Source organism: Cololabis saira, chromosome 16 (genome assembly GCF_033807715.1).
Source record: "Cololabis saira isolate AMF1-May2022 chromosome 16, fColSai1.1, whole genome shotgun sequence".
Lineage (NCBI taxonomy): Eukaryota > Metazoa > Chordata > Actinopteri > Beloniformes > Belonidae > Cololabis > Cololabis saira.
The window spans coordinates 16,888,835-16,954,371 of record NC_084602.1 but is presented as its reverse complement, the minus strand read 5'-3'; the positions used below and the strand labels follow the sequence as shown (position 1 = coordinate 16,954,371).

The window sequence follows — 65,537 nt, the reverse complement described above, 5'->3', positions numbered from 1 at the left end:
AAAAAAAAAGACCTTAAACAAAGCACTGTGCCATTAGTAACTGATTTATTAAACATAAAAATATTGCTGCTATGCTTCAACCATGACTCCATCGTTGGTCCAAGTGATTGACAGGTGAAGCCAGGTGGCATTTGACAGGTTAGGTGGAACCATCCTGGTGTGGGGGATACTCTGCGGTTTTAGGATAATAAGTTGAATAGCCTACTCCTGAAGATAAAATTCATTTTATGAATTTAGACTTATATTTTCCTCAATTATTTATGAAATATTTATTTTTAAAGGATTTTTGCATGGATGCTACTTTTTAAATATATGTATATTTTAAAATATCACGTACCCCCTGTAGCGCCTTCACGTACCTCAGGGGTACGCGTACCCCCATTTGAGAACCGTCTGCCCTAGCCCACGTCCTTTTCCCCCCAAGTGGTTCTTGTCGCTTGCCAGGCCGTCATTGTAAATAAGAATGTGTTCTTAATGACCTGCATGGTTAAATAAAGGCGAATGACTGAATGAATATCAAATAAAGTGATAGAATTTGATTTTTTTTTCTCTTTATCGCATAATGTTCACAAAGTGTAATGCAATTCATGCCATGGGTAGTGTATTTTGAAGGATCAAATACTCAACATCCCATATTATCAATTTTTCATCGTGCAAGAAATGATTGGCGTGGTAATCAAACTTTGAAAATCGACTGTGCGCATGCGCAGAACCACAAAGTAGCATTTCTCGGCAGGTAGCAAGGATCGGCAGAACACCGGGCTTTTGTTTGATGTGCATATTTTATGTCTTACTATTTGGGATCAGTAGGACTTAATTTTAGTTTAAATTAAATTTTAGCTTTTATGTGCTGTTGAACTATGTCAAATCCAATGTCCTCACATGAGGACAATGGGTTTATCTTTGCATATACATTGTTCCCTTGCTATTTGGGATCAGGATATAAATAGCCTAAAATAATATAAATAGCCAAATAGCCTAAACATGAAATTTTAGCTTTCTACAATAAGTAGTTATCTCAAAAACCAATGTCCTCATATGAGGTCTCTCAAATTCAAATTCAAACAGCTTCATTGGCATGACTGTAAAAGTAACATGGTTGCCAAAGCATGTAAACAAATTATATACTACAGTAATAATAAACATTAGATACTATATACACATATAGTTCATATTAAATATAAATATAAATATCATTAAATATGATATTATAGTAATAATGGTTCTGATCAGCATTCGTGGGCTTCTCTCTCTCTATTTCTCTCTCACTCACTTGCTTACTCACTCACTCACACACACACCTCTATCTGAAGATAAATAGTCTTTATTTTGAACAGGGCATAGTATCTTAGATAGATAACTTACATTGTTAATTTCACCCAATAAAGTGAACTGTTGTTTCAACTATAGTCATGTCTCTTTTGTTTGTTTCATTAATAGTTTTCATTTAAGTCAGTTTCCTGTTTTATCCCATTGTGTCAGTTCCTTTCAGGTAAGTCTGTAGTAAGCATTAGGCCTATATATTCTAAGATCTTAATACATTTTTTAAACCAATAGCGTATATCATATGATGTTATGAGAGTAGATTTTTTCTCTGTTCATGCTCTTACGGAGAGACTTGCAGGACGGCAACGAATCAAGGCAAATTGTGTGATTGTTATATTTTTGCCGATGTTTTGTGTCTCAATCACGTGACTCTCAAGGTTCCTGTCGGGAGAACAAAAACAGGGGACATTAAGTGGAAAATTAAACATTTCTTGTCTTGAAGATATTTGTGTTTTATAACGTAGCACTACAGTAGATTTTGATAATCGCGCTGTTATGAAAAATAAATCAGTGCGTCCGAAATGCCATACTAAAAAGTATATACTAAAAAGTATACTTAAGTCCGGCACACTTTTGAGTAAATATCAGTAGTGTGCATTAATTCGGACGTACTATTAAGAGCACACTTCCTGCCGTTGGGAGGAAGTGACGTGTCACAGCAGCAGTACCAGCAGTAGCAGCAGTAGCAGCAGCAGCAGTAGCAGCAGCAGTAGCAGCGCTCCACTCTTTCCAGTTTATTCTGGCCAAAAAAAGATGACATTATATAATATTATTATATACGAATATTATAATATTAATGTTATGTAATAATATTTATATCCTTAATGTTATACTTATGACATATACGTATCACTTAGCAACCAAACGCCGCTGCATTGCATTGTGGGAAGTTTCTGCTCGGCTAGTGTCCATCAATCCACACTAAAAAATTTCTACGGAATGAGTATGGATAGCGCATACTATTGAGTACGTTCTAATGTTTCGGACGCACTAAAAAATCTCGGATACTCATTTTGCATACTCATTAGGGTGGAAGTATGCGATTTCGGACGCAGCCAATGTGTGGTTTTTGTTTTACATTTTTGTTAGCGGAAGTAGCAACATTGGCCGCCCGTTACTATGGAGATGAGGACATTCTGCGAGCAGAGCAGCGTGCTGGTCTGCTGTTTTACCGTATTTCCGCGACCATTAGGCGCGCCGTGTGGAAAGGCGCACCCTCAGTTTTTTGTGTCATTTTTGGATTTAAAACACACACACGGCGCACCGACCAAAAAGGCGCCGTCTCCACATACACTGAGCGCTGCCTTACAACACACACATGCGCGCGCGTACAACAACACACAAATAGAGCGAAAAAAAAATAAATTAAAAATAAAGCGGGAGCAAAACTTAGTTTGATTGTATTTTATTTAAGTTATTACATTAATAAAACCCATCGAAATCTTCATCCTCCGTTTCTGCATTCGTCCGAGCCTGATCTCGCTGAGACAGGGAGAACTGATCAGCTGCGACGGGCAGAGGCCGCAGCTCTGGCCGTGCTGCAGCCAAGTCACTTTCCGTGCCGTGCGGCTCCTTGGAATTGATGCTTTTGCAAAAGCCTGAACAACAGTCCAGCCCAGCAGACACGTCAGCCCACGCATCTACAATCCTTCAACAGTAAACGACGGAGCCCGCCGACTGAGCAAACGGCAGCCGGCGTGTCGGCCTCTGCGGCGCAGCTCCACCGGGAGCTGCGCCTCCTTCTAGGTAGCGAGGCCCAGTCTCCCCGTCCGCCCCAGGAGTCCCGCCACGGAGCCGCCGCCGGGCAATCACGGCCAATTCACGTGCCCCCCTTCCCCCGTTAACGTTCTCATGGTGGCCTCAATTACGTCCGCCCTACGCCGTAGGCTCTTTGTCGGTGTAACGCGGTTGGGGGGGGGGGGGGGGGGGGGTCTGAGGCGCGCCCGCATCGGGACTGGCCCGGGGGATCCGCACGCTGAAGCTGCGGATCCGGAGCGCTGCTCCGCTGCAGCTCTCACCTCCCACTAAACTTTCTCCTCTTTAAGTTTCTCAGACCCGAGTCCATGACGCCCACGCGCTCCTCAGCCATCAGATGGGAGCCCGCTGCGACTGAAAGCTCCGACTGAAGCCCCCTTTCCCCGCTCCGAGTTTTCTGTTTATATCAGGAATCGGGACGTCTCGAGGACGGACGGCCGACGTCTCGCCCCAGCTGTGAGCTGCATTTCCTGGATCCGGACGCCCGCGCTTCGGCGACTTACGAGCAGGGCGTCTACAAGTGACCGCCCCCCCCGCCACGCCTCGAAGAGCGCGAGAGGCTCCGGTCGATCCGGAAGCACGGCCCGGCTCAAGGCGGCGCTCCACCGCTGTCCCGTTTCGTTTCTGGGGAAGGAGACAGGAACCGAGAGACTCTGACTGGGAAACCCCGGCAGAAACGTGACCCGCAGTTGACAGAGCCCGCAGCTTCCCGATCCGGATCCCGAGGACAACTAACCCACAACCCCCCCACAACTAACTCCGCAGGCCGGAGCTTCCGCCATTTTTTCGTAGCGGTGTATCGCGTCATTCAGGCAGCCAATCAGCACAGAGTTCATTATCATAGCCTCCCCGCCCACTCAGAATCCCGCATAGATAATGCGGTTAGAGAATGGGAAGATAAAGACAGGGCTCAGAGGCTGAATTTCAAATTTTTTTTTAGCAAAAACAATCAAAAGCTTGTTTTTAAGACATTCAAGGCCTGTTTAAAATAGGTATTAGATGCCATAATAGGTCCCCTTTAAGTCACTGGCTCTGATAGTGCTCCCCCAAAAGATTACGGCCTTATTGCACTCTCCAGGGAAGGCAACCCTGGTCCTCGAGAGCCACTGTCCTGTTTTAGATGTTTCCCGGCTTCAACACACCTGATTCTAATTAACGGTCCTCATTAGCTTGTCATCTCTATTAATATAGCTATATTGATTTATAGTTATATGTAGATATGTTGATATATAGATTTATAGTTATGTTTATATACGGTAATTGGGGGTAAATATATGAACCAGTATATATAGCATATCTACTCTTATATAGTTAATCAAGTTGTTATATCATTTCTGTTTGAAACGTCCTGTTTTTCTTAAAGTTTTAGTTATCTTAGATCTTTGCTGAGTTAACATCTCAAGTAAGAAACAATCAACAGAAATATATGGCTGAAAGTGGGACATGTTAAGGTGTCTTTCCCCGCAGCTGGCTCCACAGATAAGGTTCAACATCTGCACCTATAACATACAAAACACCTCCTTTTTTAGTATAAATACGACTGAATCGATGACCACCGTGTGCATTTCTGTCTTACCTCTGGTTTGAGAAAAGTGTACCTCCGGCTGGAAAATATTGTGCATGATACAATAAAGTTTGTATTAACATTTGATTCTGTTCACTGGTTTTCTTATGGTGCACCAGACAAATGAACTCGCAGATATTTCAGGATCACGGTCACAATAAGATTGTATTTTTTGCAGATGTATAACACTTAAAGGAGCTTGAGGCTCCTTTTAAGAAATGAGACTCTATAGCGCCACCCTTCACCACGACGGCCGTTGGGGGTACTGCAGCCAACAGTGAAGCCGGCACGGGAGAACGGGGAGAACGCACATGCAGCGTCATGTGACGTCACATCCGCAGCCCAGCGCGGGAAATTCGGGACCGAATTGCAGCACATTTTGCAGCACACAGCCTGTTCAAGGAAAAGGAGAGATACACTAGAGGGCTCATTCTTTTGGGTTTGGAACGCTTCATCTGACATTATTACTAGAAAACTTAAAATGTATACGGATTTTTTTCATAAATCCTGCCACAATCCGGCCTCAAGCTCCTTTAAGAAGGATTATAAACTTTAAAGGATTGCACTTGGTGTTCAGTATGATTATTTAAGTGCATTATGTTATCCCCACATATGGTTTAACTCTCGCTGGTAGCTGATAATTAAAAGGTATCTTTTCATATCACATGACATCATCCACAAAAAGACCTTTGTGTTGTTTGTTTTTTCTTCTTCTTCACAGAACTCAGTTTTCTGTAAATGTTGTCATATTTGGTTGTTTGTGCGGAAAAAGTAACACGTTTAACCGTTAACAAAAGAGCTAGTAATCACACACTGTAGGCTACGTCTTCTCATTTCAAGGTCCTTGTGGCCATATATAGGCACTCGAAGACCAACTATTGCACACCAGAACACACTGAAGAACACACACGCGTTCAAAGGTGAGTGACTTTTTGGTACTCATAATTTGAAAAACTTTAATAAAAGAGAGAGAGAGAATGAGACAGAGACAGAGAAAGAGAGGGAAAGAAAATAATATAATATAAACATCTTGCTTGTTTTTACAGTTTCAGATGGACCTGAAGTGGTGGCTCTCATTTCTGCTATTGTGTAGTGAGTATGAGCCTAAAGTAACAGTTTCAAGTCTGTGACTTTATACACTGCAAAAACTCAAAATCTTACCAGGAATATTTGTCTTATTTTTAGTTAAAATGTCTCATTTTTAGTCAAAAAATCTCATTACATTTAAAATAAGAGTCATTACCAGAAAAATAACTTATTTGACAATTTTCACCTGTTTCAAGTACATTTTCACTTGAAATAAGTAGAAAGATCTGCCAGTGGGACAAGATTTATCTTCTCATTACACCAAAAAATATTGTTCCACTGGCAGATTTTTCTACTTATTTTAAGTGAAAATCTACTTGAAACAGGTGAAAATTGTTGTTTTTTCCAGTGATGAGTCTTGTTTTAAGTGTAATGAGATTTTTTTTTACTAAAAAGGAGACATTTTAACTAGAAATAAGACAAATATTCTTGTTAAGATTTTGAGTTTTTGCAGTGTACTTGAAATTAGTCATTTTCATTTCTCTGTTGTAGTGATCACTGATGTCCAGTCTGATAAAGGCAGCTGGATAGCGGATGTACCATCTAGAGTTCCTGCCTTGGAGGGCTCTTGGAGGGTGTGGTTATTCCCTGCACAACTACAGCTACCCCAGGGGAATTCTTCAGCCTTGGCTAGGTTTCTGGATGAGAGGCAATTCTTTTCTCTCAACCAATATTCCGAATTGGAAAGACATCTCAAAGGAGTTCAAAAAGCGAGCACATCTCTTGGGAAGTGTTCCAGTAGGCAACTGCACCATGCGCCTGAGAGGGGTCAGACCCACTGACGTGGGGTCTTTTTACTTCGTGGTTCACATGGGACTAACCAGAAGCTACTCCTACATAGAAAACAATGTGTCCCTTGATGTCATACGTGAGTGTTTAAGATATTGTTTTGATAATTTTTAGGCTCCTACCTTTGACCAAATAAATCTAAAATTAAAGTTATTTGTTTTTATAAGTAATGCTGGTGAATTATTTCAAATCTGCAGGTTATCCAGAGGCTCCATCCCTCTCCGTGGAGGTGGCTGATAAAGTGGCGGCTTCCTGCTCTGTTTCCCACACTTGCCCATCTAATCCTCCCCGTTTCGTCTGGAGTCACTCTGGCAGAATCCAAAAACGGTTAAAGAGGTTGAACAAATGGACATGGGAAGCAAAGTCATTCCTGACCTTCGCCACTCCTCCCTCTGGCTTCAACGACACTTTAAAATGCTCAGTGTGGTACAGTGGGGGAAGAAGGGCAGAGGCCTCCACAATTCTCCTCATCTCCTCCTCATCTCCTCTCCCCAAAATCGTGAGTCATTCAACTACCGTATGGTTAATTTTAACAGCTTCTCCTTTTCTTTTTTTCCTTTTATATACTTCTCAAGACGGCAGATAAAATGATTTTAGTTATAATCCTTGAAAGTCTTCGGATTCTCACCTACCCTCAAAAAAATACATTTCCCATAATGCAATTTATCTTCTTTCCTTTTCAAATTAAAAGCCTTCTCATTGTATTCGTTAAATGTAGAAAATTTGAACCCCTTTCAATAAAATATTGATGTTGTAAGCTTGTATCTACTTCTTTTTTTTTTACTTTAATGCCACAGAAGAAATCTAGAAACAGTATTCACAGGTACAATTTGATGAAAATACCACTGCCATACAGACCAAAAGCAACGTTATGAGCCATATATGTGCTCATATGTTCATACCATCCGGTTTTAGAGAGGCGTAGTCAGCATCTCAGCTCTGCCCAACCTCCTCTTTGATGGAATGTGCTTCTTTTAAAACTCATACAACTTTGAGCTAAGCACATTTGGAAGGGGAAATGCAGCCAGATGTGACATTAGATGGAAATTGAGATGATTCTATTCTGACTGGATCTGTGATATCACAGCACCCTGCAAATCTGAAACATATCTTTTATGCAGCTCTAAACAAAATGAAATGGGTGTGCTACGTCAGTGTTTGGATTGGTAATCACCCAAATATATACAATCACACACTAAAAAGGTGTCCGCTTTAATGTATGTTTTTTTATTTTTATTTATTAAGTACTTAGCTGGTGCCTCTACCCAAGGCTGTGTGAGATGCCTCTTAAAATTCATTTTTAATTCCACATCTGCCTGAAAAACCACAAAATGTTTTCAAAGAAAACAAATAATAGTCTCTGAAAAACTTTAACTTCAAATGCACATTTCTCTGTGAAATAAATGGCAGAAAAGACAATCTTATTTTATGTATATTTATTAATAATAGTCTGTAACTTTAAGATAAAATACATTTTGTTTACAAGTGCAGATTACTATATTACATTCACCAGATTTTTAATAGAGATGGAGACATTAAACAAATGAAACTTGTGCCAAATGTGAGATTTCTAAAAAAGAAACAAGAAAAAAAAGACGTGGTGATTGCCCCCACCCCCCCAGCAGATTCTATATTTGCCGCTCTTCTAAACGGACCCTAACGGGTAACTTCAGTAATAGTGGGGACTGCTGCCTGACTCATGGTTCAGTCCTCATTAATAAAGATCTCAGCTGCCTACAGGGGTTGCGATTGAGAGCTCATTAATTCCTTCCAGTGCAAATCCATCCCCAACTCTACACGAGTAAATACAGCAATCTAAGATCACATTCAGCCAAACAGGAACTACACAATCACAAGGGGTATATTTAAAATTTTCTTAACAAAATTCAAACACTGGTAAATCAGTTTTAGTGCCATCATTGTACTGAATATGCCAAAACCCTTCTTTTCTACCCCCACGCTCTTTAAATCCAGTTTTTGACAATTTAATCAAAAGACACATTGGGTAACGGACTGATTTAAAAGTTCAAAAACACTTTCCTGTTTGCATCAGTGACAAGAATGCTCAAAGGACACACAAACACAAACAAAAATCAATAGATTGATTGAAATGTTTGGGCCACAACTTTAGAAAATCCAGTGGAAACTTCAAATACAAAGTTGCCATGTTTAAACAAAATTAAAGGGAAAAAAAAAGACAGCCAATATAATATTATAGTAAATACCCTGTTGATTTGTCTTGGGGAAAAAAATAGCAAATAACTCTTATATTAAAATATATTAATTAAAATATATTACTTCGATTAACAAGTAAGACATTGAAAAGCAACTTCTGATTACTTTTGTTTTCTTTAAAGGTTACTTTGGCATGTTATTGAAAATGTCTGTAGTAAAACAGGCGTAATTTCCACATCCAAGAGATTTTAAAACGTACTTGACGCAAAAAAAAAAAAGAAAGAAAAATATTGAGGTAATGCTTCACTGGCATATTTTACTGTACTTTCCACCACATAAATAATACTCTTAATTCCCTTGGAAGAAGCTTTACCCTCACCTATTTACGACACTGGACCTCCACATAATTTTATAAAACTGCCGTGCAGAATCATCAAACATTTAGCGTTTGAGCATAATAAGCTTTGTCCCCCTCCCCAATTTTTTTTTTTCCAATATTAGTTTTCAATTAAAAGCAGATATGGTGAAACAAAACATCCTGCACACGGAAAAACGACAGTAATTCCTACATCTCGCTATATACAAAAACGTGAGCCAGTATTTACAGTGGAAAATGTCAAAAATCCTTATTTTTCTCCCCTTTCCTTGAGTGTTTTATTTACAGTTTCCCACTGCTGGTCTATCTATACAGGCATAACAAGAATAAGAAATTCAGTTTCAAGGGAGACGTTATCTACAAAACTTCTTTTTGGAGAGAAAATGCTGGTTGAAACAGTAGAAGGTGACTCATAACCTTTACCAGATAAGAAATAAGGATATATAAAGATTTTTCCTTCTCCAAAGTCTGAATTTAGGTGCTGTACATAGTTACATCCTTATATCCAGGTGGTTTTCAAGTGCTATGCCCTGTAACTGTTGGGGTGAGATTGTGCAATCCTCACACGATGAGGTTTATACACACACACATATATATATATATATATATGTATATATATATACATATACACATACACATATATATTTCATTATTTAAAAACTTTTTATATTTTCTTACTAAACTATATGTCCTTTAAGTCTTTAAATCTGAGTGTGTTTTGTAATAAATGTACAATTTTATAGAAAATAGCTACTACTAGTTGCACTTCCCTGACACACGTGCATAAATGCCAAATATTAGGAACTCTACAAATATGATTATCATTAGCACATTTTGATTTTGCTTTTAAACCAAAACTCATTCGACCCACTAAAGAAAAAAAACGAGGTTCAGTTTAAAAGCACAACAGTCATCAAGTCCTAAAAAAATATCAACATTCATTATCCCTCTTTTTTTTTTTTTTAAACTACAGACATACATATAAAAAAAATATACCATGCTAATCTAGCTGAGTGCAAACACTGCCAGATGTTGATTTCTGGCGGACTAAAAAACTGACTGAAAACGGATTGGCTTTTCTACTGCACTTTACAAACTTTACGTAACTCTTGGTGGAATAATAAAACCTTCCAGTGTAAATCTTTGCCTTTCAAACAGCAACCAGACGCTGGTTGTTCCGTACGAAGCATGATTAATGTGCTTGCACCTCCTTCCGTATTGATTTTAAATAATCTGCTGCTGCTCTGTGCCTACAACAAAATTAAAAAATTAAACTTAACTTTTTTTATTTTCCACCTCCAAATATCAATAGTTTCATATCATCGTACCACTAAACAGGAGACACACAGTTTTGAGGGGCCGATACAGTCGTCGTGACAGAAGGCTCCACAACCTTTGCACATGATCATGGCCTTGAGTCGGCAGTAGCATTTGGACTGGACGTCGTCCATGCTGGAGCCCTCGATGAAGGACTGCTCGGGCGAGGGCTCGCCCGGGCTGCCGTGGTCCAGCGAGTGTCCGGCAGGGATGGTGGTGACGGTCACGGAGAAGGACATGACGCTGCCGTGAATGCCCCCGCCGTCGGCGTCCGTGGAGGACGTGGAGGGGCTGGCGCCTGCAGTGTTGTGGTTCAGAGTTTGAGGTACAGGCATGTTGATTGTGCCACCGTAGCACGAAGCTACCACGGGTTCCTGATTATCAAGCGTTCTCTGGGATTGAAAGGCAGGCGGATGCTGGTGACAGGGGTCCACGTGGGGGAGATATGGCTCGGATTTTCCTTGATTACTATTGCGCAGTTCGAGGTGCATTCGGTGAGACTGGGGAAGGGGGCTGGTGTCTTTGGCTTTAGCACCGGTGCCGTTGTTGCCACCAGCTGCGTGCTCCTCGGTTCCAGGCTCGGCCTTTATGCTGGAAAGATTTGTTGGGTCATCAGACTTGGTTATTGAATATCCTTGCTGCTCCGTTTTTACGCCAGAAACGGGCAAGAAAACATTCGTGGCTGCTGCTTCTTCCTTAGGCGCTTCCTCTCCATCTGTGCTTTCCCTTTTTAAGCTGGACACAGACTTGTTTGGGAGGACTGACAGGTGCAGTCTCTTGCTCTCTGGCCCTCTACCGTACGTGGACACATTTAGCAGATAGTGTCCTGTCATGGCAGGCCTGGGAGTCCTCTTTCGAGTCAAAAAGCCAACAGACGTCCTGCATTGGTCCTGAATTTGCTCCGCGTGTGCAACATGTTGTACTTTGTACTGTGGGGGTTGAGAGCCCACACCTCCATAAGGCTGGCTTTGCTGGATTTTCCTCTGCATGAGGGCCTGTAGGATCTGCTCCTGCGTCTCCTTGTCAGGAAGCTCCCGATGATGTTTAGTTTGCTCTGAGATGACGCCGACTCGTCCTGCTGCATTGAACTGCTGTGACACCTGCTTATCAGTCCGATGCTGGACAGTGTATGACGGCCTGAGCTGGCTACAAGTTGGCAAGCTCGACATCTTCACTTCCACCTTGGATAGCGGTTTTGGGAGAATTTGCTCCAATGGAACCTCTTTTCCCTGCAGAAGCTGCGTCACCAGTGGGTTGTTTGCGGGGATGCAGGAACTGGTTCTGCTTATTGGCTTAGCAGCACCTGTTGGGATGTCCAGTTCCTTCACAGCGTGCATGGAGGAAGACTGTGTTGATGCACTTGGACTCCTCTGGATGACGCTCGATCCTGTACTGACATTATTAGCAGCAGGGCCTTTGTGTTTGTCCACAGTTTTGCTCGAGCAAGATATCTGCGCGTGGTTTGGGCTGAACTGATCAAACGAGTCCAGCGGGCGAGGAGAAGGTGTGCTGGACTGACTGCTGTTACTGCTGGTGGCTGGTATCCTGGCTGATGCCTGCGGCGACGTTGGACTGAGGGTGAGGCTGGGAGACGGCTGCCTCTGCTCGTTACTGCCCCCGCCTGGTCCTGGGCCCGGGACCGCTCCCTTTGAGGCTAATATGGCCGCTGCTGCTGCTCGCTGTGCCCGCGCAAGCTGAGCTTTGGCCTTGATGTCAGCCAGAGTGCGAGCGCCAGTACGGCCCGGGCTACTTAGCGGGGAAGGGAGGGGAGTCCTTGGCGAGACTTGGTTCGGTGACACAGGAACAGGAAGAATTCGTGACACTGGGATCTGACAAAAAAAACAAACATTTTGTTTAACATTTCTTCTTAAAATGCTGCAAATCCAAAATATGTACAGCTACTACCCTCTGAAAAGAACCAAGCTACAAACCTTAACTCTTTCAGTGCCCAAATGTATTCCTACCTTGAGTGGTGGAACCCTTTGACTAGTTGGAGAAGGTGTAGCAGGGCTGGATATGGACGACGCTGAAGGAGATGCAGAGGAGACTGAAGACACTGAAGAAACTGAGGAGAGACGGGATCTTTTTTCAGGGGTCAACTCCCCCTCGGTCTCGCTAAGAGACTTCCTTTTCAGAGGCTCTGAGGGTCCGCTGGGCTCAGACGTGACCTCCTCGCTCTCCTCAGACTTAACCGTAGACACCAGCTGGTCGTCTTTCGATTCTGAACCACCCTGTAGTGGAGGGTTTGTCTTCACAGGGGACTCAGGGAGTTCAATTTTCCTCTCCTCCGTTTCTTCTTTATGCTCCTCTACAGGAGGTGTGCATGCTGAGCCCTGTTCAGTCTGTTTCTCAACCTCTGGTCTTATCACTGCAGGCGTGGGCTCAGAATGTGCACTTGTGTTCAACTTACGATCCTCCGCCTGCTGTGAGCGCCGTGTCCTCATGGGCTCCATGGTGGAGACAGAGTCTTTTGGACCAGCCTGAGCCCTCGGAGAGTCCTGTGATATCTGTGTCGATTTCATGTCCTTTGCGGCGTCATCAATCTGACGTCTGTCCTTGGTGCACTTGGTGTTTTCAGGTTTTTGAGCGACAGGCGTTGTCTGACGAGGGAGGGACTGGGGACCGTCAGACTTCTGATGCAGATCAGCCTTCGTCAGCTCTTTGGATTCCTCATAGTTGAGCCCCGAACTGCACGGAGGGAAAGGAGAAGGACACAAGCAGTCAGCTTTTATCTCTTGAAAATATATTCTGACTTATAGAAGTGTACATACAAAGGATATATGAAGGAACACTTGAGATACAAAAACTGCTCACAGATTAGAGGAAAACGTAATATCCGTGTTTGCCAAAGTCGATGTCACAATTAGTGCCGTCAAGCGATAAAAGAAATTGAGCGATTAATTAATTAAGATTTGTAATTAATTAATCTAATTGATCTCTTTTTTAATCTCACCTAAAAATTATGAGAAGCCCTCAACTTGAGGTGTTTTCCTTAAAAATTCATTACATTATTATACATTCGGCAAATCAAAAGATTGATATATAACAACAAAAAAGTGGCTTCATAAAGTAATGTATGTATTTTTTAACAGACTTGAACAGATGAAGTCCTAGCCATTTACATCCACTTGGCAAGAACAGTCACCAGCCTCTGTCGCACACTGCGCACGCGCAGGCTAATCTCCTCTAGTTTAGTTTGGGAAGAGCGTTGCTGTGGCAACATCATTGCCGCTAACGTTGCTGTGACCGGGTGCTTTGCGTTTATGTGGCTAAACTTGAGCTGCTTCGGTGGTCAGCAAAGTCCTTTCCACAAAGACGTATCAATCTACCTTTATCAATGGTGCCGTCGGGGCGTTTTAGAAATGTAAATTCCCCATTCACTGGACTGACAACTTTCACATGCTCCTCCATTTTCACCTCTCTTCTCCACTACTCTCCCCCACCTGTCCAGCTACAATGAGAGTCTACCAGCGGAGCTAAACCCGCCCAAACACAGGGACAGCCAACAATGTCCACCTCAGTGTGTGATTGACCATTGTTTTCCACCCCACAAGAAGCCCACCGCACAAACACAGATTTCATAATAAGGCAACTCGCAAACAGAAAAAGTAAAGTTAGAGATTACAAAAATAGATTAAGCGATTAAAAAAATATAACGTGCTAAATATGCATGTAACTAATTAATTGCAATTAACGCGCTAATTTGACACCCCTAGTGACAATACAGACTGTGACCTTTTCTTTGTTGTTTTTGTGCCACAATTGTGCGTTATGATTGTGCATTAATAATGCACCTATTGTGTGATTCTTTCAGGTGCTGTACCTGACCCATAGCAGTGTTATTTGTTTCTGTAGCAACATCAGCTGCTTGGGATGAACACTGCAAAGCGATGCATTTGGCGAAAGCAAAGCCGGGTGTTTAGTTTAGGGCTTCGATTGTGAACATGTTCTCAACACTGTATTCAGAATCTCAAAGAAACATAAGATCTGGAGTTTTATGTGGATCAGAGATTTTGCCAACAACATTATGCAACATATGCTTTTCAAATGATCGAGAACTGAATCGGTGAATCTCAAACTACAGCAACGTCAATGTATATAAGAGAACCTACTTTTCCCCGTAATAACTTTCAAAGAAGGCTTCCTTCCAGTGCTCAATTTTCTTCTCTTTCTCAATCTCCTGACGCATTCTGAGCTGCAACTCAGGTGTGAATTCCCCTATAAAGGAGAAAGTTACATAATTTTAAACAACTGGGTGAAGAAAGCTCACTCACCTTGGTGAAATGGTTTCTCTTTTTTCTTATAAGTGAACTGAATGCTGTTATCATCGACTGAAAGCAATGAAACTAACCTTCAGATAGTCTCTCCTTCCAAGACTGTGCTGCCGACGTGAAGAACTCGTTGTTTAAGGCAGAGCTCGTGATCTTCAGAAGGCCGTCCAAGCAAGCCTGGGGAGAAGAGGCCCAACGCTGTGACTCATGTCCTGACAATCATCATCGCTGAATCACTACGGCATATTCCCCATTCGATGATTCTATCATCGAGACTTAATAAACACCAGCAAATGCATTCAAACATTTCTGCATCCCTTTTAAAATCCCCAATTTCTAACAGGAATTTAGTGTGCGTGGCAGATATTGCATGTTATCATAGAAAAAAAAAAAAAAAAAAAAAAAAAAAAAAAAATATATATATATATATATATATATATATATATAGACATCAAATACAGAGATTACATGCATAAATGTAAAGCCACCTGACGGTCCACATCAGGCAGGAGTTTGAGCAGCTTCTGCTGGCAATCGGCAGGCAGGACAGTGAAGGTGTGCTTGTTGATGATCGCTCTCAGATTGGTGTTGACCAAAATAGAGTCTGGAGTCTCCACATCTATTTTACACTTAGTGCGTTTTATCTGCCCTGAAACACACACACAAAAAAGGGCATTAAAGTGAGGCAGCCATAATCGCTCAAGTAGCAGTGGACCAGAAAGTTTCATATGTGACACATTTCTCATCTCCCTCCGGCTGTGTTATTAGCATGTTAAATAAACGGGTTTCATGTCCTGAAGGTTTAAAAAAAAAAGCAAAACAAAACCTCCAACAAAGTGTACTGTTTGTCACACCTACCTGCACTGAGGCGACTGGACCTCTGGGGAACCTTTCTGGGTACGACTGGGTGGCAACAGTCAGCTGGGACAGAAGAAGAGCAGAAATAAAAGCTGATTGATTCAGTTTACACCAAGTTAAACTTGAATGCAATGCTTTCAGTATGAAAATGCATAATCACATGGAAATAATCCAAGAACAGCATCACTGTTGTCCTCTACTAAAGTGTAGAAGAAAAAAAAAAAGACCAGCTTCATATAAAATTGTGTAGTTTTAAATACCATCACTTAAAAAAAAGCTCATCTGGTCCTGCCCAGGTGTGAAAATAAAGTCAACCACAGCTGAAACACAATAGATATTATAAACAGTCGCCGCAACTAAACAAAACTGCCGGAGCACAGTAATGAACTAAGTACACTTCATGATCAATAGTTCTACTTTCAGCAGCACTTTCACGCTGTTGTCAAGCAATTTTAGTCCGTTCTTCCTCGCTTGAGGTCTACAAGGATTTGTTTATACGCCGCTCTTATGGTCCGATCACAGCATTTTAATCATCACCTTGGTTCTTTTTTTTTTATTTCCTGCTGTTTTTAGGGTCACAGTCCCGTCCCATGACCCATAATCCCATGACTCAGACAAACAGCTTCACTCTTGGCTCAAGAATAGTTTGCTACACAGGTGAGGAGCTTATGGTTGAGTCAATGACTACAAGGTGCACATCCCCTGCAGCTGCTAAACAAGCCCAAATCTTCACACCTCCACCACCGTGCTTGATAAGTGGTACAAGGCTTCTGTGCTGCGTTTCATTTTCGCCAAACATAATGCTTTGCATTACAAACAAACTTCTGCCATCCAGCATGGTCGGTTGAAAGGACATTGTTCAACAGATATTATTCGGACCTAAAAAGAATACTTAATTTAACCTTTAATCTGGAAATGAAATAACCACAACGTACCAGTCTTTGTTGAAATATCCGTCATGTCTTTGATGGTCTTCAGAAGCAGTCTTGGGCTGGAGACGGTTGGCATTCCTCCTTGTCTGCGCTGGTTTCTCTGCTGCTGCTGCTTCAAGGCCTAGAAGCAAGAAAACAGTGAAGAAACAAATAGCATAAGTATAAGACAAGCAGAATGTGCATGATTGTAATTCTTTCTCCTTGAGACGGCTCCCTCAGGGCCACTTGCCTGGTTAAATAACAGCTCAGCAATGAAACATGGGTTGTATAACAGAAGCATAAATCACCTCCAAGTAAAGCTATCAAGAAGTCTGACGATCTTAAAAACACAATTTCTACAGATTACAGAACCAATGCAAAAGACTACCTATCTATTACTTTGGTTTCAAATTATGGACATATATTGAAAACGAAGGAGAGAAAATAAATCTCTGCAGCAATAGTATTTAAGCCAATCACGATCTTTGTCTTTTATTACCTATGGCCATTAAATGAACAAAAACTGGTCTTAAAGTGGTGAAAATTCCACACCAGCACAGATGGACTGAATTAACGTCTGCACGATCAAGTGAAATCTAATTAAATGGAACACAAAAGGCACAAAGCATCCCATAGGAGCGCGCTGAACGGTTGGATTATGTGAACATTAATAAGCAGCCATAAGCATTTTTCCCTGACGTCTTTTTTTGTTATTAATAATCAGAACAAGATGTGGGGGGAATGAAAGAACCATATCTCGTCTTACCCAACCGCTAGAATGAGACACGCAGACATTGACGGAAAGTCTGTCGGTATGAAAGTTAAAATACATTTAACAAAGGAAGTTAGTGGAAGTAAATGTGGCATAAAACCTAAATTCGAGAAGAACTACACGAAAGCTTCAATAAACTAAACAAAGATCTATTTGTGTGTTGCAGACTGAGGTGGTAGGGATTCATAAAGGATTATGCGAGTATGAGGGCATGGCAGGAACTCATCTTACATCTGTGATGAATACAAACAGTGACACACATTTTAGACTTCAAGCTAAAAAAAAACAAAACAGGAAATGTGAAACTTTTTAACGGTACCTGTTTCAAAGCTTTCTTGCTGTGCTTCTGCGAGGGAGAGATGAGTTTACTGGGGGGGACAGGAGGCGACGAGCATCGCGGCTGAGGAGACGAGGGTTGCGACTGCAGCTTGGAAGGAACTGTGGAACACAAAACACCAGTTACAAAATACACTTCCTGAAGGCACTGTGCAAACCTTTTGTCACATTTTGCTATTCTTCGCACTAAACTGAAACCTGTACTTTGCACAAAGAAGCAGATAGCATTACTGAACAAACAACATCATATTACTAAATGGCCTGAACATCTCAATGGGGATTTTCAGAACAAGCATCTCTTTATGTCTGCTGTCTACTTCTGATCAAACAGCTTTTCTACATATCGCAGGAGTTCAACACATTTTCTTTGCAACACAACACCTAATTTGCATTTGACTTATTGATTAGCTGTAAAAAAAAACAACACCCTCCCACTCAGCTGCAAAACCAAGGTTATTTCCTTGGCAGCTTCTGACTTGTGCAAAATGAGGAAGTGGTCACGGGTCACACTGAGAAAATTCAGTTTCCTGTTTCAACAGTCATAAAATATTAATGTGGCTTAAAGGAAAGAAAATAATTGCCACTTGACAAAAAGCTTGCTCTATAGCTTTGCTCTGCAATCAGGCACAATTCGCTGTACAATGCACATTAAAACTGTTATTTAAGTCAACAGAAAAAGACAGTCAGAGCTGCTGCAAAGTGACTATTTCCATGCAAGCTGCTGAGGATGACCTGAAGGTTTTATGAGCATTTCATGTTTAATCGAACCCACCTTTAGCTATCATCTTGTTGGGTGCTCAGTTCATTCCAGAACATGAATTAGTGAAGTTTAAATCTGTGTTTCTGGTAGAGCTGGCCTCCCTGATCTTGCTCTGTCTCCTGTTACTATAGTTGGTTTCCTGTGTTTCTGCAACGGCACTTTGCAACAGCTGAGATGGGCGTCAACTCTCATCAACATAACAGAGCAAGGTATCCAATCAGCTAAATTCCGTACACAAAAGACCTGCGCACCATTGTTCGACCCCGTCTTGAGAATAATGTGGTTCTTTATCCTCTTTATAGTCTCCCTGAATGATTATTGAACAGCACTGGCATCACTGCACGAAGACAGAAGCTCTTATTTTTGAATAAACACAGCTTGCAATTAAAGGTGCTCCTGGAGGTAGTTAGGCATATTTCAATCTATAATTTGCAGTAATCACTTCCATTTAAAAAGAAATGGGCTGTTAGAAGGGAAAAAGAAACCAGTCCTGCTGTGTAACAAACATTTGAAGACACAAACCTTTCAACTCTCTTTGAGAATGTATTTAATGATATGTAGTGAAGTAGGGACTTTCAATAAAGAGTTTAACCAAATAGTAAGGAGTGCCAACTTTCATTAGGGGCCAAAACAACCTGAATTGAATACGTTTACAGCAAAAATTGTGCACTTCTGTTGAGAGTTCATTACCTCTGCTTCTAAACGTTGCCTATTTTGTCCTAAATATCTGATTACGGAACTATTTCTTTAGAGGAGGAATGTTAGTCAACTTTAAAGAGACTTATGGTGGCTGTCCAAATCACTTGCATCACACACATCCCTTTTATTTTCTATGGAAAGTGAGGGCATGTGTGTTTTTGGTGGTGCAAGGGATCTTGGGAAGGGAGGGTGTCCAGGTAGTGCATTATGCAAATGAGAGCATCCAATTAAAGTTGATATCACTCTCTGCGCCTTTGCGTTTGGGTAAGTTCAGGTCCGCTGCTCTAGTGGTTGCATCGGAGTGGGAATAGTCGTAAAACACTGTGGAAGAAAAGTAATTGTTGCTGTAGCATGTTTCCTCTCTGTTTTATCAATTAAATATTTGACTATCATGGGTCACGTATTTCAGTTATTTTACTTTAGCCAACTAGTTGAATATAATTTTTGTATTACATTAAAATAGCAAAGTACACATCTCCATGTACCAGAATAGGGCGACCAATGTGACTGCACCCAAAGTCGCTCGTGTACCACCAACATGCAGTCTTACGCTAAATTCACACAGCATCTTCCTCCGTCTCCATAGACTTTGAATAGAGAGGTGTCATTCTTTGCCGACATTAATTATGGGGTATGTATGAAGTTGGGGATTTTCAACTTTTCTCAATTCAATGCACCTGTCAGCAAATTAAGCTGCAGCCAGAGCCTAAAGGAGGACCTCGTACACGGAGGCCGGTCAAAAGCTAAAGCAGGGCGTTTTCAACACACGTCGAAGGAAAAACTCATCATCGCCGTCTTCAACTTTGAAATTCACCTCTGCCTGCACATCTGAGAAACAGATGACACCCAAGAACGAGGATTGGCAGATCACCTACGGAAAGCATAGATACCCAGGCCATGACGACGGCGACGACCGGAAGCATCAGACACACCCTCTGTCGTGCGTTGCCCCAACACTGCTTTATGAATCCTGGTTTAGAACCAGAGTGCAGTGACTGGAAGAAGATGCCTGTACAAACAACACTTGAGGCTGAAATTACTTTGCATTGTATTTAGGGATCCTCGCCACACTATTGCTTTTGAGTCTTGTCAGAGACTTAAAATGGCAGTTTATTTTGACATGGGTTAACCACTCCAAGTGCTAACATTAAATGCCATAATGCTGCAAACATTTTCTGTTCATGTTGTTTTGATCCCTAACATAAGTTTATATTCCTCACCACCTAATAATAGACGTAGGGTTGATTTAACTTCTGAATGTTACTTTAATGGCACTGGGATGGGCTCCAGAAAACCCCTGTGACCCTTTGTAGAATTAAATGGATATAATGGATAGATGGATGTTACTTTAATAACCCTGGAAGCAGCTTTTGTTACCTCTTCGCATCCACCGTCCTCTCCTGCCTTCTGGAGAAACGGCGCCACTGTTGTTTTCAGAGCTTCGGGAATCTGACAGATTATCGCTGCTATCATCAGAGCCCTCCTCCGACAGCTCCTTCCCCACGTCAGAGATGTCTTTCTATGTGGAATATTGAGCATGTATTACTCCGATGCGGTAAACAGAGAAGAGGAAAAGACAGAGAAAGAGGAAAAAAAAACCTCTAACATATATGATAACAGCACACTTATAAAATTGACTTTAGGTTGTCATATAAAAGTCAGTCCGTGCATTTTTTACATGTATAATTCTGAGTTTACTGCAAATTTTCTGCTAAAAATTGTCAAAAACATTAAGTTTAAGTGACTGCAGATGGCAGTATTTCTTACTTTTACTATACTGCTGCCTCACCCTTACGTGATTTCAAGTTATAGTCCCTAATATGGCGAGTAACAAAAATTCACATTTACCCTCATATGTGAGCGCAAAGGACAGAGCAAAGCAGTATCCCTCTGTTCTGCATGAGTTGACGGAAATTGTTTTGCACACCTCCCAATAAGGTACTTGATCACTGCAGGAAGTCTATAATTGACTACCATTTACAAGGAATCAAACATCAAAATGCCGAGCAACACTCTAAGAACGGACAACAGAAGCAAATGACACGCTTACTGATTTACAAGTAAGAATGACCATGGCAGGAGCTCAACGAAACCAAGTAAGACATATATTTAAACTTTATATTGGCTAATCATTACCTCTAACTGTATGTTGTTATGCTAAGATTTGTTTGTGTTATTTAAAAATCTATCATGCCTTTACACACCTGTGAAGATTGGTTCTGAATTTGCCCTGCACTCAACACCCCCCCCTCTCAAAAACTGACTGTCCTCTGGAGAGGCAGTTTCTGTGTGAAAAGCTCCTGAGTGGCGGCAGCTTGCCCAAATCTCACCAGCTTCCATAGAAATACCTCAGAGATCTTTACTTCAAGGAAAAACAACAGCTAAAGGAAAAAAGGGTTTCAGTCATTTCCCTGGCACTGTGTCCTAAAGAGTCAAGCTGTTAATGACATGGTGTCGGTGTCTCCTGATATTGAGCCTCTTTCAAGAATATAAATCCGTCTGCTTGTTATGTTTTTTTTTTCCATCTTTTTTTCTGTATGTAGATTTTGGAAGGGGTTTTTATGGAGAAAAAAAATATTGCAAATTCCTTACAAATCAGATCAAAGTAGCACCACAAAAATCAGGGATTTTGATTGCAAAGAATCACCAAATAAATTGCAGAAAATCCTGGTGGACTGAAATGTACATTATACTGTCTGCAAAGGAATTTTGAAGCTGGAACTTAAAATTTAGTTGAAACAAAAACATCGAGCATCAGCAAATCTGTAAAATGAGCACAACATCCCTCAGAACAAATGCAATGGAAAACGACTCTCTATGTGCAAAAGCCGACCCTGGACCTAGAATCTTGTTTGGGATCGACTTCATTCAACTTTCCACCATCAAAATCAATGGAAATTACACTTCAGGTCAAAAGTGAGTCTTTTTAGAGTCATGTGTTTGATGTACAGTACAAATACTGTATTTTTGATTGCATGGTTAAATCAGTAAGGATGCATCCAGAATTACCCAGTAATATATGTTTTAGCCTTCAAATGTGTTGGTTGCAGTGTTTTGGTTGGTTACAATAATCAACGCCCCCCGCCCATGACGTAGCGGTTCTTGCATCTGGCATTTTTTTGGTGCTTTTCTCGCCGCCAGTGGCCGAGAGGCAATAATCCGTTGCCAAATCTGGCACTAGCAGCAAACTAGGCTGAAGGCTGTCACAGAATAACTGTTATTCTCTGATGGGTATTTGAGTCCAACTAACCTTTAATGTGTAGACTCCCATCCTGCCTGGTACTTTGTAGAAGATCCCTTCCTCGCCACGTGAGTTTGTGTGCAGCATTGCATTCAGACATGCCAGCGGTGAGGTTCCACTAGTTGGTCGGAGAGAAACACAAGTTACAAATCTGCTCTCTGATACACAAGACAGATGGGGAGGGAAAGAAGAGACGGGAAGGGTAAAGCCTGCTCTGATAACTGAGGAGGAACTGCTGTCATGCATCTGGTCTAGCCAGAGTTCAGGTGCGATTCACGTCAGAATATCTAGATTGAAGTTTCCACTGTGTTTTATAAGAAAACAGACAAACTATAAATCTATAAAATCTAACACTGCGTTTCTATGCAAATAAACTTAGGACATGTTATTGTTAATAACATGCAAAAAAGGTAAATCAAAAATGGCAATGCGGTGAGGTTAAGATAAGGTGCTGCACTAGCTTTTTTCTTACCTTCTGGATGAGAAAAGTGACAATGAAACAAAAAGAAATGAAACAGTTATCAACTGAGTAAAATCACTGCAAATATAATCAATGAAAATAGTTGATGCAAGAAGTCAAGAAATGAGGGAGACTGCCTCGCTTGTGAAAGCGCCTAATATCTGAGGGGTATTTGAACTTGTGACGCCAGAGGCATGTTTACCTTATTTCCTTAAGCCTTTCTCTTTGGATCACCTGCAATATCTCTTTATGGCTCATAGGTGTATTTGGGTACTTTTCCAAAACCTGCAAAAATCATGCAAGGATTATTTGAAAAGTAATAAATAAAACCCTTAAACATATGATGATCAACTCATTACAAATCAAAGCAGAATGCTTTTACCTTTAGTGCAAGATGCAACACCTCTGTTCCAACATCCATGTCTTATAAACGGTCAGTGAATCCTGAATATTTAACCAGTGGCTTTTATTTTATCTTTCTGGTATATTAATAAATGCAGAAAATCCAGTTGTAAGACTTTTTATGGAATCCTTATATCATAAAAAAAGAAATCATGAGATTTCAAGGTTACTTCAGCCACACCATGAGAAAACTACTAGGATTTATACCTCATACCACGGGTACGTTTTCCACTTCATCTTAGTCTTTATCAAATTATATATACCATTATATAATAAACCTTCAGTCGATTGTGTGAAAGTAAAGAGTCAAACATTGTGTTAGGGACTAAAAAGACATTGAATCTGTGTTTGCAGCAAGAACAGTGTGGTTTGGCTCCCTACAGACTAAAAAGGGTCATTTATATCTACAAAAAGTGTATAAAAAGAATTCTGCAGGCACGACAATCTAGTTCCTGCCACCTTGACATATATCTACAAAGATATATGTAAAAAAAATATGACGTATTGACCGGAGGCGCCATGAACACCTTTTTTGACTATAGTTTGCATCAAAGCAACCAGCAACCTGTATGGACATAACAAGACAGCTGCGACAAGATGGAGATGCCTGTCCAATGCCTGTTTTTCTCTCCAATTTTTGTTAGCATACAAAGTGAAAATTACCCTAGTTTGTTTTCTGTACAATTACCTCAGAATGACATGTTTGAGTCTTGTCATAAACTTAAAATAGCATTTTATTTTGACATGGCTTGACTCCCCTCCTGATTAATTTCGTTCTGGTCCCTGACAGTAGTTCACCCTCCTTACTGCCTAGTCCTAAACTTAAGGCTGAACACCAGTCTGCAAGGTCTGCACAACTCAGTTGATGATGCATTAAAACAGTGATGCCCAGTTCCAGTCTTGAGGGGCTACTGCCGCATGTAATTTACACTTCCACTGCTTCAACACACCTGATTCAAATTAATGAGCCATTAAAGATTTCTGCAGAGATTCAGGAAAAAGCTGACACAATTGAATTGGGTGTGCTAAAACGTGAAAACATGTAAAACATGCAGGATAGTAAGTTCTGGGGACTAAAAGTGGGCACCAGTGGTCTAAAACATCAATCAGGCAGCTGCAGCTGATCCAGAACCTGCCGCCAGAGTCCTTACAAACACCAGGAAACTGGACCACATTACACCGGTCATGAAATCACTACACTGGCTTCCAGTGAGTCAAAGTACAGAGTTTAAAATCTTACTGCTGGTCTACAAAGCACTGAACGGTCTTGGACCAAAATACATGCTTGATCTGTTAGTTCCTATGAAGCTCCCAGACCCCTGAGGTTCATCTGGATCTGGTTTGTTGTTGTTCCCAAGAACCAGAACCAAGCAAGGTGAGGCAGCGTTCAGTTATTCTGCTCCTCACTGGTGGAACAAACTTCCTGTAGACCTGAGGTCTGCTCCAACTGTCAGCTCCTTTAAATCAGGGTTAAAAACATTACTGTTTACTGAAGCTAATCTTAAATTAAATACTTACCTGCTGGACTCTACTGCCCTTATTTTTAACCGCTTGTGCTTTTTATTATTTTACTTCTTTTCTTATCATCTTATTCATAATTGTATTCAATCTTATTTGTTATTTACTGTCTAATTATGTCTTGCCGCTTTTAATGTCAATGTAAAGCACTTTGAATTACCTTGTGTTGAATTGTGCTATATAAATAAACTTGCCTTGCCTAAAACATGCAGGATAGTAGGTTCTGGGAAACACTAGTTTAAATTATAAACACCTTGTAAGTGCTTATAGTGTACAGTGATATGTGTTTATAAATGTACAGTGTGCACAGTATCTAATTTATAAAAGAAAAAAAGTCAAATTAAAATATTTAGCTTTAAATAACTGCAATTTAACATAACTTTAAGGATGTTTACAGAATATTACTACAAAGTTGCTGTTAAGCAGCTCAATTGTGTTATTAAATTGACAGCTCGGGGGATGCATGCTTCAGTGACTTGCTCACGAGTGGATGTGATAAAAGTGTAACATTTATGTTCCCTGAGTTGACAGATATTTGACACTTCTCAGCCCGCTAGTGCAGCTAGCTGCCACAGGAACGCCCATCGAGCACAAACAGCTCAAGTTGGCTCGGTGGATCAAACCTGACACCCACAACGGAACTAAAATAAAAGAAGAGAAACTGCTTCATCGTTAAAAAAAATGAGTGTTTCACTGTTTCCCGCTAAAAACTGACGCCAAACAAACTTGTTGTCCGCCGTGGCCGCAGCTAGCCCGCTAATGCTAGCGCCACGCTGCGTGGGCTTAAAGGCTGATTTATGGTTCCGCGTTACACCGACGCGTAAGCTACGGCGTATGGCGCGCGTCGCCGCGTACCCTACGCCGTAGGCTACGCGTCGGTGTAACGCGGAACCATAAACCAGGCTTCACTGCTGAAATCTCACAGCGGCAGAACCGCGCACGGCATACCGTCTTGGCGGCTTCCGCCCAGGTCCTCCCCTTCTTTCTCTTCTGCCTCTCCCGCATGGTGCACCGTCCTGACGCGGGGCGGCTTTTTAATGAGTGTGTGTGGTTGGAAACGCTGCTTCAGTCACCGTGCAGGGTCCGCTCCGTCCGCCATGTTGGACCTTACTGTACGGAGTCACGTGACCCGCGGAGACGTCATTACTGTATGAAGCTGAGACGGCGGAGAAGGTGTTTCACACATGGATCTATAATATTAACACCACACGCAGTACTCGAGTTGAGGGGGGGTGAGGGGGGATGGCATCCCCCCCTGAAATAAAAACGGTAAAAATCATCCCCCCTGTAAAACTGCCATCCCCCCTTTCCATCCCTTATGTCATTTCATCAATGAATGTGGTTTTACTGCTATTTCAACATTTAGAGTTATCACCAGAAAAATAACTTATTTGACAATTTTCACCTGTTTCAAGTACATTTTCACTTGAAATAAGTAGGAAAATCTGCCAGTGGGACAAGATTTATCTTCTTATTACAAGCAAAAAAATCAGGTGAAAATTGTTATTTTTTCCAGTGATGAGTCTTGTTTTAAGTGTAATGAGATTTTTTTTTGTACTAAAATGAGACATTTTAACTAGAAATTGGACAAATATTCTTGTTAAGATTTTGGGTTTTTGCAGTGATCCATTTTACTTATCCTGTGAATGACAGAGGCATATTGATAAGTTCAGAAAACTGTTTTTTATTGTTGTGTTTTGATGTATTTGATGTAAGTCCAGTGGATATTTAAAGCTTACAGAAGGCTGCATTTAACTGCTGCTATGTCATTCCTGCAGTATTTCTGCAGGTGTTTTGGTCAGTGCTATTATTTGTAATATATTATATTATTTGTAATCAGCACAAATTATCTGTCCCCATGTGATAAAATCCACCATCCCCCTTGATGTTTTTTTTACAACTTGAGTACTGACCATACCTGTCAAGTTTGGGATTTAAAAACAAGGGGAATGTTTACTAGAAACATCGGTGCAGATCCCGGGGGGGGGGGGGGGACATTAATTGTCCCCCCCAATAAAAATACCCTAAATTATTCAAAATTGAACAAATGTATTTTCAGGTTGAATATGTAGAGTATTTATTAAAAATATATTTCTAAAAAAATAATGGATCCACGGTGCGTTTTGAAGTGTACAGAATGACAGAATCCATTGACATGGAAAGCTCATATATCATATGTCATATGTTAAAAAAAAGATTTCTAAGATTATTTTTGTTCTGAACAAAGCAAAATATGTATTAGATTATAAGGCTTTGCGAATTTTATATTGTTCACTTATTTTACCTTATTTCAATTACTGTGTGAAAGTCTGGGGCAACACATCAATGTACATCCATTGTTTATCCAGCAGAAAAGAGCGGTGAGGATCATTCATAAAGCAAATTACAGAGAACACACCAACAGATTATTTATTAATTCAGGACTTATTAAATTTAAAGAAATAGTTGAGTTACAGACGTTATTAGTTATGCATAGGGCAAAAAGAAAATTATTACCAAGTAATCTACAGCAGTTGTTTGTTTTTTCAAATCCAGAAGATATAGAACATAGAAAGAAATATGATTTCAAACATCAGCATGCAAGGACCACTCTTAAGCAGATGTGTATATCGGTTGTGGGAGTAAAACTGTGGAACTCTCTACAAAATGATTTAAAGGAATGCACAAATTCACTTAGGTTCAAAAAAATGTATAAAGATAAAATATTTAAGTTATATGATCATGAATAGACTGGGAATTAAGCAGTATTATTAATATCTGTGGTTGGTTCTATTTAAGTGTATATGTTTGTAAATATTGGTTACATTGACTGTTCTTTTTGTTTTGGTATTTAATAAGGGGCAGGTAACATAAGACTTGTCTTCATCCTGCTCCTTTTCGGTCATGGGTGTGTAGATTGACCACCATGCACGAAACAAAAAAAATAAATAAATAAAGTATAGCTACTCCATAAATTTTTTTTTTGTCTAAAAATTTGACGGGCTCGACAATTACTTTTTGTCAACGTTCTGTTTACATTCGTACCTGCCCGTACTTGTACTTCTTTAGGGCTCCATATTTCATCCATATATCAATTGATCGTGCATAAAGTAGTCCCATAGGATAAAGGGAAGATGGTGAGAAGAATTTGAGATGAGTAGACACTACATGCCCAAAACCCGATTAAACTAGTACAAATCACTAACTAGTCTGATAAAAACAACAAAAAACTTCAGTTGGACTTATTTATTTACTGTCTAATTATGTCTTGCTGCTTTTAATGTCAATGTAAAGCACTTTGAATTACCTTGTGTTGAATTGTGCTATATAAATAAACTTGCCTTGCCTAAAACATGCAGGATAGTAGGTTCTGGGAAACACTAGTTTAAATTATAAGCACTATAAGCACCTTGTAAGTGCTTATAATGTACAGTGATATGTGTTTATAAATGTGCAGTGTGCACAGTATCTAATTTATTAAAGGAAAAAAGTCAAATTAAAATATTTAGCTTTAAATAACTGCAATTTAACATAACTTTAAGGATGTTCACAGAATATTACTACAAAGTTGCTGTTAAGCAGCTCAATTGTGTTATTAAAGTTGACAGCTCGGGGGATGCATGCTTCAGTGACTTGCTCACGAGTGGATGTGATAAAAGTTTAACATTTATGAAGAATTTGAGATGAGTAGACACTACATGCCCCAAACCCGATTAAACTAGTAAAAATCACTAACTAGTCTGATAAAAACAACAAAAAACTTCAGTTGGACTTGTAGGCCTAAGCTGCTGAAATGTGCTAATTAAGCCTGCTTACATTCACATAGTGTGATACATTGAAGCAGCGTAGCACAGTTTTAGCAGCACAAGCTGAAGACCTTTTGATAACGTTGTTGTTTTGTAGTTTAATTCGAGCAAATCGAGCAAACTTCAATTGCGTCAATCAAGGTCCCCAAATCTGCGCATGCGCTCAACCTCCGTCACGTTTATTCCCGCAGTGGAATTAAGGACCTCGAGGCACTGGCGAAAGTGTGGATAAAAACGACAAAGTTGGTGAGTCTCTATACTTTACAAAACACTTATATTTTCCGTTTAATGACGAAGACTGGATTGTTAAACATTTATACAACTGCTGGGACGCTGAATTAGTTTCCGTGGTGTTATTATTGTCTTTTTTTAGAGACAGTCGAACGCTTGCAGTTAAAGGCCATCAAACATGCTTGATGCCATTTCTCCTTTATTCTTCGCTTTTTTCACATTAACTGAGTCCTACCTAGACTTTTTATTTTGGTCATGCTGATAGAAAAAGTTGCATGCTTAAATTACAATGACCATTTGAACGTTTTCTACACTATTGCCCCTCATGTAAAAAAAATTTGATTTTTTTTGTTTTAAATGTTTGTATGCTGACTAACATTAAATAAAAGTTTAAACATAAGTATTTAATTAGTACGGAGCCCCTCTGGTGACATTTGAAAAAAATAAAATAATGCGTTATTAATGCGTGGCCACGCATTATGTATTTCGTGCCCACGCATTATTTTACTCGTGGATGGCATTATAACCTACTGTCTGGACTTCGTGGATGCAACTTCATTGGTGGGATGGTTATTCATCATTAATAACGGTAATTATAGTCTATTTATATTAAAGAGCAAGAGTATTGTCATGGCGAGATAATCAATGCGTGGCCACGCATTAATAACTCGTGGCCACGCGTTAATAACTCGTGGCCACGAGTTAATCAATGCGTGGCCATGCATTATTTTATTTTTTTCAAATGTCACCAGAGGGGCTCCGTAAATTTGGTAAGCGTTGCATTATATTGCTGTTTTTCTTTATGTAATTAACCTTCCAAAGGTAATTTGCAGTTGAATTAGTGTGTAGTTCATCCTCCCTTCCGCTAGATGTCGCAAGAGGAGCTCTGTTTGTTTTGAGGGAGCGCCGAAGAAACAGTTTAAATCTCGGCTGCATAAGTTCACGTCATAATAAACATATATCATATTACAGCTCAAAGACAACATACGTGCACTATCAACTGTATTAAGTTAAAGACACAAGTGCGATTTATATTTAAGCGTAAATGTGAGGAAATGTGTTTTTCTAGCGCCCTCAGGCTTTAGCGTTTTTCTATTGGTCAGTATGAGTCACGTGGTCATGAAGAATTCTGGCTGCTTGTTTGTGGATTTAAATTCACTTAATTTACCGAAGGACGCTAAAAAGAAAATTAGTTTTGCAGGACTTACATTTGTAGTAATCACTGTTAGTAATCTAACCTGGAAAAAAAATATATATATTTTTTTTTTCCAAAACCGTGAGTTTAAAGGAGGGTGCCGGGAATGGGAAGGTTTCCTCCAACCCATTGTGGTTATCGCTTCTCGGCCTTTTGGCTAAGATCAAGTGTAGTATCTGTTCTTATCAGTTTAATATCTGATACGTCCCCTACCCGGGGACCATATATTAAATTGATTTTTGGAACAGGGAGATGGAATAGGGGCTTGCTCCGTCCACTCCACGCATCGACCTGGTATTGCAGTATCTCCAGGAACGGTGCACTCCTCCTGACATGTACAATATAAACTCTCTATAAGTATTATCAAACTATGATTCTTTGAAAAAAGTGGATTTTTGTGAGATGGTTTAAAAAAATGATGGAACTGAAAAAAGTTGAAAAGAACAATCGTGTTCCAATTGTGTCGTTAATTTCTTTGTCAAAACTTAAGTTGTGGGAGGCTAGATGTAAGCTTATCAAAGAAACTTTTATATGGACAGAATTAAGTTTGGTGCAAGTAATTAAACAAGAAATGGAATAAAGATACCGTTTTGAGGTCCTGAAATGGGGTGCATCAAAACAAGATGGAAAATTATTTTCACTGATTTATGAAACTGGGTAGCTGTTGTGATGCCTGCTAATCTTACTGGAATAGCCCTATTGTTTTGCTTTTTTGGTTTTATTTTTTTGTTCCTTTTGTGTCCTGTTTTCTGTGACCTTGTGTGTGTATTTTACCGTTTATTGGCTTGTGCCCAATCCCACAAGAGGGGTTTATCTTGTTTTCCATTCTGTCTAGATTTTATTTTGTGTACATTGTTTTCTTGACAGAATAAAAAGAAAAAAAAAATCTGTTCTTATCAGTTTAATATCTGATACGTCCCCTACCCGGGGACCATATATTAAATTGATTTTTGGACCAGGGAGATGGAATAGGGGCTTGCTCCGTCCACTCCACACATCGACCTGGTATTGCAGTATCTCCAGGAACGGTGCACTCCTCCATACATGTTCAATATAAAAATATATGGCAAGCTAAACGATTTTTAACTTCACTTGGTTTTAGTTTGGGTAGTAGCTGAAGTAGAAATTGTGACACTGGTGTAGAAAATGAGTGGATGAATGTTTATTCCATGTTGGTTGTGTTCTGCAGTTCACTCTTTTCTCCACTAGAGGGCGACAGAGCGCTAAGTGGTTTTAAAGCCTGGTGAACAGCAGAACGGGGTTTTCTTTACGTGTAAGAACATACATTCAGTAACCAGATTAATAGGAACATCTACTTGTGGTTTTGAACTGTATTAAAACATCTTAAAATCCCATCATAAATCAACCCTAGTTGTTCACTCTCCAGATCAATAAGTGGCAAAAGCAGGACATGCAGCTTCCTACCACTGGTGAACAAAGAAACAGGAAGTAGCTGCACTGTGAGCAGAAACAGACCTCGGATTTGTTTGTTTTGTACACTTCTTTTAAATAACACGTGAATCAAAGAATGTATATCTTCAGTTTAGTTCCGTTTTGTGTCACTTGAACCTCTTGTTGGGTTGTGGGTCATCTGTGGGGGGATAATCGGAGGAAATCTGCTATTTCTTTATCTGCTGCTTTGTAGATTCAGCAATGCATTATGGGAAATACCCGTTTTCTGTTTGTTTTTTATTTTTTATAATCAAAACATCATCAATTGTCACCTTTTTAGCACACATTCGTTGTTTGTATTAAATTAGTGAAGTGTTCTGGTCCTTGTATCCTGTGGTTTAGTTAGTTTATATTGTTAGCACCGTCAGTGAGTTTGGTCTGTGTGTGAAAGACTCCCCCAGCCGTGACGTGTACAACTCATACTTACCTGGCAGGGGAGACACCATGATCAAGAAGGTGGTTCACCCAAGGCGAGGCTAAGCCATTGCACTTCGGCTGTGCTGACCTTTGCGAATTCCCCAAATGTGGGAATCTCGACTGCATAATTTCTGGTAGTGGGGGACTGCGTTCGCGCTCTCCCCTGATAAAGCTGTTCAATGAAAACCTAACTGTCTATTTTAAGTAATAACATTGTTCCATAGCGGGCCAATACAATACCTCTTATAGTTAACTGTTACATAGTTTCTGCCGGGTGTTACACTTAAAACGTGTAAATAACTAATGTTTGAATTATAGATATTTATCTACGAATTATCTTTTGTGCTCCTTAAGTACATTGGCTGTAATGTGAAAGAGTATATATCAGAATCAGAAAAAGGTTTTTTGCCAAGTACAGAGGGAAAAATGTGTCAAACAATGAGGGAGAGAGTTATATCTCTTTTGTTCAAAAAAGGGGACCCAAAAGACTTGTCAAATTATAGACCGATAACAATGCTTTGTACAGATTACAAAATAATAAGTAAGTTTGTAACAAACAGGCTGGTAAATGTGATGCCTCATATAGTCGGAAATGATCAGACATGTGGAGTGAAGGGCAGAAGAATTTCTTGGAACATTAGCCTGTATAGAGACATAATGGCATATTTGCAGGATAGAAACCAGTCGGCCATTTCAGTGACTATTGATCAGCAAAAGGCTTTCGATAGGGTGAATCACCATTGTTTGTACAGCATTCTTGACATTTTTGGATTCAGTGAGAACTTCATCAAAATAATCAAAACCTTATATAATGATGTTGGAAGTAGAATAAACATGAATGGAAATCTAAGTCCATGGGTCAAACAATATAGAGGGGTTAGACAAGGAAGTGCATTATCAGTCCAATTGTATATTTTATATGCGGAGCCTTTAGCGTGCGCAATCAGAAATAATACAAGAATCAGGGGTATTCAATTTCCTGGGGGAGAGACTGTCAAATTATCTCAATATTGTGATGATTTGGTACTATTTTGTAATGATGATCGAAGTCTTGCTGAAGTCATGAGTGTCATGGATGAGTATTCAGAGGTCTCAGGTTCAAAAATAAATAAAACAAAATCACAGATCAAATATTTAGGGAAATGGGAAAATAGGACTGAAAATCTACATGGGATGTCAGTATGTACGGGTCCAGTTAATATACTGGGAGTTAAGTTCCATAAAACTGAAGATGATCCGCCGTTAAATTGGGACTCAAAAATTAACAAAGTAAATAAAAAATTAGCTTTATGGAAAAAAAGACATCTGACATTTACCGGAAAAGTGCTGGTGGTGAAGGCAGATATATTGCCTAGTTTACTGCACCTGGCCTACGTTTTCAGTTTACCAACAGGCTTGGGAAAAAAATTAATCTCAATGATCTTTAATTTTTTTGGACTGGGTATGAATATATAAAGAGAGGGAGAATTTACCAGCCAATAGAGGCAGGAGGGAAAGATTTACCATGTATCCCTTTGAAATTGGATGTTTTGTTTTTTTTCTTCTTTGGTTAATTTGCTGTCAAAGGAGTGTTCACATAAGTGTCAATGTTTGTTAAAATTTTGGTTGAGTTTTCCTTTACGTGCTTTGGTTAAATGGGATAACAGATTGCCAAAAGCAGAGACCTTTCCACAACATTTTGGAAAGATGGTTAAGTGGACCAAAAAGAATCCTGAATGTTTTGATGAAAAGTTAAGAGAAAATCATAAACTGCTATATCATGAATTAGTCATCAAGCAAGCACCATCTGAGATAATGAGTATCCCTGCAATAACCTGGACCAGATCACAACCAAAAGAGCTGGATAACAGATTAAAAGATTTCAACTGTTTAATTTTACACAGAAGGTTACCAGTCCGTGAGCCTTTGTATAATCATAGGTTAACAAAAAGCAAAATATGTCCCAGAGAAAAATGTAACATGGTAGAAACAATTGCACACGTATTATGGGAATGCTCCTTTGCACAGTCCACATGGCAAAAACTAAAAACTGGTTTCCCCTGTTTGAAAAATGTTGATTTTTGTGAGATGGTTTATTTGGAACTGAAAAAAGTTGAAAAGAACAATCGTGTTCCAATTGTGTCGTTAATTTCTTTGTCAAAACTTAAGTTGTGGGAGGCTAGATGTAAGCTAATCAAAGAAACTTTTATTTGGACAGAATATAGTCTGGTGCAAGTAATTAAACAAGAAATGGAAAAAAGATACCGTTTTGAGGTCCTGAAATGGGGTGCATCCGCCATCAAAACAAGATGGAAAATTATTTTCACTGATTTATGAAACTGGGTAGCTGTTGTGATGCTTACTAATCCTACTGGAATAGCCCTATTGTTTTGCTTTTTTGGTTTTATTTTTTTTGAAAAAAAAAAAGAAAATAAAAAAAAAATCTGTTCTTATCAGTTTAATATCTGATACGTCCCCTACCCGGGGACCATATATTAAATTGATTTTTGGACCAGGGAGATGGAATAGGGGCTTGCTCCGTCCACTCCACGCATCGACCTGGTATTGCAGTATCTCCAGGAACGGTGCACTCCTCCATACATGTACAATATAAAAATATATGGCAAGCTAAACGATTTTTAGTTTCACTTGGTTTTATTTCGGGTAGTAGCTGTAGTATAAATTGTGACACTGGTGTAGAAAATGAGTGGATGGATGTTTATTCCATGTTGGTTGTGTTCTGCAGTTCACTCTTTTCTCCACTAGAGGGCGACATAGCGCTAAGTGGTTTTAAAGCCTGGTGAACAGCAGAACGGGGTTTTCTTTACGTGTAAGAACATAGGTTCAGTAACCAGATTAATAGGAACATCTACTCGTGGTTTTGAACTGTATTAAAACATCTTAAAATCCCATCATAAATCAGCCCGAGTTGTTCACTCTCCAGATCAATAAGTGGCAAAAGCAGGACATGCAGCTTCCTACCACTGGTGAACAAAGAAACAGGAAGTAGCTGCACTGTGAGCAGAAACAGACCTCGGATTTGTATGTTTTGTACACTTCTTTTAGATAACACGTGAATCAAAGAATGTATATATTCAGTTTAGTTCAGTTTTGTTTTGTGTCACTTGAACCTCTTGTTGGGTTGTGGGTCATCTGTGGGGGGATAATCGGAGGAAATCTGGTATTTCTTTATCTGCTGCTTTGTAAATCCAGCAATGCATTATGGGAAATACCCGTTTTCTGTTTCTTTTTTAGTTTTTATAATCAAAACATCGTCAATTGTCACCTTTTTAGCACACATTCGTTGTTTGTACTAAATTAGTGAAGTGTTGCAGTCCTTGTATCCTGTGGTTTAGTTATTTTATATTGTTAGCACCGTCAGTGAGTTTGGTCTGTGTGTGAAAGACTCCCCCAGCCGTGACGTGTACAACTCATACTTACCTGGCAGGGGAGACACCATGATCAAGAAGGTGGTTCACCCAAGGCGAGGCTAAGCCATTGCACTTCGGCTGTGCTGACCTTTGCGAATTCCCCAAATGTGGGAATCTCGACTGCATAATTTCTGGTAGTGGGGGACTGCGTTCGCGCTCTCCCCTGATAAAGCTGTTCAATGAAAACCTAACTGTCTATTTTAAGTGATAACATTGTTCCATAGATGGCCAATGCAATACCTGTTGTGGTTAAACGTTACATAGTTTCTGCCGGGTGTTACACTTAAAACGTGTAAATAACTAATGTTTGAATTATAGATATTTATCTACAAATTATCTTTTGTGCTCATGAAGTACATTGGCTGTAATGTGAAAGAGTATATATCGGAATCAGAAAAAGGTTTTTTGCCAAGTACGTAACTGGATATACAAGGAATTTGTTTTGGCGTAGTTGGTGCAACAGATTTTTCTAAATATGGATGTATGGAACCATAGTTTTTTTAGGAGTATAAACAATATTAAAATAAGTAATGGTATTAGCAGTATACGAGTTACTATAAATATATATACTCGGTAAGTGATTCAGTAAGTGGATGAAAGAGCGGTCCAACAAAGTGCAAATGATCACAGTGCAAGTTTCCAAAGCATTAGTGTGAGAGAAAAGTTGCATGCTTAAATTAAAATGACAATTTAAATGTTTTCTACACTATTGCCCCCTCAGTAAATAAAAACATTTTTTTTGTTTGTTTTAAATAGTTCGTATGCTGACTAACCTTAAACAAAAGTTTAAACACAAGTCTTTAATTTTTTATGCGTTGCATTTTATTGCTGTTTTTTTATGTAATTATCCCTCCAAAGGTAATTTGCAGTTGAATTAAGGGCTGTATATACTTGCCGTTCAGAACGCGTACGCGCGACGCAGGATACGTGTGACGTCACGTCACGCGTATCCTGTGTAACCTGCGTACATTTGACGCGTCGACGTGCACGTTCTCAAAAAGACACTGAACGCGTACGCGACCTGCAGTTCTCGCTCTGGCCGCTAGTATCGCTGTTCCCGGTCTGATCCCAGCTGGCACTGCTGCTCTCCCCTGGAGAAAGTTCCCTATGCAGGTTAACTTCCCCTCAGGGTTTCCGTTGTCCGGTAAAATATGCCGGTATTTTATAATCTCTCCGGTCAAAATGTCCGGTGAAAATACTCACTGGTGCTGCGGGACTAGAGTCCCCGGGAGTACCGCGGATGGCGAGTCCCGGCCGAGCCCCGGCCGAGCACCGGCCGGGGGTCGGCCGAGTCCCGGCCGAGTCCCGGCGGAGGTACGCGCCGAGCCTCGGTGCCGGGAGCCGGGAGGAAGCGGAGCCAGGAGTCAATTGACGGGACTTATTTTATTTTAAATACTCTGTTTTTCAATAAAAATACTATTGAATGACTTGCAAATGAATGAATGAATGAATGACTTGGAATCATATTAGGAACAATAAACCAGATGGAATGTCTATTTGTAAGGAAAGATTGTAACTATTTCAGTTTCAAGACACCATTCATGATATTGAAATCGATCACATTCATAGTTTTTTACCTTGTTAATCTTTCTTATATATTGACATCTACTTCTCCATATGAACTTAAAATTAACTGGATTTATTGTTTCGTCATTCTTGTTGAGATGGATAAGGAGAATGCCGGATAAATTAGTCTGGAAAGACTATCCATTTTTGATAATAAGCAATAATAATAAGATAAGATAAAATAGTCCTTTATTACTCCCTCAACGGGGAAACTCACGTAGCAGCAGTACACACACATACAGGGGAGGGGGTAAAACAGTAATATAAATAAGTAATACAAATTAATAAAGAGTAATAATAATAATAATAATGCTGTGGTTTTATATAGCTTCCTTCAAGGCACCCAGAGCTTTACAGAGATCATTATTCATTCACACACATCCTCCCGGTGGTAGCTCCGTCTGTAGCCACAGCTGCCCTGCAGACTGAAGGAAGCGTGGCTGCCATATCGCGCCAAACGGCCCCTCCGACCACCACCAACATTCATACACACTCATACACATTCACACGATGTTATAATCTCCTACATCATCCAATATTGTCCTGTAAACTTCTTTGTTTTTCTAATCTGCTACCGCTGCTGCTACTACTTCTGCTACTTATTATAAGTAGCTTTTCCAACTGTTGCTCTGCTTACTGCCCCCTATTGGTCACCACCGGTATGATGGGCTCTCGTCGTGTGGTACGCGAGGTACGCAGGGAGACGAACAGACACGTACGCAGGGTACGCAGAGACCAACGTAGAGTATGGCCGTTTTCGAATTCAGACACTACCGCACTATATGCTACATACTGCAAAGTATGCACTGAATACTGCCTACTGAATGAAGGATTCAGTACGCTGGTCCAGCAGACCGTTCACACAGCAGTGTGCTACAGTGTATCCCAGAATGCATCTCGCACCAAAACGTCAGCGAAAGATGAGATTTAAAAGCAGACTAGAGTGTTTCTCAATCCTGGTCCTCGTGTTCCCTGTCCTGCATGTTTTAGATGTTTCCCTGCACCAACACACCTGATTCTAATTAAAGGTCCTAATTAGCTGTCACCAAGGTCTGCACAACTCTGTTGATGACACACGTACTTTTATCACGGTGCGCTGAAGCAGGGAAACATCTAAAACATGCAGGAGGACCAGGATTGAGAAACACTGGACTAGAAGCTGTTGTAATTCCAGCTGTAGCGCTGTTAATATGCCACTTTATTACGTTTTAACATCTTTTAACATTCAGGCGTAAAAGTAAGGCGTAGAAATTTGATCCGATGTTTCGGGGATCAAAAGAGCCGCCGGTCCGGCCGCATCAGCAGCTCACGGCCGGAGAACAGACGCGATCGCCGGGTCAACCCACGGCCTCGTCCCGGGGAGAAACCTGCAGCCCTGTGGAGAATTGTCGCCGGCTGAAATAAATCATTTAGGAAATAAATGTTGGTTTAATAGATGAAATCTAATTGTTGTAGCTGTCACGTTAGTTTGTCTGAATATAAAGTGAAGCTGTACAGAGCTGTATATCTTATAGCTCAATGGGTTGGTTAGTGACTTTCGTACAGCGAACGTGGGTTCGATTCCAGTCGGGCCATATTTTGCAAATTTCCCCGATGTGGGACTAATAAAGGATTATCTTATCTTAAATGTTGAAATAGCAGTAAAACCAAATTCATTGATGAAATGACATAAGGGATGGAAATGGATTTTAATAAATGTATTGAAATGAACATATCAGTCTATTGAAGTTAATTTTATTTTATTTATCTTCTCCTCTCTGTCGAGTAGCTCTCTCTCCATCTTCTCCTCCTTGTTCAAACCCTCTCTCTGCATCTATTTATTTCAGCTCCCGGACAAATTCTCTGTCAAAACACAGCAATGAAAGTTATTTCATGAAAATACAACGAACTACCGATATATAACGTTGTCATAACACTTAGTTCACTTTTATTTACGTAGAAAGCACGCTAAGATAACTAACAGAAACCTAACATACTATTAAAAACCCACAATTTTTAATCGTTGTCCTTACACTAAATTGAATTAAAAAGGTTATACATTTAAGTTACTTACATTTATATTCCTCCTTCTCCCTCTCCACAGTGCAATTAGTCCTTTCTGCCTTCACATCACATCACTGTCCGATTGCAGCTGTTTTCTCAATAAAGTTTTGAACAATCAAAGAAAAAAGCGCTGCCCGGCCGAGGCCGCATTGCATTCTGGGATATCGTAGGCAAGGTAGCTGGTTTGAAGCATGCTGCGGATTTTTTTCCAGATCAGTACAACATCCGGGTATTTTTCGCACACTGCAGATTTCCTTCTGTTCACATACAGCATACTACTTACTACACTTTGCCCAAATCAGTGTATACTTGTAGTACAGTATGCAAATTCGAAAAGGGCCTATATTCCTGCCTTTAGTCATTAGTGTGTAGTTCGTCCTCCCTTCCGCTAGATGTCGCAGGAGGAGCTCTATTTGTTTTGGGCAGCGTCGAAGAAATAGTTTAAATTTCGGCGGCATAAGTTGATGTTATAAGTTATAACATATATATCATATTATAGCTCAAAGACATAACATACACGCACTATAAACGGCATTAAAGTTAAGACACAAGTGTGATGTATATTTAAGCCTAAATGTGAGGAAATCTGTTTTTCTACACTAGAGGCTTTAGCGTTTTTCTATTGGTCAGTAGCGTGTCACGTATGGGCTCAAATTAATGCCATAAGTATTTTGTATCTGTAAATAAACTTTGTACTTGTAGAAATATTTTGTACGTGTGCAAAAAATATTTGTACTTGCAAAAAATATTTGTACTTGTAAAAATATTTTGTGCGTGTGCAAAAAATATTTGTACTTGTAGAAATATTTTGTGCGTGTGCAAAAAATAATTTGTACTTGCAAAACATATTTGTACTTCTAGATACAAAGCTACAAACGTTTTACAAAGCTACAAACTTTTTTTACAAAGCTACAAACTTTTTTTACAAAAGCTACAAACTTTTTTTCACAAGCTACAAACCTTTTTTACAACTACGAGTTATGGCACTGTTTTGACGTGCCAAAACTATAGCCAATCAGCGATCTTTAGCACGGGTTTCAAAGAGTTTCTGGAGAGCCAATCAGATCATTGCATCGCCTACTGACGTCGCCGCCATATTGGATGTGGCAAGACTGGGCTGTAAACTAATACAAGTAAATGGACTTATTTTCATAAAGCGCCTTTCTACAAAGAAATGTACGTTTTACGTCTCATTTATTCATTCACACATGCACTAATATACTTGGGAAACAGCTAGGCACCAAATATAATATATTTAATTTTCTCAGACGGCAAAAATAAGAACTTTATTGATCCCACATAGGAGTAATTCATGTTATATCAGCTATAGAGAACAAGGTAGTGCCGAAAAACAATATATATATATATATCACAAAAATAAGACAAATACAGAAACATATTCTCTCATTAACAAAGCATATTTTACATCTTTACACATTACATTACATTTTATTGTTATTTTATTGTCTGAAAAATGGTTCAAATATGTTATTTTGTTATTTGAATTTTTTTTTATTTGTTTTGTTGATAAAAAAATATGTCTCTATTTTTGTGAGGGGGGATATATATTGTTTTTCGGCACTACCTTGTTCTCTATAGCTGATATAACATGAATTACTCCTATGTGGGATCAATAAAGTTCTTATTTTTGCCATCTGAGAAAATTAAATATATCATATTTGTTGCCTAACTGTTTCCCAAGTATATTAGTGCGTGTGTGAATGAATAAATGAGACGTAAAACGTACATTTCTTTGTAGAAAGGCGCTTTATGAAAATAAGTCAATTTACTTGTATTAGTTTGCAGCCCAGTCTTGCCACATCCAATATGGCGGCGACGTCAGTAGGCGATGCAATGATCTGATTGGCTCTCCAGAAACCCTTTGAAACCCGTGCCAAAGATCGCTGATTGGCTATAGTTTTGGCACGTCAAAACACTGCCAAAACTCGTAGTTGTAAAAAAAGTTTGTAGCTTGTGAAAAAAAGTTTGTAGCTTTTGTAAAAAAAAGTTTGTAGCTTTGTAAAAAAAGTTTGTAGCTTTGTAAAACGTTTGTAGCTTTGTATCTAGAAGTACAAATATGTTTTGCAAGTACAAATATTTTTTGCACACGCACAAAATATTTCTACAAGTACAAATATTTTTTTCACACGCACAAAATATTTTTACAAGTACAAATATTTTTTGCAAGTACAAATATTTTTTGCACACATACAAAGTATTTCTACAAGTACAAAGTTTATTTACAGATACAAAATACTTATGGCATTAATTTGAGCCCATAGTCACGTGGCCAAGAAGAATTGTGGCGGCTTGTTTGTGGATTTAAATTCACTTAATTTTCCGAAAGACACTAAAAAAATAGTTTTACAGGATTTAGATTTGTGGTAATCACTGTTATTCATCTAATCTGAAAATAAAATGTCATTCTTTTTTTTTCTTTAAACCACGAGTTTAAACGAGGGTGCCGGGAGTGGGGAGGTTTCCTCCAAACCATTGTGGTTATCGCTTCTCGGCCTTTTGGCTAAGATCAAGTGTAGTATCTGTTCTTATCAGTTTAATATCTGATACGTCCCCTACCCGGGGACCATATATTAAATTGATTTTTGGAACAGGGAGATGGAATAGGGGCTTGCTCCGTCCACTCCACGCATCGACCTGGTATTGCAGTATCTCCAGGAACGGTGCACTCCTCCTGACATGTTCAATATAAAAATATATGGCAAGCTAAACGATTTTTAGTTTCACTTGGTTTTATTCCGGGTAGAAGCTGAAGTATAAATTGTGACACTGGTGTAGAAAATGAGTGGATGGATGTTTATTCCACGTTGGTTGTGTTCTGCAGTTCACTCTTTTCTCCACTAGGGGGCGACAGAGCGCTAAGTGGTTTTAAAGCCTGGTGAACAGCAGAACGGGGTTTTCTTTACGTGTAAGAACATAGGTTCACTAACCAGATTAATAGGAACATCTACTTGTGGTTTTGAACTGTATTAAAACATCAACTTAAACAACTTAAAATCCCATCATAAATCAGCCCGAGTTGTTCACTCTCCAGATCAATAGGTGGCAAAAGCAGGACATGCAGCTTCCTACCACTGGTGAACAAAGAAACAGGAAGTAGCTGCACTGTGAGCAGAAACAGACCTCGGATTTCTATGTTTTATACACTTCTTTTAAATAACACGTGAATCAAATGATGTATATCTTCAGTTTAGTTCAGTTTTGTGTCACTTGAACCTCTTGTTGGGTTGTGGGTCATCTGCGGGGGATAATCGGAGGAAATCTGCTATTTCTTTATCTGCTGCTTTGTAGATTCAGCAATGCATTATGGGAAATACTCGTTTTCTGTATGTTTTTTAGTTTTTATAATCAAAACATTGTCAATTGTCACCTTTTTAGCACACATTTGTTGTTTGTACTAAATTGGTGTAGTGTTCCGGTCCTTGTATCCTGTGGTTTAGTTAGTTTATATTAACACCGTCAGTGAGTTTGGTGTGTGTGTGAAAGACTCCCCCAGCCGTGACGTGTACAACTCATACTTACCTGGCAGGGGAGACACCATGATCAAGAAGGTGGTTCACCCAAGGCGAGGCTAAGCCATTGCACTTCGGCTGTGCTGACCTTTGCGAATTCCTCAAATGTGGGAATCTCGACTGCATAATTTCTGGTAGTGGGGGACTGCGTTCGCGCTCTCCCCTGATAAAGCTGTTCAATATAAACTGAATATAAGTCACAATGTTATATTGGCTGGTTACCCAATAGTTCTTATAGTTGCTACATAGCTTCTGCTGTGTGTTACATTTAAAACTCGCAAATAACTAATGTTTGAATTATACATATTTATCTTTGATTATCTTTTGTTCTCCAGTACGTAAAGCACTGCTCTGTCCCTCTGGTAGATTATAGATCTGTTTTGGGTGTATTCCTCTCATCTAATAACTGCAATAATCTGTGTATGGGACAGACAGCAGTGAGCCTAGTGCTGGGCGGTATGACCAAAAATTTATATCACGGTATTTTTCAAAATTATATCGGTTTCACGGTATATCACGGTATTTTTTTTTTTCATGCACAACTGGGTGTTAACCACATTTTCTAATGATTTGGAAAGGAATTGCTGCAGTAAATTGACTTAGAATGGCCTATTTTAATGTAATGAGGAAGAAATATTAGAAAAGAAAAGAAAAACATTAATGTCCACAGTAGTATAAATACAGATTTGCATGGCCTCACAAAATGATGCCGTTTACAATGCGATTATTTTTTTTCAAGGTCCTGTTCTCATGTATTTTTTCAACTACACAAGCAATAAATCAGTCTGTTTTCAAGTAGATTTTCACTTGAAATAAGTAGAAAAATCTGCCAGTGGAACAAGATTTTTTTGCTTGTAATAAGAAGATAAATCTTGTCCCACTGGCAGATTTTCCTACTTATTTCAAGTGAAATTTCAAGGTGAAAATGGTCAAATAAGTTATTTTTCTGGTGTTATTTTTCTGGTGATGACTCTAAATGTTGAAATAGCAGTATGACCACATTCATTGATGAAATGACATAAGGGATGGAAAGGAGAGATGGCAGTTTTACGGGGGGGGATTATTTGGACCGTTTTTATTTCAGGGGGGAGGGTGCCTTCACATCACCCCTCATCCCCCCTCAACTGCTCAGAGGGAACTCAGAACTTCTTCATAAATAACTCAAAAATCCCAGCGGCGAAAGCTCCGCGTCGATTTAACGCGGAACCATAAAGCAGGCTTCACAGCGCGAATCACTGTGAGCCAGGCTCGTGCTCGGCGCCGCGCGCAGCTCCTCGCCGACTCCGCGCTCATAATTTAATAAATTTATAAAGCCCATATATTTATAAAGCCTCACTTGGCCGAGCCCTAACGCTGAGACCATGGTAGATTTAGGTTACACGCGGACACGCGGCACTGTTGACTTTTCCCTGCCGGCTCTGCTCACTGCTCACTCGCTAAACAGTCCCCTCACAAACAGGGTCCAGCGGCTCACTGTTCCGCTGCGCTGCGCGGCGCTCCCAACGTTGTGTGCGCTACTCACCGGTATTACGGTATATGAAAAATTCATATCATAAGAAAAATAAACACCGGTATTCGGTATGAACCGGTATACCGCCCAGCACTAAGTGAGCCGCTTTTGGATGGTAAATATTAAAATAAACCGTATAGGTACATTTACAACTGATATTGAATCACTTTGAATACATACATGTCAGTTACATGTATTGAATGGCTGGATGAAAACTAAAAGCGTAATTAGACAAGCTTTTCTGTGTTTTTGGGGGGAGGGAAAACTTCGCTTCATGGATTGCAGATAAATTAGCAATTGAACTGTAATCTGGTGCAATGCATCTCTTGTGTATGGAAGCATATGAGGGAGTAAATTCAAATTAAAATGCATTTGCGGAAATGCTTTTTCATTTTAAGAATGTAGCCGCATTATTTGAGTCAAAAATCAAATTGAAAATATATAATCCAATTTGCATTTTAATTTTCGTATTCAACACTGCTTATTCTTGTACTTAATTCAAATTAAAAAGAAAAAGACGTTTGAGATTTAATTTTCAAATCATCCCTCAGCAAATAGTTACCAATATTCAATTTTAAATCTAAAATGTGAAAATTAAAATGCATTTCCAGAAATGCTTTTTCATTTGAAGAATGTGGCTGCATTATTTGAGTCAAAAATCAAATTAATAATATTGAATCCGCTTTGCATTTTAATTTTCGTATTCAACACTGCACATTTTATGTCATAATCAAAAATAAAACAAAGAGGACATTGCTTTTTCTTTTTCATGCTCTGGTGTGGGGGCAGCTGTTATTTACATTAGGCCTCTCAAAAAGACATTGACCTGCAGGTAATTATTTGTTTATGATGTAGTATTTCATTATTTAGAGTATGGTAGAATATTGAATATAATATATCCCCAGCCAGTAAGCATCACAACTGAAATATGTCTGTACAAAATAAGACTGTTCAAATCATCCTGAATTCTGTCACACACACACACACACACACTCACATCACACATATCACCTCTGCCACAACTGGACGAGATATTGGTGTGAACAATTTGAATTTGAATGTCAAGAATGTGGCTGCATTATTTGAGTCAAAAATCAAATTAATAATATTGAATCCGCTTTGCATTTTAATTTTCTTCTTCAACACTGCTTATTCTTGTACTTAATTCAAATTAAAAAGAAAAAGACGTTTGAGATTTAATTTTCAAATCATGCCTCAGCAAATAGTTACCAATATTCAATTTTAAATCTAAAATGTGAAAATTAAAATGCATTTCCAAAAATGCTTTTTCATTTTAAGAATGTAGCTGCATTATTTGAGTCAAAAATAAAATTGATAATATATCATCCGAATTGCATTTTAATTTTCGTATTCAACACTGCTCATTCTTGTACTTAATTCAAATTAAAAAGAAAAAGACGTACTCTGGTAATATATCCTTTTTTATTTAGTGTTTGAAACTGTGTGTACTACTTAGACCATCTTGAAAAGGATCATCTGGCCAATGCCCGATAGTGATGATGAGGATGACCACAGCAGCGTGGAGGAGACATGCCTGGACATGCCCAGGAGACATGCACATACTTTTTGAGAGACTACATTGAAAATGGTCAGATTATAAATGTTCTTAGAATCTCAGAAATATATAGATCGGATTTGGAACAATGCATATCCTAGAGCTGTTGAGTATTCACATTGAGTCCATATTTATGGAAATACGTTGGTGAAAAAGTCACATTTTATTGTATAAAGTGCAAGTTTTTAAAATGACTTTATAGTGAAGTGATGTTGGTGAGTAAAGTTATAATGTCGCTCGTTCTTGGGTTTTAAAATATTTATGCTTGTATCTTTGTAGGGTCTTCTCAGGAACTAAACCAACTCCTGAAGTTTTGGACAGGTTGGAGTATACCTCCCCAGCACCTGTATGTTGAAGTTTCCACTGGAATTACCCTGCCTGTAGCCTCAACGTGCCTCACAACGCTGAAACTGCCTCTGAAGTGCCCAACTTACCACACATTCAAAGAGAACCTCGAAGCATCTGTTAGAAGTACAGATTTTGGCTTTGGAATGATCTGATTTGAATGATTTGGAAAAACTTACCCCTGCTTTTACGTTTCAATGTTCGTATTTATTTGAAACTCATTTCAGACTCCCAGTTGTGCAAGTTAATGTTCGTTTTTTTTTTTAATATACTATTGGCTTTCAGTTAGCCACAAGGCATTACCTCTGTTTGCTGAAACGAGACTGTTTGCGGAAAAACGTTAATGTAGAAATTATAGTTTCATACACAGTTAAGGAGTGTGATATTTTATTGACAAATGTTTAAAGGTATTCTCCCTGATCCGGAAGAGCTAGCAAGAATTTTGAAAGAGGCACCTCTAAGCCCCGCCTATTCGGTCCGAATGATACGGATTGGTCCAGGTCCAGGACGGGAAAGAACCAATCAGATGCCTTCATTTTAAAACACGCCCCCCCGCCCTGTCCCATGCGCGCACTCGCTTCCAGCCCCCCGTGTCCACTTCCCACGGGTCCTTCTGGGCTCACAGTGTCCCAGTGTAACCCCCCCTCCCTCCCCTCTGCCACGGAGCCCAGTAGTTATTTCCAGAGCGGGTCGGTCCCGCTGTGTGAGAGCGGGGAGCAGAGCGTCGGTCCGGGCTGCTCCTGCGGCAGCAGCCCGCGGGGACACGAAGAGCCGCCGCAGCGCCGGCTCGGAAGCTGTATGGGGTCCGTGGGGATGTAGGCGTCTACATCACGGCGAGAACGGAGAGCGCCGGTGCACGGCACGGCAGCGTGGCTGGCGGAGCGCTGCGGTGCCGTGCAGGCTCTGTTGCCACAGCTACGCCGTAGGATACGCCGTACCCTTCGGCGTCTACGCCGTGGCTTAGAGCCTGCACGGCACCGCAGCGCTCCGGCACCCGCACCGGCGCTCTCCGGGATGGAGACGCTGGTGGGCAGGATGCACGTTAGGGTGGGCACAGCCCCCCCTGCCCCCCCTAAAACCGGCCTCGCTTACAGGTGAATGAGACATGGGGTAGTTTTGCTGTAAATGTGCTGTCCAAAATGTTTAATAATCGTATGCGCGTTCGTGTTTGTAGGGGCATGGCTTTGGACGGAGCGCTCGTGGGTGGGGGGGGCAGGGCTTAGAGGAAGCGCCACTTTCAAATCTTGCTAGCTCTAGGAAGTTGCGTAGTGTGGTTGTGTAGATGTCCAGTGCGTCCAAGAAGGGAACATTGGGGTCAGGTAACCCAGCCATGTCCTCCTCAGGAAGGTGTTGCTGCAGCTGCACTTGGGGAACTTCTATGCGTTCCCCTCGACCTCCAAGGTCATCAAAGCCGTACGGACCATCCCAATCAATACCATAGTCTGCCTCCACCTCCACACAAATAAAAGACAATTGGAATTTTTAAGATTATTATACATTTTATAAGCTTTGTTGTGACTTTCAGAAAACCAAGGCTTTATTTAGATTGTCAAATACAATACAAAACCTATAGAATCTTCAAAAATTTCACTTCAACATTTTCAATCACACTTTTAAAATGTTAAGCTATGCAATCAGTTCTCCTAAACCTGAATATTGAATTTCTGTAATCTAGCCATATGATTTTAGTGTTTCTTAAAGTATAATTAAAATGATGGCTCCTAATATGATACACTCAACTGTTTTATACAATACAATACAACTTTATTTATAAAGCACTTTAAAAACACCAACATGGTCCAAAGTGCTGGACAGGCAGATGAAAGACAACACACCATAAGGCACAGGGCACATAAATAAAACAATCATGATAAGTTAAGTCAATAAAAAGGATAAAATAGAAGATAAAAGAATAAAATACTAAAAAGGATAAAATAAGCACAACTGTCTTGCTAAGTGTTAAAAGCCAAGGAGAAAAGGTGGGTTTTAAGAAGAGATTTAAAAACAGACAGAGAGGAGGCCTGTTTTATTTGCTGAGGCAGGTTGTTCCAAAGTTTTGGAGCTGCAACAGCGAAGGCGCGGTCCCCTCTGAGCTTCCTCTTAGTTTTAGGCTCTCTCAGGAGCAGCTGATCAGCTGACCTGAGAGAGCGACTGGGGGAATAAGGGTGTAGGAGCTCAGAGAGGTACGGCGGGGCAAGACCATTCAAGGATTTAAAAGCAAATAAAATAATTTTAAAATGAATCCGGGACTGTATGGGCAGCCAGTGGAGGGAAGCTAAAATGGGGGAAATGTGCTCAAATTTGCGAGTGCCAGTTAAAAGGCGTGCTGCAGCATTTTGGACCATCTGGAGACGGGAGATGGAAGAAGCACTAACCCCCACATAGAGGGCGTTGCAGTAGTCCAGTCTAGTGGTGACAAAGGCATGTATTACTGTTTCAAGCTGCCGTCTTGAAAGAATTGGCTTTATTTTAGCCAGCTGCCGCAAGTGATAAAAGCTAGATTTGACAACCGCCCTGATCTGGCTGTCAAGCTTTAGAGCTGCATCCACTTTGACCCCTAGGTTGGTGATGGTTGGCTTTACATGCTGGGCCAAGGGCCCCAGATCTGGAACGGGTGTTCCAGTGGTGCCACCAAAAACCATCACTTCAGTCTTTTTCTCATTGAAGTTTAAAAAGTTCAGAGACATCCAGGCCTTTATGTCGTCAAGACACTTAAGTAGGGCAGTAACAGAGTAATTGTCTTTCTTTTTAAGTGGGACATAAATCTGACTGTCATCTGCATAAAAATGATAGAAAATCCCATGCTTCCTAAGTACGGAGCCAAGCGGGAGCAGATACAGGGAGAACAAGAGAGGGCCGAGGACCGAGCCCTGCGGAACCCCACAAGAGAGAGGAGCGGAGGAGGACACAGAGTCGCCAAGGCTGACACAGAAGGTTCGGTCTGCCAAGTATGACCTGAACCATTCCAGTGCTACGCCCCTGATGCCCACCCACTGCTCCAAGCGAGAAATTAAAATGTTATGGTCCACTGTGTCAAAAGCTGCCGTTAGATCTAAAAGCACAAGAATAGCACAGTCACCTGAATCTGTGGCTAAAAAGATATAATTAAAAACTCTTAAAAGGGCTGACTCGGTGCTGTGCAAAGATTTAAAACCGGATTGGAATACCTCAAGAATATTGTAGTCTTTCAAAAAGGCCATTAACTGACTGCAAACTATCTTCTCGAGGATTTTTGACAGAAAGGGTAGTTTGGAGATCGGCCTGAAATTGGCAAGAGCTGCAGGATCTAGTCCAGGTTTTTTAATCAGGGGTTGTACAACTGCATGTTTAAAACTGTACCAGGTACAGTTTTAACATACTGTACCTGGTAGGGATCCTCAAGGTTTCTGAATGATGCCCAAAGTTGGATGGGAGACTGGCCACCTGCTGTTCTCAGGCGATGATGGTTTCAAGCATCCATAAAGAAGGCTAGTTGCCTCTGTAGTTGAGGCAGAAAAGCCCAGTGAAGTGCAAAAAGATGAGTCTCATCATCAGGATTCAACATCCTTTCTCTCTCCAGGTTTTTAAAGAGAACATGGAATGGGTCAAGGACTTGGATGTAAGCATCTCTCCATAGGCGTTCTATCCTGGAAGGGCAAGTGACATGATAAAGAAAAAAAATATGATACAGAAATATGTTTGTTTCAGTGAGATAAAAGAGGGGACTAAAACATTAGTGGTTGTTATCAGACATTCAAAGTATAGGATTTCCCCTCAATTGTCAAGTCAAAATTTATTTCTATAGCACATTTGCAAATAACCTCAGTGGACCAAACTGCTGAAAAGTACAAATAATCAATAATTTGTCAAGTCAAAAATACAAGGCCCAAGGCGGGGATTAAAAACATCTGTCTGCATGAGCTCTGATCAGATCAGATCACCCAGAGAGAAAAAGCAGCGTTACACATGTTTTTACATGTAATATTTAAACTGCAAACAAAATAAACACACATAAGTAATCTGAATGTCTCAAGTCAAGTTCAGAGTCCATAACATTCAAGTTTAAGTCGAGTCTCAAGTCATTTTTTTTTCTGTCAAGTTAAGTTACAAGCCATCAAAACAATGACTCGAGTCGCCTCAAGTTCAAGTTAACAAGTCTCACGTCCACATCTATGCAACAATACAAGCTTTGATATGGACTGAATAAATGAGGAAACTGAACAGCGTGTCTGATCCTATGCACAGTTCTATTTCGTCCCTACTGACCGCCAGGCGGTGCTGTAAGCACTGGATATCTCCCCTCGCGCATGCGCATGTCGAGTACAATACCAACAATGTCACGTCACCCGTGACCCCTTCATGACCCCCGGAAGGGTATATCTTCCGGCGTCAGCATGGGATCTTCTCCTTATTCTTCTCGCGTCGCGCTGAAGTACAGGACGGAAATAGAAGGCTGGTTGAAAGCTTCTTCCTTTCCTCCCTAAAACCGCCGGCCCCCGTGCAGCTTCGTGCCGTAAGGTAGGAGTAACGATCTCTGTCGTCCTCCAAGAGGCTGTGGCCGCGCTGTATTTATTGGTGTTTATTGGTGTTCGTTGCGGCGGCGGCGGCGTCTCCCCGCCCCGCCCCCCTGGCCCAGCTGACAGAAGGTAAGCTGTTGGCTGCGCCCGACACCTGAACATTCTGTGCAGTTATTTTTTCTGCTGAAAAAAAAAAAAAAAAGAAGACAGAAAGGGATTATTTTTTTCTTTGGAAAAAACAATACAAACACCTTTTTTGGTCTTTCTTACAGCCGTGGTGAGGGCCACGCCCCTCTCCCACCGGCTCATTTGTGGTGACGGCAGCGTTTCCGCTCCCCTCTCCCACTGACACCTACGTGGTGACGCAGCGTGTCTGCTCCTCTCTCCTGCCAGCACATCCGTGGCGACGGCAGCGTGTCCGCTCCCTCTCCCACCGGTCGCTGTGATGGAGCGTTCATGCTCAGGGTGCATGGCCGCCCTGGATCCTGCGGTTGACCAGGACCTCTGCGTGTCATGCCTGGGCCCTGAGCAGCCGGGGCCGTCGGCCAGCCTCCCCTCATCCCAGCCGCAGTCTTCTCTGAAGCGATCGGCAAAGAGAGTGGTGGGGGCCCCCAAACGACGGCGGATGACGAGCCAGCTCTCCTCGAAGGTAGATCGCTTGGCTGCCGACATGGAGCAGATGAAGGCGCTCCTCCTCAATCTGCAACCTGGTACTGGCCAGGTGGGACCTGCCATGCCAGAGTTTGCTCTGGGGTCGCCACCGCCGCTGCCAGAGGACGCCATCTCCATTGCAGCCTCGGCGAGCCACTTCAACGTGTCTTCAGGGGACCCGGCCTCACAGCGCTCGGGGTTCTCCTCGCACTCATCTGCCCAGAGCTCTCGGGAGGGGACGGTTTGTTCCTCCGTGCAGAGCATTATCCGCACTGCCCAGGCACACTTGCAGCTGGATGCACCGCGTGCGGAGGTGGCCTCTAGCGCCTTCCACAGGCGCAATCCTTCTCCGTTGGAATTCACCATTCCGCCTTCGTCGGATTTTTTGAGGGAGCTGCACTCATGCTGGAGAGATGTCACAGCCCTCTCCAGGCTAACAGCTGATGACCGTGCTCTGACGGCGATGGAGGACGCTGCAGTGGCTGGTCTCCACCACATGCCCCCCATCGAGCCCTCCATTGCAGCACTGATAGTGGCTCCTGATGAGGCTCTGAAGCCAGATCCCAAGTGCCCCTCTACCCAGTGTAGGGTTACTGATGGGCATATTTGTAAGGCTTATGAAACAGCGGCGCGCATCGGCCGGCTGGGGAACACCCTTTCTCATCTGCTACTGGCTCTCTCCACCTCCCTGCAGGATGCACAGGTGGATGATTCCACACGGGACTTGTGTGATGTGTCCCTACAGGCTTTTGCCTCCCAGACGAGGGAACTGGGGCGGCTGATGTCCACCCTGGTGCACATGCGCCGTCATGTCTGGCTGGCGCAGTCACCCCTGACGGAGACTGCTCGTAGGGTTCTTCGTCAGGCACCGGCAGAACCGGGGGAGCTGTTTGGGGCAACTGCCCTGGAAGCTCTGAACCGCACCGCCCTGGCCGATGAGACCAGGCAGCGACTGGTGCACCTTCACAGGAGGGCGCCCGCTTCCAGTACACCGAGGGGCCCCTCGTCCGCCCCTGGACGTCGCCCCCAGCCTCCTGCCCGCAGGAGCCAGCGCAGCTCCCAACGGCCCGTTGGACAGCCTGCCGGGGGGTTTCGCCCCCCTGTGCGCGGACCGCCCCAGCAGCGTCGGGGTGTTGGCCTCGACCATCGCCCCCCCGGCACGTCCAGAGGCCGGGGGAGACGGCACTAGGGCCACGGGGCCGGTCGTCGGCTGCTTTTCCCGGCAGCAGCTCAGTCACTGGGCTGCCTGCTCGTCGGACCCCTGGGTAATTTCCACCTTAACCCACGGGTACGTACTGCAGTTCCGACACCGGCCCCCTACCTCCGGCCGGGTCATGATGACCGTCATCAGAGACCCGGCGAACATTCTGGCTCTGACTCAGGAGTTGTCCGTCCTGCTGGCCAAGGGCGCCATTGTGCCGGTAGACCCCCTGCTTCAGCCCCGGGGGTTCTACTCAACCTACTTTCTCGTCAGCAAGAAAGACGGCGGCCTTCGTCCCATCTTGGACCTGAGAGGCCTCAACGGGTACATGAAGGCCCTGCCCTTCCGGATGCTGACCACAGCAGATGTTCTGCGTGCGGTCGGTCAGGGGGAGTGGTTTACGACGGTAGATCTACAGGACGCTTACTTTCACGTGCCGATTGCGGCACAGCACCAGCGGTTCCTGAGGTTCGCCTATCAGGACCGCCATTACCAGTTCAGGGTGCTCCCGTTCGGGCTCTCCCTGTCCCCAAGAGTTTTCACCAGGTGCGTGGCGGCAGCCCTCGCTCCCCTGCAGGCACAGGGTATGAAGGTTCTGCCGTACCTGGACGACTGGCTGATATGCGCGCCGTCCCGAGAACAAGTGGTGGCAGACACGGCCCTCCTTTTGTCGCATGTGGCCAAACTAGGGCTCACAGTGAACAGAGGGAAGAGCTGTCTGGCTCCCTCCCAGCGAGTCGCCTACTTAGGATTGGTACTCGACTCGGTGACCATGAGGGCCTGTCTCTCACCGCGGCGTGTGAGCGACATCCTGCGGCTCCTCCCCCGATTCAGGAGGGGCAGACGGCTGCCTTACCTCCAGTTCCTGCAGCTTTTGGGCATATTGACAGCCGCCTCGGCTGTTGTGCCTTTGGGCCTGCTGACGCTACGCCCCCTGCAGATGTGGCTGAACAGCCTTCGCCTGGATGCCGAAAGGCACAGGCACAGGCTGGTCAGGGTGTCGCGGGTGTGTGTCCATGCCCTGGCACCCTGGAAAGACGGGGCATTCCTGCTGGGGGGTGTGCCCTTGGGCACTATCCCCTCCTTCCGGGAGACTGTCACCGCAGATGCCTCCCTCTCGGGGTGGGGTGCTGTTTGGCGCAGCAGGCCTGCCCAAGGGCAGTGGTCTGCGCGGGACCGCACACGCCACATCAATGTGCTGGAGCTCCGTGCTGTACACCGAGCACTCGAGCACTTTTTACCTCACCTATGGGGGAGGCACGTACTGGTCCGGTCGGACAGTGTGTCCACTGTCTCCCAGATCAACCACCAGGGGGGCACCGGGTCTGCACAGCTGCTGCAGGTGTCCCGGGGCCTTCTGACGTGGGCCGCTCCTCGCCTCCTCAGCCTGCGGGCGATATACCTGCCAGGGGTCAGGAATCAGGTGGCAGACTTCCTGTCCCGACACAAGCCTCCCCCAGGAGAGTGGCGGCTTCATCCGGAGGTAGTGGGGATGATTTGGGTCCTCTTCGGCAGAGCGGTGGTGGACCTCTTCGCCTCGGGCGTCTCGGCTCACTGCCCCCTCTGGTTCTCCTGGACAGAGGAGACCAGTCCTCTGGGTCAGGATGCCCTAGGGCACGAGTGGCCCGACGGGCTCCTGTACGCGTTCCCCCCACTACCTTTGATCCTGCCGACGTTGCAGAGGGTCCTCCAGAGAGGTCACAGGCTCCTCTTGGTGGCCCCCTTCTGGCCGGGGAGACCGTGGTTCCCACTACTCCGGAGGCTCTGCTGCGGCACGCCATGGCGCCTACCCGACCGGAGGGACCTTCTGTCCCAGCTGGGGGGTCGGATTTGGCATCCCGACCCCCGTCGCCTTCAACTCTGGGTCTGGCCACTGCAGGGCCCAACCCGTTAGTGTCAAGCTGTACTGAGCCCGTCAGGGCTACCATCTTGAACGCTTGTGCGCCCTCCACCCGCCTCCAGTATGAGTGCAAGTGGAGGAGATTCGCTGCCTGGTGTGCGGACAGGGCAGAGGACCCTATGCTTTGCCCTGTGGCCACGATCCTGGAGTTCCTTCAGTCCCTCCTGGATGATGGCCGTGCTCAGTCCACCTTACGGGTGTACGTGGCGGCCATTTCATCACGACATGCCCTGGTCGAGAATGCCACCGTGGGGTGCCACCGGCTGGTTTCTCTCTTTCTTAGGGGGGCTCTGAGGCTGCGCCCCCCGAGGACCCCAAGGGCCCCGGTGTGGGACCTGTCTATGGTACTAGGTGCCCTCTCTTCTCCACCTTTTGAGCCCTTGGCCCGGGTGGACCTGAAGTGTCTCTCTATGAAGACGGCTTTTCTCCTCGCTATGACGTCAGCAAAGCGAGTCAGTGAGTTACATGCCCTGTCAGTCAGCGGGTACTGCCTGAGGTGGAACCCGGATGGCTCAGGGGTTACGTTGTGGCCGAACGTGGCGTTCCTGCCCAAGGTCCTGCCACGCGATCATGCTAATCGGCCTATCCAGCTTGCCCGGTTCGACCCCGAGCCTGCGGAGGGTGGGCCAAGCCCTTTGTGCCCCGTACGGGCCCTTACTGCTTATGTTGCTGCCACCGCGCCTGTGCGACGGTCGGAGCAGCTTTTTATCTGTCATGGTGGCCCTAACAGGGGGCGCGCTATTTCTAGACAGCGCCTGTCCCACTGGGTGGTGGACACCATCGAGCACGCCTACAGGGCCAGTGGCCGCCCCTTACCAGTGGGGGTGAGGTGCCACTCGACCAGAAGCGTCGCAGCTTCTTGGGCTGCCCTGAAGGGGGTGCCTCTGGAGGACATCTGCGCAGCAGCTTCGTGGACGTCGCCGGACACGTTCTCCAGGTTTTACCGGATCAATGTCGCCACTCCCCAACCATTGGGCGTGGTTCTACTCCCGGGTCCTTCTGCCCCTGATCAGTGAGGTATGTGACCGGGATTCTATGTGACATTGTTGGTATTCGTCATCCAGTGCTTACAGCACCGCCTGGCGGTCAGTAGGGACGAAATAGAACGAAAGTTACGCCTGTAACTACGGTTCTATGAGTCCCGGATGACCGCCAGGCCTGCCGGTCACTCCGAATCCTCGTGCTCTCGCGAGAAGATTCTAGGAGAAGATCCCATGCTGACGCCGGAAGATATACCCTTCCGGGGGTCATGCAGGGGTCACGGGTGACGTGACATTGTTGGTATTGTACTCGACATGCGCATGCGCGAGGGGAGATATCCAGTGCTTACAGCACCGCCTGGCGGTCATCCGGGACTCATAGAACCGTAGTTACAGGCGTAACTTTCGTTTTAAAATGAGGTCCTGGGGCCTCATGTACTAAGAGTGCGTGGATTTCAACTTGAATCCGTGCGTGGAATTAACAAGAATGCAACAATTCATATGTACAAAACTGTGCGTGCGCCCAAATCCACGCAGGTTTCTCTGTACATCCCAATCAGCGTGGATTTGAGCGCACATGCGGGAGCACAACACTCCGCCTTGTCTCCTCCCTCAAATATGTTTGAATATGATAATGAAGATAATTATCCATTAAAAACTGCTCATCCTAACAAGAAATGTGCAAAAAGTAAAACAAATAAAAAAAAAAAACATCGGCTCTGAGCTGGGTGTCGGACTCCAGTCCTCGAGGGTCGGTGTCCCTGCAGGTTTTAGATGTTTTCCTGCTTCATTGCACCATGATACAAGTGACTGTGTCATCAACAGAACTATCCAGACTTTGATGACAAGTTGGTGACGATGATTAATTAGAATCAGGTGTGTTAAAGCAGGGAAACATCTAAAACATGCAGGACACCGGCCCTTCTGGGATTCAGTTTGACACCTACATTATGGTGTTCTTTGCTTTGTGTTGCGTTCCGTGAAGAGTTGTGGTTTAATTATGATCGTACGGGTTTGTTAATGTTTATGGGCAGCGTTAGTGCATCATTACACTCTGCTTTTCTTGTTTGTATTTTAAGAACCGACACCAGAATTTTTGGTGGATGAAAAACGGCTCCTCGTTCTGCTTTATTGTCATGCATATTATATACTAACGGATTAAGACCAATGTACACGTTTATTGAGTCTTACACATGGATGTCCGCGATCACCACTCTCATAAGTATAACAATGTGAACAAAATACATTTATATTTAAAACATGAAGCATTACGATCTGATTCCTCTGCTGCAGAAATAAAGACAATTCGTGCCGGCGGGATTATCGAGGTGCAAACGTGAGAAATAAAGAGCAAAGTTGCTGTAATTCGGAGTGTTGCATCCGCAGGAGGAGAGACAGGTGTCGTGCCAAAAAGTGATTTCCTGCCAGAATCTGATTTCTCCCCTGAAAATGGGTCTTTTTACCAGCCAAAAATTGATTGAAGGCCAAATACAGTTAATGAAAGGTTGTTTCTACCTAAATATGACTTGATCTCATTCTTGAGCTTCATAATCTGAAAATCTGACGGTTTAGCGCTCTCGCTCAACGGGCTGCTGTGCGCGCTCCCGCGGCCACAAATCAGAAGAAATAAGATTCTGACAGGCAATCACTTTTTGGCACAACACCGGTTTTTGCTTCAAAATTAATTTTAATGTATTTCTGTCCAGACACAGTTATGGGATGTTTAGGGTCTGGCTTTTATCTCCAGTAGTCCTCCCATACGGTCGTCATGACGACAGACAGATGTTTGACCTGTAGCAGCTCCAGCTGAAAGCATCATGTTGGTCTGAACCGGAGCAGCTGGTCCAGTTCAGGACAGAGATCCAGGAGGATCCTCTTGGTACCTAAACCAGCTGATGGTCCAGTCTTAGTCCTGGACCAGCAGATCGGTGTGGTACCTGAGGACTCGCTCCTGATCCTGCGTCAGCAGGTTCCTCTAACGGAGGCAAAGCTCCATCGGGATTTGCAGGTTCCATCGTTGAGCTCCTGCCTCTAGTTGTTTGTTCAGATCATGTGGTTGATTGAGATTGTTGCAGCTCCACTCTTGTGTAACTTATCTGGTGATGTAGGGACTGTCGTGTCCTTCACGTGGTCGTGAACTTATTGTTGAAGTTAAGTTTCCTCATATTCTGCACTTCACTGCATCACCAGTGAGTGTCGCCAACGGACAAAACCTCAGAAAAGTGCGTACAACAGCCTTAATGTGTGAGTGACGGACCGCAACTTTCTACGTTCACGTCATTCTTTGTACATCCGACCGTGAGCGTTGAAAGTGGCGTACGCACGTTTTTTGTGCGCCGCACTCTTAGTACATAAGGCCCCTGGTCTTGGTAGAGTACTTGCCAAAACAACAAAGTATGAAAATGTCTGATATTAGAGATAAGCAAATTGCACATTGTGTTTTATGTTGGTGGGCAGAGGAGAAAAGACCATATCATCCAACAATTATGTTAATACAAAAGAAGAAATAAAACAATAAGAAAAAAAGTTTGAAATTAGTTCTCTGGATCCTAAACGTTGTCTTAACCCTTAACCCTACACAACATTTTTCTGAGCCCTACAGTGCAGGTATTTCACTACCATTTGAGTGAAATATTACAACTCTTTCATGAAATACTGTAACCATAACATAAAAAGCCTTTATAGGTTACCCTATAACCCCTGTTTGTGCCATATGTTCTCCTGCAATGGTTTTCTCATAATACAGTGCTATTGAAAACTTACCGCTGGTTATGGACACTCCTTCCAGTAATGTGCGAGTTCCGGTCCTCTCCCCTGTGTTCCACCATGAATTGGGCAACCTCAATATTCTCACCCCCCTTGTCAGAGCGCACACGTGATGGCAAACCAAATTTGTTGATGGCCCCAATGAAGCTCTCCAACACAGTAGATGCACGATTGTTTGTTGCAGCAGACAGATAAACAATTAAACGGCTGAATCCATCTATTCCACCATGAACAACAAATCTCCAGCTATTGATAAAAAAGGGAGAAGAAGAAAAAACATTTCTAAAATATATAAGATATCAGGCATCAGAAAGCAATTTCAAAAAGGATCATACACAGCTTATTTGACACAAAGAAAGGTAGGTACTATGATAAAAAGTTTTGGAGCAGGTGAATAAACTCAGTGTTCAAGTATCTAGAAACATTTAAAAAAAATACCGTATTAATTTGTGGTTTCCATCGATGTGCCACATTGCATTTGGTGCAGGAACAGAGTATTGCCTCCGTCTTAGTGTCCGATTGGCCAAGGCCCGCACTTCATTCCCAATTGGGTCCACTCTTTTTAAAGAATCACGTACTCTTGCAACTACAGTAACAATAGCAAATGTTCAATTTCAAAAACAAACCACATGAAATATTAACAGCACCTCAAAATAAGTGATAACACAGGTAATGCTAATTAAGGAAATATTTAATTCATGAAATGGCTTATTTAATTTAAATAATTTTATTTTTATTTATTATTTATTATATCATGTTTAATCATCCTTGTTGTAAAGCACTTTGAACTATATTTTTGTATGAAAAGCATTATGCAAGTAAAGTTTACTATGTTATTATAATTATTAAGATCAAACTGAAAGAATGTGCACTGATTTAGCTTACTGAGGACTTCATACATTCATATGTGGAAAGACATTATATCGAACGTATTTTGCACCAGCAGTCCCCTGGCATGAAGGAATGACTTCATCATCCTGTATCCGGTGTTAGGATGACTTTGGTGGATTTCTGCAATGACGACATCCAGCTCTTCATCACTCATTGCAGAATACATGTCTGACATTCTAAACAAACAAAAAATAATTTCTGAAAATTATCATGGCAAGAGCAACAGAGGTGATTTGTTAATATTTTTAACTGCTCAGTTTCACAGCAGTCATTTTGACGTGAAATTGTGTAGCTACCTTATTGTGTGTGCACAAGTGTTTGCCAGGTACAAGAGGTGTAGAGCAGCAAAAATAATACTCAAATAAGACTATTGTTACTTTAGAACAATATTACTCGTGTAGAATAAAAAGCAATCAACTAATAATTACCTGAGTAAAAGTTAAAAAAGTATTTGGTGGAAAAACTACACAGGTAACATTACTGACAAACTGTTTAGTAATGTCTGATTTGTCAAATAAGAACATGAATGTAATCAATCAAAATATTAATCTGCAAATTAATATATTTCCAATGCATTTAACTAAAACAAGAATAAATTAAATCTTTATTTTTTATTTTGTAAATATAATAAATAAAGCCAAAGGACACACATTTGTTCTTATATATGTATAATATTATCTGCCCACAGGTGGGTAGAGTAGCCAAAAATTAAATTCAAGTAAGAGTATTGTTACTTTAGAACAATATTACTCGAGTGAAACTACTAAAGTACCAAAAGCACTTTGCATAAAACTACTCTTAAAAGAAAAATGTATTCAAAGGGTTAGTCAAGTAAATGTTATGAAGTAAATGTAACGCGTTACTAAACACCTCTGTTAGCTACACATGTACTGCTGCGTTCACATAGTCTTGGATCATCTGCTGTTGGTCAGTGTCATGGAAATGCCTGCTGTGTAAATGGATATTGACCAAACTGATGAATCCAGGTGTGCTTTACACTGCAGCAGTCACATCAATGATCAGGATTTAAGTTAACTGACACAAAACATCGAATGGCAATTATGTATATTAGGGTGCACGGCCCCTTTACTACTACTACTACTAATAATAATAATAATAACAATAATAATAATAATAATAATAATAATAATAATACTGAGGAGGAGGCGCCTGTTACCTTAATCCAGTGCTTTGCATCCTCCGACGGATGGTCGCTGCGCATACGCCAAACAGCTTCGCTATTTCCTTAACTTTGAAGCCATTTAACAAATAGTTTTCTATGACCTCGAAAGGGATGTCGATGGCTGGTCGTCCTTGTCCCCTTTGAGCCTCCAAAGCATCAAGTCGCTCCAGGACTGAAGACAGACTAGCTAAGGCAACGTTATTAATGTCTAAATCTGTGGCGGCAGAGTACGCAGCCAAGCTCTCCAGCACTTGCTCAACGTGGTCACGGGCATCAGATTCCGATATACTATTAGAATCCATCTGGGCAGCTAATTCTAACAGAGTTTGCACAATTTCAGGGAGCGCCATGCTGAACATACTGTAGACATATATACGTATATATGTCTATTGGCGCTTTTGCACTAGTCCCGCCTCCGCCCGGCTCGGTTCCGCCCCGTCTTGCACGTTTGCACTAGGGGCTGAGACGGGTAGAGCCGCTCCAAGCCGATACTATTTCTGTAACCATTCTGGCGAGGTTCTTTGCGGGCTGAGCCGGGACTATTTCTGACGTCACCACCCTCCGCGCCACTGATTGGTCGGGGGGCGGGGCCGTCAAACGTTTGAATCAGGAAGCGGGAGTCAGCGCGAGAGCGACCCGCGGCTCTTTTATTATACAGCACAAACGTCTGTTTGGTGATCCAACTCTGAGGTGCAGATGTTCATAAACCTGGTGGCTGTCGAGAAAATTAAAAAAGGGATGTAGACGGGCTGTTTTTTTCTCAGCCACTCCCGGCTCCAGCTGATTTCTCATCTGCGCCGACACAAACAAAGGTGCTGCGCAATCGAGTACGTCACAGCAGCTTCACCCCAACCCCCCCACTTCTCCCCTGGCTGGAAAAACGCACGGGTGGAGCCGCGTCGAGCCGCGTCGCGCCGCGCCGAGCCGGGCTGAAGCGAGACTAGTGGAAAAGTGCCATATGATGCTGAAGTCACGTCTACAATCCAGGCGAATATGCAGCGTCAAACGTCCACAGCGCCCCCTAGAGTCATTGGATGCAGCAGGTCAGCATGAAGCTGAACGGAGCGGGCCGTGACGTCACTCTCCTGCGCCGCTGGGATTGCGAATTCGTTTTCGAATTTTGTCCACTTTTTTGCGGGCAGAGCATGAAAAAGCAATGTCCTCTTTGTTTTCTTTTTGATTATGATATAAAATGTGCAGCGTAAAGAATAAAATTAAAATGCAATTCGGATTATATATTATCAATTTTATTTTTGACTCAAATAATGCAGCTACATTCTTAAAATGAAAAAGAATTTCTGCAAATGCATTTTAATTTTCACATTTTAGATTTAAAATTGAATATTGGTAACTATTTGCTGAGGCATGATTTGAAAATTAAATCTCAAATGTCTTTTTCTTTTTAATTTGAATTAAGTACAAGAATAAGCAGTGTTGAATACGAAAATGAAAATGCAAAGCGGATTATATATTATCAATTTTATTTTTGACTCAAATAATGCGGCCACATTCTTAAAATGAAAAAGCATTTCCGCAAATGCATTTTAATTTGAATATAGTTCCTCATATGCTTCCATACTTGTGTAGCTACATGAGATTAATGTAAGCGATTTATTAATACTCCTTTACATTGGACAATGATAAATTATGGTTTTCAGTTAAATATTTTATGATCCAGATCTATTGACATCCGTGGTACGATGCTGCAGTGTTTTATCAGTCTGTGGTGTCAAGTGTGTTGTTTATTTATTTTTATTTATTTATTGTTGGGTTTAAAGTCAGGGCCTGTCGGGTAACAGCGCCACCAGTAGGCAGAGTGGGGCAATGCCTCACCTGTCACCTCCCTGCTGAGGAGAGGAAAATCCCCTGCTGATTAGCTGACTGAGAGCACCTGCCTTCAGGGCACCAGCAGAATCACTTCAGACAAAAGAGAAGCATGTGTTCAGCTTGGGTCAAACCTTGAAGAAGCTACTGGTATGAATTAAAATGGCAATTGTTTTGCACTTTAAAATAATTTATGTTAAAGTTACAAGTACTTTGAATATTAAGTTAATTAAAATATTGAAAAAGTATATTAATACATGTTTTCTTTAAAAGTGATGGTAATACATTTCTGTTTCTGTTTGAAGGTTTTCAACCTGATGTTCTGACATTCCTCCAATGAAAAAAAATAAAAATTGGAGAAAGGAAGGAAAGAGTTGTCCTGTTGCTTCCTTCATGGTTTACCAGGCCATTGTCATGTTTGGGCAGTAGCTGAATACAGAAAAACTAGATAACTTGTCATTTATTAAGTTTATTTGTATCAGGGACAATGTACAAAATGACATTAGTCTCAGAGATGAGAAAAGATGCTTTGTACCGGATTCAGTTTACTTGCTACTTTCCACCCGTAGTCCCTGTGCTGCAGTCTGCTGGGGAGGCAGCATCAGACACACATACAATCTTATGTATTTAAATGATGACAATAAGAGCAAGTGTTCGTCTGTGATAACAAGTACAATAATTAAAATATAATATATGAAGGCTCTCACATCACAGAAAAATATGTTTGGCATTACGGAAGAACAATTTTATTTAACAGAGACTGACTACGTTTACATGCAGTCAAAATTCGGGTTACGGTCAATATTCCGGTTACCAAAACATTCGGAATAATCTGTTTACATGCGTGAGCAAACAGGGTTATACATGCGTGAGAAAAACAGGGTTATCCCTGTATACATGGTAATTGACCATTTTGGATATCTTGATCAAACCAGCGATGCACGGAGAACGTCATGACGCAATTCCCGTCATTTCCACTTCTTCTTCCTGTATCCAAATTCAAAACAACAAAAATAACAGCAGCACGGAGGATAATGAACAGCCCAGTAGAAGTCTCTTTTTTTTCCTCGTCCCTGTTGTTCTGCTTTTTCAGCGTCTTCCAGCGGAGCTTGATCTGGTCTGGCGTTCGTACAAATCCTGCTTTGCGCAACTTTTCGCTCATCTTTTTGTAAATCTCGCTATCCCGGTACTTTCTACAGTCTACAAATTCCAAAATGTTCATATCTTTCATTACATTTATGAAGTGATTAGTCTCCTCCTGGTCTTGCGTTTCTCCATGTTTGTAAGAACTTCCTGGACTCAAAAGAGCAAGATTCCTTGCGAAAAGAACATGCGCAGAAAACAAATTCCTGTTCCTTTTGATGGGGATTTCCCCTTTAGGCTATACATGACCAAATATTCCGGTTAGAAAAGGAGTAACGCAGGGCTCATATTCGGGTTTAAAAAAAAACGGAATATGAGCAAATTCCCGTTATTCAAAGGGGTTATTGGTGTTGTTACGATCACCAGTTAGAACACTCGGCTCAACTCTGTGACCAGAACATCAAGGACACCACACTCGAGTTTCAGTTGCGTATAAAAAGCAGGTTTTATTCAGGAACCAAGGAAAAACCCCATGACTTAACACCATGAGTCTGGAGGTCTGACCAAACAAAACAAAAAAAAGGAAAAGACCATGAGGGAAGCCTGAGCCAACCACCTAATGGGCTGTCGGACCCAGAACTTCCCTCCTTGACCTAACCAGAGCAGGAACCTAACCTCAAAACAAAAACCAAGCAAAGAAAACCTAACTGACAGACCTCCATCCTCAAAGCAACACAAACAAAGAAACACAGGAGCAACCCTGGCACCAAGGTGAGGCTGCCTGGTCTGAGAGACAGCACCTGCTCCTCCTGTCCTTTAATACAGGCGGAGCCAAATAATCACCTGATGCAGAGCACCTGAAGGGGGACAAGAAAAAGGGGGGAAGGGAGTGCATAACAGGTGTTTACATGGCCGTGCGCAACCGGGTTATTGCTAATATTCCGGTTAGAAAACGGTTATTGACTGCATGTAAACGCAGTCACTATATTCCAGCATTAGGACAGCAGAACAAAGGTGGGGCTACGAAATGTTTTACATTTCTTACAGTGGAACACAAGCTCCTTTTACACACTTACAGAGAATATGAGCATGTATTTTATTAGAATACTCTGAAAAGTGCCTGACGCCCCATTCTGCTAAGGGGCAGGACGGACCCTTAAACCTTTAATATTCCATCAGTTTAGTGTTTGACCTACTCTGACTTCTCCAAAGAGGAACAATTAAAAAAAGAGGCGTATCTGGCTTTATTACAATATACTCTAGCAATATCCTCTGTGCACATCACCCAATGTGGGACACCCAGTGGGACACAGAAACAAGAGTGAGAAAAAGTAATCTAGCATCCGAGCATTCACTAAATTCACTATCTTAAAGGGATTGTGACATGAAAAACAAATTTTTCTTGATTTTTTGTGTTTAGTTGGGTGTCTTGACATCAATTACACCCAAAAAAAACGAACTTTTAACATTCAGTGTATTGTGTGCTTTCTGGGAATTTCCGCATAATTGTGCAAAAACGGCGCGTCTGGTTGGGTGGCGGACCGTTACGTAAAGGGCCGCTAAATCACCGCCCCCTCCACCCAGCTCCCTGCCCATCAGCGCTGAGCCGCGGGCTGGAGGGAGAGAGACGGCCACCGCCTCTCTCCTCTCCACCCGCGCTCTGGTTTTTTTTTTCGCCTACGACCTCAGATCAGACGAGACAACCCGCTGCATAAGCATATTACTAAGCGGAGGAAAAGAAACTCAGCTCAGTAGCGGCGAGCGAAGAGGGAAGAGCTCAGCGCCGAATCCCCGTCCGAGTGGCGGGCGTGGGAAATGTGGCGTACGGAAGACCGCTTGCCCGGTGTCGGTCGGGGGAGTCCTTCTGATCGAGGCTCAGCCCGTGGACGGTGTGCAAGACAAAATCACATGCCATTGATCCACTGTCTGCTGTGTGCGGGGAGTTTGGGGGAGAGGAGGAGTGAAGGATGGGGGGGGGGGGTTGGGAGGAGGAGCGGGGCAATGATTGACAGGAAAGGGGGAAAAGGACGCGTTTTTCACAGGCAAAAAACACCGTCATAAAAAAAGCCAGGCATGGAGTACTGGAGTGAAGTTTTTCTTGTTACACCCTTTTAGACACATTTGAGGGATATTGGCCAAGACTTTTAATAGTGTTAAAAGCATGTTAAAAATTATGTCACAATACCTTTAATGTCTATATATTCATCAATGGCAACAAAATAAAAGTGTCAAGTATACACACCACTACAAAGTATTAATCTATGTGCACAATTTATTAGGCAATTTGTATTTTTGAGGTTTAATTTTATTATTGAACAGCTGCAATGCCCTCAGTCAATCCGAAATGTTAATAATAATCAAACTGAATATTTACGAAAGTAAAAGTGTGGAATTGCTTTCTTAGGAGAATATCTGTATGTGCACAATTATTGGGCAAGTATTGGTGTTTATAATTATGTGACCAAATGAAAAATTTCAGTTATTTTATGTGATGTTTGAGGTCTGACAAGCTTTTTTTTTTTTTTTTTTTACATTTATTATTGTGTAGATCAGTGATCATACCATGGTCGGCCGTGCAGCATTTGGGAGCACCAATCGGTCGGAGGGAGGCCATCGACTGTATGGTTTCCCCAAGGACACGGACCCACGTAAAAGATGGCTGGCTATGGTCAGCAGAGAACATTTTGAGTAAAAGGAAATTGCAATAGCAGAAAAAATGGTCATGTAAATAATGTTGACATGGTGACATGACAGTTGCTTATTAACATTTCTAAGGTCATCACATTACTGAGCATACACAATAATGACATTTCAATAATATTTAAAGTATACAGTGTAAACATATCTTACAAATCTCCCTGCAGGTACCTTTTGAGGACAACCAGT

At 41.9% G+C, this 65,537-nt stretch overlaps 1 protein-coding gene, 6 non-coding genes and 1 pseudogene across 10 annotated transcripts; 7 read left to right on the top strand and 1 right to left on the bottom strand.

Annotated features, from left to right (window-relative positions):
* Positions 1 to 7,941: 7,941 nt before the first annotated feature.
* asxl2 (ASXL transcriptional regulator 2) lies at positions 7,942 to 25,721 on the bottom strand. 4 transcript variants are annotated; one of them, XM_061744417.1, is made up of 12 exons: positions 25,565 to 25,721; positions 22,899 to 22,981; positions 22,246 to 22,354; positions 20,373 to 20,514; positions 17,520 to 17,638; positions 16,453 to 16,570; positions 15,518 to 15,580; positions 15,148 to 15,308; positions 14,740 to 14,836; positions 14,501 to 14,606; positions 12,353 to 13,076; positions 7,942 to 12,217 (listed from the first exon to the last, which is right to left on the bottom strand). In XM_061744417.1, the coding sequence occupies exons 1-12, from the start codon at positions 25,619 to 25,621 to the stop codon at positions 10,391 to 10,393; spliced, it is 3,606 nt and encodes a 1,201-aa protein (XP_061600401.1). In that variant the 5' UTR covers positions 25,622 to 25,721; the 3' UTR covers positions 7,942 to 10,390. The 4 variants fall into 4 exon arrangements, with proteins under 4 accessions (XP_061600401.1, XP_061600402.1, XP_061600403.1 ...); XM_061744418.1 differs by having other exon boundaries at positions 22,709 to 22,981; positions 25,565 to 25,629; XM_061744419.1 differs by lacking the exon at positions 22,899 to 22,981 and having other exon boundaries at positions 25,565 to 25,698.
* A 4,243-nt stretch (positions 25,722 to 29,964) lies between these two features.
* LOC133462983 (U2 spliceosomal RNA) lies at positions 29,965 to 30,155 on the top strand. The gene has a single exon (XR_009784308.1). It is a non-coding gene; the product is annotated as a U2 spliceosomal RNA (small nuclear RNA).
* Positions 30,156 to 30,678: 523 nt separating this feature from the next.
* On the top strand, positions 30,679 to 30,866 carry LOC133462985 (U2 spliceosomal RNA). The gene has a single exon (XR_009784309.1). It is a non-coding gene; the product is annotated as a U2 spliceosomal RNA (small nuclear RNA).
* An 832-nt stretch (positions 30,867 to 31,698) lies between these two features.
* On the top strand, positions 31,699 to 31,862 carry LOC133462980 (U1 spliceosomal RNA). Its single transcript, XR_009784305.1, has one exon. It is a non-coding gene; the product is annotated as a U1 spliceosomal RNA (small nuclear RNA).
* A 2,202-nt stretch (positions 31,863 to 34,064) lies between these two features.
* Positions 34,065 to 34,271, top strand: LOC133462984 (U2 spliceosomal RNA; annotated as a pseudogene).
* Positions 34,272 to 35,108: 837 nt separating this feature from the next.
* On the top strand, positions 35,109 to 35,272 carry LOC133462979 (U1 spliceosomal RNA). Its single transcript, XR_009784304.1, has one exon. It is a non-coding gene; the product is annotated as a U1 spliceosomal RNA (small nuclear RNA).
* A 5,944-nt stretch (positions 35,273 to 41,216) lies between these two features.
* LOC133462982 (U2 spliceosomal RNA) lies at positions 41,217 to 41,407 on the top strand. Its single transcript, XR_009784307.1, has one exon. It is a non-coding gene; the product is annotated as a U2 spliceosomal RNA (small nuclear RNA).
* An 840-nt stretch (positions 41,408 to 42,247) lies between these two features.
* On the top strand, positions 42,248 to 42,411 carry LOC133462981 (U1 spliceosomal RNA). The gene has a single exon (XR_009784306.1). It is a non-coding gene; the product is annotated as a U1 spliceosomal RNA (small nuclear RNA).
* Positions 42,412 to 65,537: the final 23,126 nt, after the last annotated feature.

What these genes read in the sequence shown, in the direction of transcription:
- asxl2 (XM_061744417.1), bottom strand. Translation starts at nt 25,621, where the DNA reads ATGCGGGAGAGGCAGAAGAGAAAGAAGGGGAGGACCTGGGCGGAAGCC. An exon ending in TGGGAGTCTACACATTAAAG is followed by an intron (nt 20,515 to 22,245) that starts GTTAGTTGGACT and finishes TATTCCACATAG; the next exon opens with AAAGACATCTCTGACGTGGG. An exon ending in AAAGGGTTCCACCACTCAAG is followed by an intron (nt 12,218 to 12,352) that starts GTAGGAATACAT and finishes TTTTTTTGTCAG; the next exon opens with ATCCCAGTGTCACGAATTCT.